Source organism: Siphateles boraxobius, unplaced genomic scaffold, assembly GCF_051911475.1.
Source record: "Siphateles boraxobius isolate OS27281-9 unplaced genomic scaffold, OSU_SipBor_1 43, whole genome shotgun sequence".
In the NCBI taxonomy this organism is placed as follows: Eukaryota; Metazoa; Chordata; class Actinopteri; order Cypriniformes; family Leuciscidae; genus Siphateles; species Siphateles boraxobius.
Window position 1 is genome coordinate 2479656 of NW_027509064.1, and position 72089 is coordinate 2551744.

General features: G+C 39.6%; 1 protein-coding gene and 1 long non-coding RNA gene across 2 annotated transcripts in view; one reads left to right on the plus strand and one right to left on the minus strand.

Annotated features, from left to right (window-relative positions):
* Positions 1–4201, plus strand: part of LOC143708789 (uncharacterized) — a 686037-nt gene extending 681836 nt beyond the window's left edge. Inside the window, exon 3 of the long non-coding RNA XR_013193655.1 lies at positions 4182–4201. This is a non-coding gene — a long non-coding RNA (uncharacterized LOC143708789). The remainder of the gene's footprint in view (positions 1–4181) is intronic.
* Positions 4202–21163: 16962 nt separating this feature from the next.
* Positions 21164–55726, minus strand: foxo6b (forkhead box O6 b). Its single transcript, XM_077200082.1, has 2 exons — positions 54507–55726; positions 21164–25959 (listed from the first exon to the last, which is right to left on the minus strand). The coding sequence occupies exons 1-2, from the start codon at positions 54963–54965 to the stop codon at positions 24268–24270; spliced, it is 2151 nt and encodes a 716-aa protein (XP_077056197.1). The 5' UTR covers positions 54966–55726; the 3' UTR covers positions 21164–24267.
* Positions 55727–72089: the final 16363 nt, after the last annotated feature.

Below are 72089 nucleotides of genomic sequence, written 5' to 3' on the forward strand. Positions count from 1 at the left end.
CGTTACCTTTGACTGTTCCTGGCTGAATGTTTGTGGCTGTAACGAAAAATGCATAGAGCATCTGGTAAGGAAAGCTCTGCAATATTCAGGCTCACCTGAATATCCCTCTGGTGAGGGTAGGCGTGGCTCACAATGAAAATGCGACTCTGGTGGAATGGCCGGAAACGGCGCAGCGGGACCCCTCAGATTTTGTAGCTGTTGGGTGAGCTCAAACACAAGAGCGTGGACCACCCAACCTGTATTGGAGATGCTCTCCTCTTGTTGGTCCATTCTTGCAATGCTGCAGGAAGAAAACTCGTCCCAGTTAGTCGAACTTGCTGCATCCATGATGTGGTCAGATCGTTCAGTTACAATAACAAGAACTGGATGCAAGTTGCAAGTTAAACGCTTTATTAAGCAAGTGAAGACAGTTGCAGGTCAGGCGAACACAAACACCGATGGTAGGTGGTGCAGGGACCTTGGTAGGCAACACGGTGATGGTGCTCGGTGATCCAGTGCAGTAAATCCTCAGTGACAGTGCGAGGTGATCCAGTGGGGAAGTGTGGGAATCCAGACAGAACACAAAGTAAATACACAAAATCCAACGAACGGAACGGGGAACGGGAACGGGAACGGGAACAGGATCACACACCGGGGAAACCACAACGATCTGACAACATGAGACACCAGTTACTGAACATATAAAGGGACAAACAAGTGGTGACAGCTGGTGCTGTAATCAGCAGTGATCAGTGACCACGCCCACGCCCACACACACACACAGCACGTGTGAAGAGAGAGAGACGGTGGATTCATGAACCGTGACAATTATAGGTTGTATTTTTAAACAGTTTGAATATTTTGGAAGTGAAATATGAAAGGTGCATATGGATTATTTAATTTGTAATAATGAAAATGTGTTATATTATATTTTAAATATTCACAGCTTAAATATTAAACCATGGTGAATTTCAGAACATCAAATTGCAAGCCCTAAAAATACAAAACATTAAAATGCAAGCAGGGTTAATGCAATGCCTATTTTTTTAAGTAGTGCAATGCAACAGGCTTTTTTGTTTCAAAAACTTTTGGCATTATTTTACTTCCATATAAATCACAGCATCAGTATAATTTGTGTCAGAGCAGAGTCAGCATTCCTTTTGTGTTCTATGAAAGAAAGGAATTTAAACAACATCGGAAGGGTTAGTAAACGATTTTTCATTTAATACATTTTCAAAAGTCACATTTTCTTCTGCATCATTGTGTAACATGATAATCTGTACACGTATATGCAGTTTTTCAAGAATAAATAAAAGTCACTCTAAATCGTCTTGCACCATCAAACATATGGACTGGACAGGGATTACTTCCTCATCTTTAGACTAGCTTTCTGAAGCCCTAACAAGGCAATTAAGAGCCTCCAGACTTTTGTTGGATCTGACCTGTCAATATAAAAGCCCTCTGAATGAATCCCAGGAACACAAGATGCTACCTGGAACAGAGCAGAGGAAGATGGCTGCAGGGAAGGAAGTGTGAAGTGACGAGTGGGAAATTAATTAACGTTCAGGAGCGTGAGCACAGGCGTCTGCCTCTAGCAAAACAGTTCCCTAAATCATGGATGATACTGCGCCTCTTCTCACGTGACCTGCCGCTGGATACGGAGCAGTTAGTGGCACATGAAAATGTAATGAGATGTCTATGACACCTTTTTAGACGTCTTTCTCTCTCTCGCTCTCTCTCTCTCTCTCTCTCTCTGTCTCTCTCTCTCTCTCTCTCTCTCTCTCTCTCTCTCTCTCTCTCTCTCTCTCTCTCTCTCTCTCTCTCTCTCTCTCTCTCTCTCAGTGAGTTGGACCATGAATGAAATCTGGCAGTGATATGATAATGCTGAGAACTGGGGAAAAGGAAAATAAAAAAGGACATGGTAAACAGTTGATTATGATATGATTGATTTCTTTTTATGAAAACCTCTTCTCCATTTACATTTAAATTTATTCATTTAGCAGACGCTTTTATCCAAAGCGACCTACAAATGAGAACAATAGAAGCAGTTAAAATAACAATAGGACAACAATATGCAAGTGCTATGACCCTTCCCAGTTTAATCTAAGGCACATGTACTTGTGTTTCTTTTTTTAAAATAGATATAGAATAGAAGGGAAAATGTTAATGGATAAAGTGTTGCTGAAAAAGATGCATCTTCAGCCGTTTCTTAAAAAGGGCTATGGACTCAGCCGCTCTGGATGAGTTAGGTAGATCATTCCACCAGCAGGGAACAGTCCAGGTAAAGGTCCAAGAAAGAGATTTTGTGCCTCTTTGAGATGGCACACAAGATGACGTTCACTTGAAGAGAGCAAGTTTCTGGATTCCACGTAAGTCTGAAGTAATGAGTTTAGGTAAAAGGGAGCAGAGCCAGTGGTTGTTCTGAAGGCAAATGTCAGCAACTTGAATTTGATGCGAGCGGCAACCAGTGCAATTTTGTGAGGAGAGGAGTGACGTGTGCCCTCTTCGGCTCGTTAAAGTCCACTCTAACTGCACGATTCTGGATAAGTTGCAGAGGTTTGACAGTGGAAGCTGGAAGACCAGCCAGGAGAGCATTACAATAGTCCAGTCTGGATAGAACAAGTGCTTGGACAAGGAGTTTTGTAGCATGCTCTGATAGGAAGGACCTGATCCTCCTAATGTTGTATAAGGCAAATATACAGGACCGGGCAGTTCTAGCATTGTGGTTCTGTGAAGTTTAATTGATCATCAATCACAACTCCAAGGTTCCTGGCTGACCTGGATGGAGTTATGGATGACAAACCTAGCTGAATGGAGAAGTTGTGGTGTAGTGTTGAGAGGCCGGGACCACAAGCAGCTCTGTATTCGCAAGGTTTAGTTGAACTTGAAGGTGGTGGTCCTTCATCCAGCAAGAAATGTCTGTCTGGCAGGCTGAGATGCGAGCAGCTACCGTCAGATCATTAGGCTAGAATGAGAGGTAGAGTTGTGTGTCATCCGCGTAGCAGTGATAGGAAAAGCCATATTTCTGAATCACAGATCCTAATGATGTCATGTAGATGGAAAAGAGAAATGGTCCAATCACTGAGCCCTTAGGCACCCCAGTAGATAGATGTTGGGTCTTAGACACCTCACCCCTCCATGACACCCTAAAGGACCTACCTGAGAGGTAAGACTTAAACCACTGGATGCGGTTCCCAGGATGCCCTTCGTCTTTAGGATTGACAGAAGGATCTGGTGGTTAACTGTGTCAAAGGCAGCAGACAGATCCAGCAGGATCAGAACTGAGTTTGAAAGCTGTTCTTGCCAACCTCAGAGCTTCAATTACTGAGAGCAGTGCAGTCTCAGTTGAGTGTCCGCTTTTGAAACTAGACTGGTTGTTGTCCAGGAGGTTGTTCTGTGTAAGAAAGGAAGATATCTGGTTGAAAACAACTCGTTCAAGTGTTTTCGCGACAAATGGAAGAAGGGATACCGGTCTGTAGTTTTCCAGATGTGCTGGATTTAGAGTGGGTTTCTTAAGCAGTGAGCCTGCTTAAATGGTGTGGGAAAGGTACCAGTGTGAAGAGAGGTGTTGATGATGTGCGTGAGTGCTGGTACAACTGAGGAAGAAATGGCTTGAAGTAGATTACTGGGAATAGGATCAGTTTGTGGTTTGGTAAATTGTCCGCTGATGGTGGTTGTTTTATTTACGAAGAATGTGGCAAAGTCGTCAGCTGTTAGGGTTGATGAAGGAGGAGGAGGGTTGAGAAGAGAGGAGAAGGTTTTAAAAGCATGCGAGAGTCAGAAGAATTGTTAATTTTGTTGTGATAGTAAGTCATTTTAGCAGTAGAGATATTAGCAGAGAAGGAAGAGAGGAGGGATTGATAAAGACCAAGGTCAGTAGGATCTTTTGTTTTGCGCCACTTCCTCTCTGCACCCCTGAGTTCAGAGCAATGTTCGCAGAGAACATCAGATAATCAGGGGGCAGAGGGTGTGGCGCGGGCTGGCCTGTAGGAAAGGGGGCAGAATATGTCCAAGCAGGATGTTAAAGTGGAGAAAAGAGTATCAGTTCCACTGTTAGTATCTAGTTTTGAGAGCTGATCAGGTGGAGGAAGTGTGGATGAGACCAAAGAGGATAGGCGAGAGGGTGAGAGTGTGCGTAAGTTTCGCCGAAAGGTGACCTGTGGAGGAGTGTGTGTTGTGTTCTGAGGCAGGTTGAAGTTGAGAGTGAGGAGGAAGTGATCTGAGGTGTGCAGCGGAGTGACCAGTGCATGGTCAGTGGAGCAGTAGCGCGTGTAAATAAGGTCCAATTGGTTACTTGATTTGTGAGGTGCCACAGTAAATACTCGTTTGAGGTGAACAAAACAAACTCCACGACAAAACATTAGAAAGCTGCAAATTTTATGTAGTTAAGACACAATAATAATGCTATCCGAGCTAGTGACTTCTGAACGGCATAATGTTCAACTGAATACACATTAAAAAAAACACATAAAAACACACGTTTATTATTTTCGTTAGTAGCAATTTACAAAGTATATTCATTAACATTAGTTAACACATAAGGTATCATGAGCTAACAATGAACAAGTTAAGACCTTTATTAATCTACATTAATGTTAATTTATAAATATACTGTTCATTGTTAATTCATGTTTGTTTGTAATATAGTAACTAATTAAATTAACTTGATATATAATACAATAACTTTGAAATTAACAAGAAATTAAAAATTCACCTGCTGTAAAAGTATTGTAAAATCCAAATGTATAAATATTGTCTATTAACAAATTGAACCTTATTGTAAAGTGATTCTGTTTATTGTTTAATGAATTATCAGCCTTTTTGCATTTCCCCTTTCATCATCATTACATTTGATAACACTTTAGAATACTGTTCCGTCGTGAATGAATAACTACACCGGAAACAAATGTGTAACGCGCTATTAACATTTTAGTAACTACTATTAACTAACAAGAAACGTTGATTAATGAATTTGTAAGTAATAGCACTCAGTTGTTTGGTAGTTCATTCAGAACAATAGCACTTTATTTTACAGTCCTGTTCCCCATGTACATACTATGTACTTATTGTATTAGTTGCAATAACTGGGTAATAACTAGGTACTACCCCTAAATCTATCCTTAACCCATGTAGTTACCTGATATTACCCAGAACTATCTTAGGGAAGTACACTGTGAGTACACATATTGCACATACTGTAAAAATAAAATTTTACAGAACTACCAAAACCTACTATATATTGGTTCATAATTAATTTAAGGAATGCATAATGTATAATTAATTCTAAAGTGAAGATTATTTGAAAAAGTGTTCTAAAGTGAAAAGCATGATATCTCTCTAAAGACTGTAGTCATTGTAAGCTTTGGAGCGTTTTGAGAAGTTTTGGATAGACTCAAGTGTTACTACATCCTTAAAGGAATTAGTAATTATTTGGATCAGTATTCTAAAGTAAAGGTCATGGTAACACACTAGTAATGACTCAAGTGTTACCAAATCCATCGGAAGGAATTACTATCCAAAACATTACAAAACCTCAAAAACTTGATTTCAGTCGGGAGTTATCATGTTTTTTTCACTTTAGAATACTGAAGGATGTTACCTTACATTTGAATTAGCTATATTTTAATTGTATTGAAAACTTGCTTTTTTTACAGATTAAAATTACAATGTTTTCACTGTCCTAAACGGCATAATGCTATCTTTATCTTTTCTTCCCACGATAAAATTCATACAGTTTCTGAAATAATACGGAATTTGTTCTTGTCCTGTACAGTTTAACACTGTTGTGCTGTAACATTTCCCACCATAAAATAGTAATGGTTTAAACTCTCTATATTTGAAGACATGACATCAAGACAACACGTCTTTTTAATCACATGGTTTAATTTATTTGCTAAGCTCAATACATATTATGTATATACTATTTAAAAGTTTGTGGTTAATAAGATTTTATTTTAAAGAAAGAAAGAAAGAAAAACGTGATATTGATCAAAGAATTCTGAAAAAGAAAAAAAATCACGGTTTCCACAAAAGTATTCAGCTGCATTGATAATAATAAAAAAAGCTGCAAATCAGCTTTTACGAATGGTTTTTGGCACTGAACACTGATGCCAAAAAAAAAATCAGCTTTGCTTAATTTGTCCTCCGGGAAACATATAAGTATCTTCTATCACTTCCGAAAGGGCAGTACTAAATGAAAAAAATGATCTTTAAACAAAATAAGAAAAAAATTTACACATTCATCCTGTTCAAAAGTTTTCCCCCCAGACTCTTAATGCATCGTGCTTCCTTCTGGAGCATCAGTGAATGTTTGAAACTTTTGTAATAGCTGCGCATGAGTCCATTATTTGTCCTTAGTGTGAGAGATGGATCTCAAAATCATACAGTCACATGCTGGAAAACCAAAGAATTTGCAGGCTGGAGGAATTTTATGAAGAACATTAGGCAGTTTAACTTTTCAGGACAAACAAGGGACTCGTGAACAACCATAAAAAAACACACAAAAAAAACAGCCGTGGATCATCCAGGTACCAACACAGTATTAAGAATCAAATATGTATATTTTTTAACGGGGTCATTTTTCAGAATCAGAATCAGAATCAGAAAGAGCTTTATTGCCAAGTGTGCTTGCACACACAAGGAATTTTACTTGGTACTGAGGCTTCCAGTGCACATATACAAATACATATACGACAAGTAATAGTAATACAAATAGTAATACAAATTCTACAAATAAAATTATAAAAAATATGAAAATACTATAAAAATATATGGTCACAGTTGGGTTTTGTCAGAATAACATTTACAGATAATGAACATATTTACAGTATTTTGTATAGTATGAATAAATATAAATATAAATATCACCTGAATTTTTAAGATATTGCACTAAACAGTGGGAGTATTGCACTTACAGGCATATGCCTTGGAGATGTTAACTGTTCAGAAGGGAGATGGCCTGTGGGAAGAAACTGTTCCTGTGCCGAGATGTTCTAGTGGTCTGATTCGCCGTCTTGACGGTAACAGTTCAAACAGGTGGTGACCAGGGTGAGTGGAGTCTGTGATGATTTTACCTGCTCTCTTCCTCACTCTGGAAGAGTACAGGTCCTGGAGGGATGGCAGGGGGGCACCAATAATCCTCTCCGCAGTCTGGATTTTCCGTTGTAGTCTCCTGATGTCTGATTTGGTAGCTGAACCAAACCAGACAGTGATGGAAATGCCTTAAACAGACTCAATAACGGCTGAGTAGAACTGAATCAGCAGCTCCTGTGGCAAGTTGAACTTCCTCAGCTGGCGAAGGAAGTACAGTCTCTGCTGGGCCTTTTTCACAGTGGAGTCAATGTGATTGTCCCACTTCAGGTCCTGAGAGATGATAGTGCCCAGGAACCTGAATGACTTCACTGCTTCACTATATATATATACATATATAAGCTATGGGTTGAATGTCACAGGTTGCCATCTTGGAATTACGGTAATGACATTGCGTGAATGCAGCAAAAGCTTTTTGTTTTTGTTCAGGAGGAAATGTAAGAGGCAGTTCCTGTTTGTTTGTGGCGCTCAGTAACTGTCTGTCTACAACTCTGTACTTACAGAACGCTCTGATGACGTGTGATGTCTGCGCGAGCAGGGTGTGCAGAGGTATGGATATACATATTGTCAGGCAGGACATCGTACCATTGCATTCGGTCCTGAGACTTCCACAGAAAATATACAGTATGTACATGTTTTAATATGTAGACCACTTCTATTATTGATTGCTATTAGGATGTGAAGAGAGTTTCAACCATTTTAACAAAAAGTATTTATAAAAAGAATTGCCTGCCCTACCTTTAATATTCGGGGTGATATCCTCATGGTACCCTCAATTTACAGTACTAATACTGTTTTATTAATAACAGAGCCAATAATGTTTTTATTAGTAATTATTATTATTAATTCAAAAAATTATAATAATTACCAGGCAAAATTGATTAACCTATTCCTAAGTATTACCCACATATAATTATCTGCAAGGTAATAAAGAATGGTTATGAACAGAGGCCTGCAAGGAAATTCTCTCAAGTACACCGACAGACGTGCCTGAAAAAAAGGTGGGTGTGACTTGCACTTTCACACATGGCTTCACACGCTGTGATTGATGGGAGTGTTAAAATGTAAATCATTAATAACACTATCAATTCAAGCAGGCTCACACATATACACAGTGAAAGACACACAATTTCTGATGTGATGAGCACATGCAGACACAGTGATGGACACTAATGGTTAGTCAGTCAGTAGTCACATGGCCTGTGATTGACAGATCATCGGACTCATTCCTGCGCTCAGCCTATGGCTGCTGTGTCATCTCAGTAAATGAGTCTTGAACAGGACCAGTGATCCAGTCAGCTTCTGTGGTTCCGGCATCCATTACAGTTCATTTTTAGCTGCTGAGAGTGGATGTGTGTCTGTCTGTTGGAGGCTGAGTTATACAGTATATCCAGAGGCACCTGAATACACTGAAAATATGGAGCTAAGCGCTAAAACATGTGCTTTGTTTGGTGTCATCTAAATTAATTGATTTCATTCAAATAAAAATATTATTTAAAGGGATTGTTCACCCAAAAATGAAAATTAGCCCATGATTTACTCACCCTGAACTGAACCCATCCTGTATATGACATTCTTCTTTCAGACGAATACAATCAGAGTTATATTTAAAAATGTCCTGGCTCTTCCAAGCTTTATAATGGGAGTGAAAGGGTATATGTTTTTGGAAGTCCATCAGAGCCTATCCATCCGTGATAAAAGTTTCCCAAACGGCTCTGGGTGGGTTAATAAAGGCTTTCTGTAGTGAAGCGATGAGTTTGTGTAAGAAAAATATCCATATTTAAAACTTTATCGACTAAAATAACTAGCTTCTGTTAAAGCTTCAGAAAGCCTTCATAAGGTTTGGAAGAGGCAGGACATTTTTAATATAACTCTGATTGTATTTGTCTGAAAGAAGAATGTCATATACCTATGATGGCTTCAGGGTGAGTAAATCATGGGCTAATTTTTGGGTTGACAATTAAATTTAAGTGTAAGATCAGGTATAAATAGCTCCTTAATTACAGGTTCACACTTTTTACAATGTAAATATGAGAATCACATAGTTTTAAAGGAATATTATTGGATATGTTTCCCCCTTAATGTCAATGGACAGCACTACTGGTATTCTGTCCATTACCACAGACAATAATTTTAACCTGTTGCTCGAAAAAAAAAAAATTTATCAGAGATTTAAAAGCAGAAGCTCATTTTTTTAAACAAATAATAAATTATTAAATATGAATTACATGAATGGAGTACAAGGATGAAGTACAACCAAATAAAGAGAAAAGTAAATGCATTAGGTGGGTAATTGATCTATTCTTCATCAATAGGCTACAAAATATGAGCAAACTAATTTGTCAAAATCAAAATCTGTATCATTTAAAAACAAGATTGTTTTCTAAGGAAAATGTTTTATATAATGGTATAACACTTTCAGAAATATTATTCAGAAATTACCTGTAATTACAGCTTGGCTATTTACACAATGAGAAGACAACATCGCAGAACATTTGTCAAATCCATTGCTTATTATTACTAATACACCTGTAATATTATTTTAATAATGGGCCAGTTATTAGTATTGTCGTTGATATTATATACGCGGCGTGATTGACAGCTTTGACAACAAATGGATATACGTGAATATCAGATGACATGATTTTTCACAACTTTTCATTGGTCATTTAGATAATGTGAAGCATACTGTATACGGAAATGAACCTGGACATTCTATCCGTCGAAAAATCGACATACGCGGTTTTCATCGGACAGCGACGATACATTAACGTCTCAGGTTACGTATGTAACCCTGGTTCCATGATAGGGAACGAGACGCTGCGTTTGAGACGCGGTGGGAACGCTCTGCGTGATTACGTCATGAAGCATGTGTAAAATCAGTCCAATGGAAGCCCGCTACGACATAGGTGACGTCATAGACCAGGAAACTATAAAGCAACCCTGAAATCAGACCGCGATAGCTTCTGAAAAACCTGAAGCAAGTCGATCAGGGCATGCAGGAAGTATGGCAGGCAAACGCAGCGTCTCGTTCCCTATCAGGGAACCAGGGTTACATACGTAACCTGAGACGTTCCCTTTCAAGGGAACTCGAGCTGCGTTTGAGACGCGGTGGGAACCCTATACCCACTACGCCATAATGACAAATGCCCGTTCTGTGTGAGGTCCTGCGCACACTAAGAAGCAAGCAACCTCGCCCCAGGAGGGGAGAGGTCAAGGTCATAAAACCTGACAAATGTATGCGGAGAGGACCATCCTGCCGCATTACATACGTCAAGAAGGGAAACTCCCGAAATTAAGGCCATAGAGGCCGCCATACTCCGAGTAGAATGGGCCCGCACTGCCATAGGTGAAGGCTGTCCGGCCGCTTCATAAGCCAATGAAATAGCCTCGACTATCCATTTACTCATAACCTGCTTAGATGCAGGGCATCCTCTCTTGAGTGACCCAAAACAAACAAATAGTTGCTCAGATTTACGCCACAGGGCAGCTCTGTGAACGTAGGCATCTAAAGCCCGGACTGGACATAACAGGTTAAGCTGGTCCTGGTCAGGGGTATTAAAGGGTGGAGGATAAAAGGCCTGCAGCACTATTGGGCCCCCAACATTCAGTGGGACCTTAGGAATATAACCCGGCCTGGGGTAGAGAAATGCCTTCACCATACCAGGTGCAAATTCCAGACATGAAGGAGCAACCGACAAAGCATGTAAATCACCAATTCTCTTGATAGATGAGATAGCAAGGAGAAATAAAGTCTTTAGAGTGAGGAACTTTTCAGAAACCTCCTCGATGGGCTCAAAGGGAGCAAAAGCCAGACCCTCGAGTACAATGGCCAAGTCCCAAGCCGGTGCTCTAGAGTGCAGTGCAGGTCTCAACCTCAATGTACCACGTAGAAAGCGAGTAATTAGAGGGTTTCTCCCAATAGAAGTACCCCCCCAGAGGGGTGTGGTAGGCAGATATAGCCGCCACGTAAACCTTTAGGGTGGAAGGAGATAACCTGGCCGAGAAACGGTCTTGCAGAAAATCAAGAACTGAACCAACAGGGCAGTTAACAGGATCTAAGCGACGTTCACCACACCACGTGGTGAAAAGTTTCCATTTTAGCGTATACAGCCTTCTCGTGGAAGGAGCTCTGGATTGAAGAATGGTTTCTACAACATCGGTCGAAAGACCGGTCTCCCTGAGCCTGGCCCCCTCAGAGGCCAGGCCCACAGTTTCCACAACTCCGGCCGAGGGTGAAATATCGTGCCCCCGGCCTGAGACAGGAGGTCCACCCTGATTGGGATCTCCAAGGGGGAGCCGTCCAGAAGAGACACCAAGTCCGAGAACCAAACTCGGGTCGGCCAATAAGGGGCTACTAGTAGCAGACGAGCTCCTTCTCGGCGAACCCTCTCCAGAACCCCCGGAAGCAAAGATATCGGGGGAAAGGCGTACAGGTGCAGCCTCGGCCACACCTGCACCATAGCATCCAGACCGAGAGGAGCTGGGTGCGTTAGAGAGAACCACATGGGACAATGGGTTGAATCTGATGATGCGAAAAGGTCTACCTGAGCACGACCGAACTTTTCCCACAGGAACTCCACCACTTCTGGGTGAAGTCTCCACTCCCCGGGCCTCAGCCCCTGTCTCGACAGAATATCTGCTCCCACATTCTGACGCCCCGGAATATATACCGCCTTGAGCGACAGTAACTTCCCCTGGGCCCATAGGAGGATCTGATGGGCCTATTTGCAAAGGTGACGTGACCTCAGACCCCCCTGATGGTTGATATAGGAGACCACCGAAGTGTTGTCTGTGCGGACCAACACGTGATGGCCTCTCAGGTCTGGCAGGAAATATTTGAGTGCTCGAAATACCGCCATCAACTCTAAACGATTTATGTGCCAGGAACATTGATGGTCCTGCCACAGACCTTGCGCCGAGCGGCCACTCATGACCGCCCCCCCATCCCGTGAGGGAAGCATCCGTCGAAAGCGTGACGCGTCGACAAGGAGCCCCCAACACTGGGCCCTGGGCGAGGAACCAAGGTTTCTTCCACAAGGCCAAGGCACGAAGGCATAGCCGCGTGACCTTGATCTTGCGGAACGGATTTCCCCTCGGAGAAAACCCCTTGGTCCTGAGCCACCACTGCAGGGGTCTCATGTACAGAAGGCCAAAAGTAACAACGTTGGACGCAGCTGCCATGAGACCCAACAGTCTCTGAAACTGTTTCGCGGTGAGTGACTGGCCTAGTTTCACATTCTTTGCGGCTGTGAGAATCGCAGAAATACGAGCAGGAGACAGTCGTGCCTGCATTGTGGTCGAATCCCAAATTACACCTAGAAAAGTGGTCCTCTGAGCAGGGAGGAGCACACTCTTTTTTGGTGTTGAGCCGCAACCCCAAACTCTTTATGTGGGACAGAACAGCATCTCGATGCTGAACTGCCACCTGCTCTGACTGAGCTAAAATCAACCAATCGTCGATGTAATTTAATACGCGGATGCCCTGGAGTCTCAACGGAGCGAGAGCTGCATCCACGCATTTTGTAAAAGTGTGGGGAGATAAACCTAGGCCAAATGGAAGAACCCGATATTGGTATGCTTCGCCCCCGAAAGCGAACCTCAGGAACCTCTTGTGATGAGGATGGATAGATACATGGAAGTAAGCATCCTTCAAGTCTATTGTGACAAACCAGTCCTCGGACTGAACCTGTGATAAAATCTGTTTGAGTGTAAGCATTCTGAACTTGAGTTTCTGAACCCTGCTGTTTAACTGGCGCAGGTCTAGAATAGGACGCAGCCCTCCATCCTTCTTTGGAACAATGAAGTAACGGCTGTAAAACCCTGACTCTCTGCTGGGAGGAGAAACCCTTTCTATAGCTCCCTTTCGAAGAAGTGTCAGTACTTCTTGCTCCATTACCAGAGCCTGCTGTGAGTCCACCACCGTGGGGAGGACTCCTTGAAATCTGGGCGGACGAGAACCGAACTGAATTCTGTAACCCTTTTCTATTATGTGCAGGACCCATAGAGAAATATTTGGCAGAAGTTTACACGCTGCCAGAAATTCCGATAAGGGAACCAGTCCCTCTGGATTTGATTGAACAATCATTTCGGCGCCCTGAAGCGGCGAACCGGCAGGGAACCACCGAACTGACCGTTCTACAACCCTCCTCAGAGGATTGCACGGGGACGCTGACACCTCGGTGCCCTGAAGCGGCGAACCGGCAGGGAACAACCGAAGTGGCAGCGCTGCGGCTCTCCTCGGAGAGTCGCCCCCCGGAGGGTGCCAAGGAGGGACGGTTCCTCGGAACCGTTCCTCCCTGGAGGGGACCACCCTCAGAAGCCTGATAGCCTTGGCGTCAGGACTTCTTCTTAGCCCAAGCTCTCCTAGAGATAACAGACTTGTTGCTGACAGCGGTGCGTCCAGAAGAACAGATCTATCTTTATCTTTTATTTCTGATAAATTTAACCATAAATGGCGTTCCGTGGCCATAGAGCGGCCCACAGACTTGGCCGTCTCCTTGGTGGCTCGGAGAGATAAATCTGTCGTGCAACGCAATTCTCGAATTGCGTCAGCACTAACTTCCTCACTATCGTCTATGTCCTTCAGCAGGTCAGCCTGGTACGCTTGGAGAATCGACATAGTGTGCAAACATGCTGCGGCCTGACCTGCTGCCGAATACGCTTTACCCACCAACAAAGATGTATTTTTTAATGGTTTGGTGGGTAACGTCGGGGCTTTCAGAGAAGAAGAAGACTCAGGGGAGAGATAGCTCGCTAGTGTGTCTTCAGCACGAGGCATAGTCAAATAACCATAATGATCAATCCCTTGAACTTTACTATAATTCTTAGTTTGTGGGTTATGCACTCTGAAAGACGCCGGTTTAATCCACGATCTCGAAATCTCGGCGTGGAGATTGGGAAAAAAACGGGAGTTCCCGACGAGGAGGTCGTGATCTAGATGGTAAATAACGTTCATCTAAAAGACTCTTTCTAGATTCAACATCGAAATCATCGGCTGGCGACTCAATATTTAATTTAGTAACAGCACGAGATAAAACCTCCATAAGCTCCTCATCAGCAGGGGTATGAGCTGGCGAACACTCAATATCCCCCATACTACCGACATCCAGATCCTCAGAACTGGATAGCCGTAATATTGGTGCCGCAGCCTGGGAAGGAGAAGCCGCAGAGCGGGCACCTTCCTGGGCAAAGACACCGAATCCAGTAGGTAAGGGCTGAGAAAGGGCGGGGCCCGTCTCAAACCCCGCTACTAGATCCGTCTGCGAACCCCAAGATGAAATTCGACGCTGTGCCTCGGCAGCAGCGGGACCCGCACCTCGGGGAGCGCGAACCAAACCGTCCTTCTCAAAGAACGCCCGGCGAGAGCGGAGAGTTTTCATAGACAAACTCAAGCAATGCTCACAGTCAGCCCCCTCGAGGACTGACTGGGCATGCTCCACTCCCAAACAAGCAATACACATAGGATGTGTGTCCCCACCCGTGATATAACGAGGGCAGGGCACAACACAAGGTTTATAACTTTGCTTGCTCGCCGTAGTGATATATATATATATATATATATATATATATATATATATATATATATATATATATATATATAAGGGGCTTGACAGACAACAATAAATAGACAAGGACAGATATACAGAGAGCGCTTGCTGAAGGTGCAGAAGCTATCGCGGTCTGATTTCAGGGTTGCTTTATAGTTTCCTGGTCTATGACGTCACCTATGTCGTAGCGGGCTTCCATTGGACTGATTTTACACGTGCTTCACGACGTAATCACGCAGAGCGTTCCCACCGCGTCTCAAACGCAGCTCGAGCTCCCTTGAAAGGGAACCCACTGTTTCATAGTAACTTTGGAAAGACAAGATTGGTAAGTGATTCTATCACATTAAGTTCAATGCATAAAGTTGAAGCCATGAGCTTTTAAAGTGTGGGCCAAAAAATGGCCTTTGTGAATGAGTGTGCGTGTGTTGGGAGGGGCAACGCAAAGCATTAGCATCTTAACCAATGTATAATTGCGCGTTCTCCCCTCAGTAGGAGGCACGTGTAAATGACTGTCCCCTGGGAGCTCCTGATCCACTTTCTGATCTCGCAGATCCAGCGCTGATCAAAACCAGCGCTGCGTCCGACGTGCTTCAAACAGGCGGGACCCTAGCTAGCGGGGGACCACACACCCCTCACCGACAGCTATTCTGAATCTGAAAAAAAAAAAGTTTTCGTTGTGGACTAGTTAAGGCAACCTCATGAATATATGATGATTTTTTTTATCCAACATAGCAATATCAGTGCAGCAAGGATGACCTCCACCCACGTCCGGCATGTTACGAAACACTTCCAATGTTATCCATCATAGCACAACCCTGGAGAATTCACGCAGACAACAGTTATTATCACCTTCAACCCATCACGATCATTATCATAGCAGACAGTCCAGCGGCCTACAGGAAGAGCAGGAGTTCAGCATTGATGTCCTCTGCAGGCCTGAGGATAGGTGTATTTGCTGTGTAAGAATATAGTTGAGCATTTACCACTCTCAGCTACTCATCTGGTCTATTTTAGTCATATAGCCATTAGCCAGACTCTTTGAAATTCTACATTGTTCATAAATCAGTGATCAAGCAATTTTACAGATTTGGTAAGAAATCAATGAGGTTGTTCTTGCATGTTTGAGATTTCACAAGAACCATGAGGTTTGTTCTTGTGCATCAGTTATGCATGCAAGCTTCTGTTTACCATATTTTTTTGTGTTCTAATGTATGTACGTGCATTGATAGATGTTTATACATGAATAAAAGCCTAAATTAAATCAGTTCATCATATACTGTGTTTGTGTCACTTCAGAAGATTTGGATTAAACTGCTCAATTCACATTGATTACATTGATGTCTTGATGAACTTTTTGAAGATTGACGATTTTGTTTTTGTGGACTTTCAATGAATGGACAACAAATTATGACAGAATATTAAAATGATCTCCATTTTTGTTCTGAAAATGAAGGGTTTGACACTATATGAGGGTGAGTAAATGATGACAGAATTGTCATTTTTGGGTGAACTATCCTTTCAAACCAAGGATCAACTCTTGTCTTCGAGAATGCAAAATGTCTTTGGACACTGGAATGATCAGGATTTTTTATAAATAATAATCACAAATATCAATTCATTCAAAATGTGGAAGCATACGTCTACTCTCCAGTTCTTTGTTTTCAGACAAGAGGCTAATCTGTGAAGTTTAGATTTTGTTTTCACATGACAAAATCATATACGAATTATCAAATCGAATAATCAAATACGAATTTCATATATGAATTCACATAGACTTTCATACATAGCAGAATGCAAAATGTTCTGTATGAGCTTGCGTTTCCAGTCTCCCGCATTCACATATGTATGAACTGGAGCCCAAAGTTGCATCAGCAGTATTCTTTGTCATTTGTAATGTCAAATCACCAACTCCCAATGGAAAATAATGATTTTTGGTCACTTTGTTGTGGCTCTGCCAGTGTAAGAGCATAATTGTACTTCATGCTACCTACATTAATCATTTACATTAAGTTAAACTGCTGGACTTCGTTGCTAGTTGCTCCAAATCACCAACTCTCATTAAAAATGAATGACTTCTGGTTGCTTTGCCACTACAAAACACTGGCGGTCTGAACGCCACTTCAGAATTAAAACAACCGTCAAATATATTTCTAGGCGTATGTGCCATGCCGTATTAAACACTATTTCAACAAGTCCATATAACTTCATGGTCTGTACATCATAAACATAAAGTCTTTGAAAATACATATCAGCCTATTCCTCACAGAATTTACAAAGTATCCAAAATTATCAGTGAGTATGAGGATGGAGTTGAATGCAAATCAGAGGTGGTATATGAAATGACAATGAATATATGATCATGAATAATGCAGCCCTTTCTACAACACAATGCTGAGAAAAAGCCCCGAGAGCTGAGAAAGAATTTCAGAATAGAATGCATTATAGAATAAGAATTGAAATAAAAAAGAGTTGGGGGGGCTTGGCTGTCACAGCGCTGTCACTTCCTCTGTCAGAATAAATCCATCAAACACTGGGAATAAATCAGGCTGTTCTCATTTGCATTGAGCATGGTGAGAAACCCAGGTTCAATAACACATGCTGCTTTGACAAATCCTGCTCTCAGGGATGAAAAGGACCCGTGAATCCGGAAGCTTCTATTGTCTGACGTTAATGGGTGCTCTTGATACGTAGAGACAGAGGCCTGCAATAGTGCCTCACGTATAAGATTGGGCACATTGCTAATTTTTGACCTCATGCATATGCACATATTCAGACATTAAATTGACCTGATATATGGAATGGTATACAGAATCATCCATCCAGTCTCCGAGCCGCTTGTCCAATGTAGGGTCGTGGTTTTAAAGGATGAGTTCAATTAAAATGAAAAAATCAATCGCTATTTACTCACCCTCATCTTGTTCCAAAATTGTTTGCTGTGATTTTTTTCCCTTGGAACACAAAAGGAGAATTTTTGAAGAATCTTCACACAGTTATTTTTCATACAATAGCTCATACTCACTTTAGTCTTTCAAACTCCAATTTGAAAAAACATAATAATTAATAAATCACCATAAAAGTAGCTTATTCTGATCTATTTAATATTCAGAGGCCTTTATGTGAGAAAAAAGAAAGAGTTTGTCATCCCCTTCTGCAGCAATTCTCAAATTTAAATGACATCAAAACTAGTTTTGAAACTTTTGAATCTAAAACTGTACACACATTCAGAGCTTCAGTAGAGGGGAAGATCATTTGAAAGAAAATGTAAATTCCAGTTGTTTTTTACACAAAGTTCTGGCATGATTTTGCTACACCCGTGCACAAGTCATCTGGACTACTTCTAAAACTTTTTGATAGTGGTTTTATAGTCCTTTTTGAAGCTTGAAAGACATAAATTACGGTGGACGAGATAGCTTAACGCGCGGCAACTGAAGAAAACACATGCAAATAGAACAACACACGCAAATTAAGAAAACATCTTCATCAGTTTCACAACCCATGTGTTCTCCAAATTCTCACAACACAACCAAATACAGAAACGTGCTGCAAAAGTTCACAACACAACCAAATACAGAGACGCACAGAGATATGTTTCCAGGGGACCCCAATAAGCGAAGAACCCGGCTGGGACATACTTATTGCTTGTGAGCACCGTATGTCCTACTCCCTTCAAAGGGCAGACGGCAGAGCCCTTGAAAAGGGGACTTTGGAGTGAGCAGGGCACTTGTGTGTCATTATGATGTTCCCATGACAACGCAGCACGGTGTCCATCAGCTGAATAGCTGTTATTACCAGAAATATCTTATTATTGCTGTTAACTTAACTGTTGCAAATAAATATACATGTTATGCAAAAAAGTTTTTAAAATATGCGTTATATATCTGTGTGTGAGTGTCTCAACTTTAAAGCTTGCCGTCTCATATTTGGACTCTGCATTACCTAACATTTCTTATGAAGCTTATGTGAACAACATGACAAAATATGTACAATGTAACTGATGTACAGATTCATATCTTTCCCTCATGTTCTTTTTCTCTATTTTTATTTATTTATTTTAGTTTTCAGCTCATTGTTCTTTTCTCATTAGTATTCTGATGACATTGAACATATTGTTAATATATTTTGTATATTCTATACAAAGTTGTATGTCATAAACATGTCATCTCTGTATGTTTAGCAAAAAAAAAATGCCCCAGCCAGGTTATTCACTTATTGGGGTCCCCTAGAAACATTTCCGTTGTGGTCTGTGCTATTTGCAGCGCGCTTCTGTATTTGGTTGCGTTGTGAACCTTTGCAGCGCGTTTCTGTATTTGGTTGTGTTGTGAGTATTTGGAGCACACATGTGTTGTGAAACTGATGAAGATATTTTCTTAATTTGCGGGTGTTTCTCTATTTGCATGTGTTTTCTTCAGTTGCAGCACATTGAGCCCTGCCGGCCACCGTAATAAATACCTAGATGATGCACTTAATTAACCGAAAAACTAAATGTGGAATGTTGGACATGTCATGCACTCAAATGTCACAGCTTTTCTTACATACCAGAGAGGGAGGGGCTGATGTTAAATGCCAAAATAACCTTACAACATGTACACACAAGATGGTAGAGTACATAGTGCATAGTATGAGTTCATAGTGTATAGTCAGCTTGATTTGGACCTTTTGTGTCAAACAGGTTTGAAACAACAAGAGGTTAATGATTTAAATAAATGATGACAGAATTTTCATGGGTAAACTATTCCTTTAAAATTAAATTAAAATAATATGTTTGTATGGTTATCATTTTCCCAATGGCAGAGGAGTCATGTTCAGAGAGAGCATGTGTTTCCAGTACCGTTTTCCCTCTCTCTTTTCTCTCATTTTCTCTCACGACTCAGCTGTCCGTTTCTCGCTCACGCACGGTCGCCTGTGGAGGCGAGGCAGAGCCAGAGATGAGGGGAGTCAATTAGACTAGCAGCAGTGTGTGTGCGTGCGTGCGTGCGTGCGTGCGCGTGTGTGTGTGTGTGTGTGTGTGTGTGTGTGTGTGTGTGTGTGTGAATTTTAGAGAAAGATGTGGAACAGTATGGCACTGCAGATGCCGGCATTCCCTCAGTGAGAATGCTTCCATAGGGACAAGGACAGCTGTGGAATAGCATCAGGGGTGTTAACGAGCCTTATCACACACACACACACACACACACACACGCGCGCGCGCTCGCACACACACACACACACACATGTGCATACTAATTAATGCACATACACATTCTGTTCCAAAACCTAGTGAACTGCCTACATCATAAATGTGCTTCCAATATGAAGGCTGTTCCAAAAGGTAGGCAGCATAATTAGGCCTATGTCATATTAGCCAAATTCTAAGGCAGCATCACATGTATCCTTTGTGGAGAAGGCAATCCTCGAATGAATTACTAAATTTCATGCGGGCAGAGTTCTGAACAATGTAAATTCTAAATAAATGTATACTTTATTCTGTACTGAAAATATCAATACAAACAATTATGTGTAATTAAGTGTAACTAAAAGTGTATTTTTCTCCACAATATTTGTGTTTTATGCATTTTTATGGTAATTACAGTAATAGGGCTGTTAGCCTAGTAACATGCCTATATGGGCAGGAACGGCAGGAACGCAGCTATCGATTTATCTGATTCTGAATATGAACTACATTTTGTGTTGTAACCGTATTGAATTCCCATGACACACATGGAAACATGCAGAATGAGCATAATTCTCACTGAACTCCACTGCATCCCAGAGGAAACATTGTATTGCTTAGGGGTCACTCCTATAGTTCAGGAGACTTAATTGAATTCTCAGTTATGTTTTCTTTCATATCTACTTTGCCTCAGATGTCTCTCTGAAATTACTTTTTTTCGCCTAAATAATAATAATAATAATAATAAAATAATTATCAATGAGCAATTTGTTGACATAGAGTAACAGTACAGGGATAAAAGAGAGATAATTGGATAATAAAGATAATAATTAGAGAGACATAAATTAATGTGGGTGCAAACCCCTATGGCTCATATTGAAATCGAAGACTTTCGAAGACTTTGCAAATCTAAGCAGAGATCTAAGCTAAGTTTGAGGCTTTGCTCAGATCTCTTCTAAAACTTGAGACGAAAAAAAATCTCCATTTGATGTCCGCATGAAATCAAAATTGACGAAGTTTCTTTTGTCTTCGTAATCCTTAGTCAAAATCAAATTATTTGCTTGGAATGCCGTTCCTTCTCTGATGACGTAAGTTGTACAGCTTGGGCAGAACACCCTTAACCACTCCTTTCCAATTGTCAGTCTGCTGTGAACCAGATTATGATGAGGAGGTACGCTAAAATCAACCCCGACCTCTATTTATTCTCATTGACTTTTCACTTTTCACTTCCACAAAATGTCCCAATAGTGTAAAGTTTCACACAACTTCCAGTTCACAGACTTTAAGTGCATTGTTGTCTAAAATAAACAACTGAGACATTAAAGATTTCTCATTTGTGATTCTTCATTTCTTATTCCTAATTCTTTACACATTCAGGCAGAAAAAGCCGTTCAAGTTTTTCCAAGTTCTCTTTTGTTTTATTTTACAGGCCACAAGATGAGCAGATACATCATTTAAAAAAAGAAATAAAACTGATATTTGCTTGTCAAAAAATATTATACAATTTTCTCAATACAGATTTTTGTACAGCATGAAAAAGGAATGAACTGTAATAGAATCATGATCTTGTACTATAGATGAATGAGATACAGGAGCTCCATACCGTCATCCACAAGCCAAACTTTATATCCAATAAATATAAACTGTGCATATTATATTATGAATAGCCAGGCATTGTAAATACCAGGGCACAATTTCAATTCATTTTCATATCATATCAGGTATGTCACTGTGCTACACACACACACACACACACACACACACACACACACATACAGTACACACTCTCACACACGAAGGTGAGCACTGAAGCAGACGTGGGCCAGCAATCAAAATCACAGTTGGATAACAACAGATTCCTGGCCACCTCGAAAAGAACATAAAGATGGGAATGAAAGCGGATGAAGACAGGGCCCATTGTCCTTGGCAGAAAAGAGAGACAGTGAGAAAGAGGGATGGCTATCTGATCGGGCTGTGTGAGAAACACTGTAAAGAGCCACTTGACATTTGGCCCGATTCAAACAGCTTTTCTGAGGGAAGCTACTCTGACAGGCTCTCTCTCTCATGCACACACACACCATCTCTACCTTTTTCTTTCAAACAACCTAGTGACGTCCTTTTCAACTCACTCTCTGTCAGCTTCCTTTATCTTTTTTAACCACCCTCTCTATTTCTCTCCATGTATGTTTTTCCTCATCAACATTTAAGTTGAACAAAAAGCTGCATCCAAGTCATGTATCTGTGCAGAAAGCACCTGGCAGTACGCAACATCAATAATGGTAGACGAAAGCAAATAAAGAGACAAAGAGTGGACAAAATAACCTGAAACACTAAACACAATATAAATATTGAATACCTAATACGAGTTCTTCCACAAATTCAGTACTTGTTGGAGTTCTAAAGGAACAGACTTCTCCAATTCTTTAATAATGAAGGAGGTGGTATCTACTCTTTGTGCTCCAGAACTTTGTAAATTAAAAAATGTTCCGATTTGGTGATTAGCCATGGAGAGGGACTTTATCCTAGCAGCCATGAAACCCCTCTTGAATTTGTTTAGTAGTGTCCATGGAGCAATTATAATCCAGAGAGGTGCTGTTTCATATAGCCTTCAATTTGTGATGCTGTACTTTGTATGTTTTCTATCCTCAGAGAACTCTGACTTGTGACCTCTGTTTGTCATTGCGAATTCAGTTTTACTTTGTTTGGCATTATGCTATCATTATTTTTGATCCTGACTCCCTTTACAAAACAAAGTAATGTAGCAATTTTTGACATGGATGCATCAGCAATTTACGTACAGACTATTCAGCTTTGAAAGCCTGTTGTCTCACGTTGCTTCGAAACGTCTCATATCAAAGTGCATACTGTCAGACCTCTTTTATACCTGACATGTTTTGTAATTGGCAATCAAATTAACTGACTCTCCTTTGTAGCTATATTCATACTGGTCCTATTCCATGTGGTGTTTCCATTACTTTGTCCACCCCTATCTAGTGGCCATATTAGGATATTGGAACTTGGATCTCCAATGTATGCATAAATGTGCCACATATGTTTCTTTAATTGAGGAAGTCTGCAAAGAGAAAATAGCACCAATGTTTTGCTTTGCTGACTGAATTAATCAGCATGCAGTTCACTCGAGTAGGACACAAAAGCTCTGGAAGATGGTGGAATTGTCATTCTGTAAAGTTATGACCTCAAACCAGATTCTTTCTGCAACCTTGAGTTAGCAATACCATCAAATAGTTACTTAGTCAGGTTAGGCAAGCTTTAATTCATTAAGGATTCATTTCCAAATTTCAGCTCTGTATTAAATTAACACAGTCAATGAGGGTTGACAAAGATTAAATTGTGATCAATCATCATTGATCAGCTAGCGTAACTGCATATGCAGACAGATAATGAAGAATGCTATTGTAACCAAAATAAAGCCAGTCCATTGGCTGAAGACAGAGAAAGGCTGTCATAGAGTAGCTAGGCCGAGGTAAACTAGGAAAGAGCTCTGCACAGGATGTGCGGTAGTGTTGGATCGTTTCTTATTTCATTAAAGGGAAAGCTTTATAAATTCACAGAATGGAGAGGAAGGGGGCATAGTGATAATATTTGCATTTCTCCTTTTCCCCCTTTATCTCTCTATCTCTGCCCTCCCTACCTCTTTCTAATACCCCCTCCCCCTGCCCCCCACTTACTGCAGAGTGACTTTAATCATCACTTTCGCCAAAACACATTAAGCCGTTGTGTGTCCGGGGGAAAAACAGCCCTGCGCACTCCAAGCATCACATTCTATTTGCAACAATGATGCATAGCTGGTGCATTACTTTGGAGATTAAAAAGGATATGCTGAATATCAATAGAGTGTGTCTGATGGATGACTGTCTTGGCCCACAATAAAGGGACATCCAATAGACCTCCTTAGGAGGAGGTGCGTATATTTACCAATGAAAAGCTGCTCCACATTCAGACGCTCATACACCCGCACACATTGACAAATGCACAAATGACAGCACAGACACTCAGACAGCTATAGCAACTGCTCAATCCTGTACTCATGTTTAGTAAAACAACACCAACGCTTAATTATTTATTTACTTTTTTGTTCAGGAAGGATAACAAAGTCATTTGCATACATTAAACCCTGGCAAGCGGACAATGTGATTCCTCCCAGGTCGCGGGGTGGTCATTACAGCATTGGAATGGATGGCGATGTAAAGTGCTTCAAAGTGATGAATTGAGCACAAACTGAAGGACATGAACCACAGAAAGGACTGTTACGGTGCTATGACATTATTCCACAGCAGGGTAAATGGAGTAGTGGGGGGTGGGGGTGGGGGGGGGGTTCATTTTTAAGAGGATGGGTAGGGGATAATTCCAGAATCTGACATCACCAAAAGGGAATCTTGGTCAATTTGTTCATTTGAGTTCCCAACTTGACCTGCTGCCCTTCAGAAGGCTGTATGGTTGAATGTTTGCCTATATGTAGGCTCTCAATGCCCCCACAGTTCACCCAGGCACCCAACTCTGGCTGTGGTGTGATTGTGGAGGTCCTGCAAAAACCCCCATTCCCATCCCCAAACCCATTCCCATGCCAACGCCCTGTGATAGCGACCCATCAAAGTTAAAGTCCATTCCTTCTGTTGAGTCCATGAAATCATTCAGGAGGATGGATTCAACATCGCAATCCAGACTGCTCTGGTGCACATCCATTTCCAGCTCAGACTGCAACCGGTTGTGAGGATCCTGGTGATGGTTAGCTTGGTGGTTGCCATGATAATTAGGATTCTGTGAAGTGTGGTGGTAATACCCCTGCCAGGGTTCTGTCATGCCCTGATGGAGGTGGGAACTTGGGTAGGACTGATGGCGAGGATGGGGGGCTGAAGCCAAGCGACAGGGGTCTTGGGGTACATCCAAGACACTGGCAGGGTTAGGGGGCAGGGCAGTGGAAGGGAGGTGAGCACGTGACCCATAAAGGCTGGGTGATTTGTGGTTGTAGGGTTGCAACATGTCATTGTTCACCCTGGGAGAAAGGTCTGGTTGTCTGGAGTTGCTGTGTTGCAGGTGATTGTGCATGTTGTTGGGATTGGGACTAGCATTGAGTTTGTGGTCATGAGATTGAACATAGTCATGGCCACGATGGTGTTTGTGGTGATTGTAGTCAAGACCTGGGTGATGCTTATTATGAGCTTGATTGGGATTATGATGATGGCTTGGGTTTTGCTCGTGAGTTACTCCATGGCCATTGTGTAGGCTTTGACTGGAATTGCGATTGTGGCCATGCTCTGGATTATGATTGTGATTCTGGCTGTGATTGTGGCTCTGATTGTGGCCATGAGAGTGCACAGCACTGTTAGATTGTGACATAAGTGAATGGGACGCTCCTCCTTGCCCCACAACCATGTCCTTACCACAGTATTGTGGCCCTCCAGCGAGTAGACTTTCAAGGGCATTGTTCTCTGAGTATGCCCTAAGGGCACGCTGGAAGCTGGTAGGCTTGTTTTCCTGAATCGTCTGCATAGGCGTATGATGCCTAAGTATGCCCATGGATGGTTGGCCATAGACTGTTCCACAGTAGGAGGTCTCTCCTTTGGGTCCAGGGCCATAGTGATAGCCATTGCGCTTAAGCGGTAGAGGCTGAGAGTAGCCCTCTTCCAAGCTGATGGCTCCAGTTAGATCAGCAAGGTGCGGGAGCTCGACAGATGGACAATGTCCGCCTGTTCCCAGCGCTGGAGATCTTGTGCTGGTGGGGCTAGGGTAGAGTCGTGGGGAAGCAGAGCAGGATAGTCCTCCTTCCTCTGGTTCATCAGGTTCTGTCTCAGCCAGAATAGGAGACAAGCATCCACTTAATGTTGAAGCAGAGGAACTTGTTCTGGAGTGGAGGTCTGTCCAGGCATCAAACTCTTCACCCCCAACTCCCATTACTCCCTTACACGCTGGGCTTCCATGTTCCGGCGATCCTTGTATTCCAGGTCCTCCAAGCTCTCTGCCCATTCCCACAGCTCCCGCTCTCTTCTTGCTGACTCGGCCTCGGCTCTTCAGGTACTTAGTTCCGTTGTCCATGGAAACAGCTCGTCTGCGGGGTCCTTTACCCATTTTTCCACCCTCTGGGTTAAGCATCCACCAGGAACTTTTTCCTGTTCCCTCATTTTGAACACGGATGAAGCGAGTATGTAGGGAGAGGTTGTGTCTGATGGAGTTCTGTAGAGAGAAAACAGGAAGAAATAAGATTGAGGCATTAGTGATTTTGAATTGAGCATTGTTAGCATTGTGTGTCTTAAATTTATGTCAAAAATTATTATATTTCAACACCCTTTTTTCAGGCGAATGCCCCCTGGTAGATAAGAGAGACTGAGCAGGAAGCCTCTGTTACAGCTTGTATTAAAACTATGTATTGTATAAACTAATGTAATGTAGTGTTACATTTTAGGCCTGACCTATGATAACATACTGCACCATATATTTACATACTTTATTATAGGAATGCACCCCAATACTGCGCTCGTGTACTAGTACTCATACTCATTCAAATGCTCCGATACCATGCAGCATATACAGTACAGTGCAGAAGCAAACAGAGAGCAGAATGGATATATCAGAGAAGGATGTCTATGAATTAAATGTATTGAATTAATAGAATGTTAAACAAATTCAATATTTACTCCTATAGAGCTGCTGTGCATGAGCTGATAAACGAAACTCTGAGTGGATTGAGTGTGAAATGGCACAGACACGCATGCTTGCCGAGCGTACATCCCTTTTTTTTAGTTCAGTCGGATATATCGATAAAAAAGAAGGTTAACTAACGTTAACTGACGGTAAAAAGAGAAAGAGCACACACTTCTGTTGCACTTGCGCTTGAACTGACGAATTCACACAAAATTATGTAATTTGCATGTTTATAGTAGTATCCATAGTTGGTTAAGTGAATTTAAGCAGAAAAAAAATGCATATGTAACAGTATATTGGATCCATGAATTTGGTCATAAAGGGACAGCAGATTAATAAACCTGCTGCTGTGTTTTTAATGTTAATCAAACAACAAAGGACAAATAAATCACTCACTGCTCTTGACTAAATTACTTTTGTAACTTTTATAAAGATTTGTCTAAATTTAATTAATGCAATGAAGACTATGCTGTATTATTTTACATTTGATTTTTTTTTAAATCTGTACCTGAAAACTGCTGTTAAACCTACCTGAAAACCATAAAAGCACTGTTTGTTTCATTCATTCCTATTTTCTATTTGTTTGTGTGCTAATTGTAATTGGATAATTTGTTCTTGCTTTATCATTGACAGTTTACTTGTCTTTAATAATGTTTTAAATTAACAATTTTACATTAATTAGATAGTTCTTTTTTCTGTAGTATCAAAATTGTAATAGAGAAATTGTGATGTATCACTGGTATCTAAACATTTGAACCACTTACCCAATCAGGCCAGTAGAAAAAAAACATTTAGCAATAAGCCCTGCTGATCAGCTCTAAATATGCGCTGTGCTATTAAATATGTGCTGTGCTATCAGATCAAATATGATAGAGCAATATAATGAAAGTGAAAGTAACAAAGGCTTGTACAATATATTTTAACATGCATAATTGAGCATGAAAATAACTGAAGGAAATATATTTTTGTTAAACAAATTAAATCAACAAATATAATTCATATTCTGCTGGTTTCTCTAACTAATATATTTAAAAATCACGAATGCAGTGAAAATGCAGGTATCGGTATTGGTATTGATGAGTATCAAAAATGAAAGTATCGATATCTACCTCGTTCTGGAAAAAGTGGTATCGGTGCATCCCTATTTATTATGATGCATACATTGCAGAGCCAAAGTAATCATTGACAATGTACAAAATAATTGTTTAATGCATATATTTACACTTTTTGCACAAATTAAACAGTTATTGGACACCCCCACTGCTGAAGATCCCTGAACTATGGTGTATTAAAAATATTATTCTAAGAAATTTGTAATGGTATATAAGTTGTTTTTTTTTTAAAGGTGTATTCAAAAGCATTGTTCCAATCAACAAGTATTCTCACAAGAATTATGCAAGTTCCTATAAAAACTCAGTTCGGAGCACTCATTGCAGGAAGAGGTGAAAACCCTCTTGGCTGCTCAGGCAAATCAATACTGTAAGCAGACCAGCTCCTGCACGGCACACGCTTTCTCTGACTCACGCTGCAGCTAGCAAAGCCAAGTCCACACGCACATCAAACCGTAGTCAAGGTTACCCAAATGAATCACACGTGGCAACCTGATCACAGACGCCTCTATCGATTGCAGTCTTGGGGAAATATGAGGGAAAGCCAGAGAATGAGACGAGAAAGCGAGGCGTGATATTGGCACGCTCGCGATCCTGGAGAAGCACCAGACAAAGGAAACAAAAACCAGAGAGAGAGAAAGACTTTAGTGATACAGATGCAGCAAAGAAATGCATCTTTTTATTTGGTGTACAACAACAATAGAGTCAAAAATGTTAATGATAGTTACTGTCTCGGATGTGATTTGGTCAATACATTGTTCCAGCAGTGCAATATAGCAACTATGATGAAACACTTGTTCACATAGCTGTTGTTGATATTACTGCACAGAACTTACAGAAGCCCTTTATTAATCTCAGTTATTTCACATGACTATGTCTTCTGGATTTAATAAATACAACTTTAATGCAATTATGTGGACTTAACTTTGTTATGCAGTTTAATAAACCAAAAAGAAGCTCAAGGCTATCCAATATTCTAAACAAAGTCAGTCACATTTATAAAAAGTCACAGCAGATGCTTTTCTTAAAACATTCCGCTATGCATCATGTCTATTAATGCATTTCATATATTCACAATATAGCAAGGTCTCCCATACCTTATAGCTTCATTAAAGTAAAGATTAAAGAGTAAAGATTGCACTCTCAATACTATTGTGGCAAGCAGGATGAGGGCGAGGGACGTGAGAGAAGGGCTGCTGGCTTATACTTTTGTTTTTGAGTTTGTTTTATTTGATTAAAATGTTTGAATGGTCGTTGGTTCCCTTAAACCTCGTTACACTGGTGCCGAAACCCGGGAAGAAGGAGGAACGTGCTGTCAAAGAGTCCTCGCCGCTGTGGGGAATCCACGGTGCCATCGAGCATGGTGGACAGAGTCAGTCACCATGGACGCTCGAGGCGGTGCGCTGGAGTGAGTTCCCAGCGAACTCCCTGCCGGCCGCCTGGGTTCTGGAGGGGCGGCTGCCGTCCGGGAGGGAGTGGAGGAGTCGCCGCCGCTCGCCGTGGGCCGGAGCCTGCTACTGTCCGCCATTGAAGGGGAGGAGCAGGGAGCGGGGGACTCCTGCCGGCTGCCAGAAACAGAGGAGCCGTCGCCGTCCACCAGGTGGCGGAGGGGTGTCGAGCCGTCCACCGAGCGCTATCCAGCGCCACCGACAGGCACCGCAGAGGAGATCACCCAGCTGGTGGGGGACCAGATGGCAGCGCGTTGTGGGGACCGGAACCAAGAATTTTTTTTTTTCTCCCCTCTCTCGGATTTGTCGCTCCTCATGCTTCCGTCTCCGTTTCCCTCGCCTTGTCGATCCATACCCCCCAGGGATCGCAGCCCCTGCCCGGGGGGGTGGGGGGGCTAGGGGGGGCTGGGGTGGGGGAGCGCATGACAATGCGCATAATGAAATACACCTGTGAGACGCACCGGTCTCGCATCTCTCACGGAGCAGCGGAAGCATACAAGGAGGAGCGACGCCTGTGAAGATCGAGAGAGGACCAGGCCTGATTTTATGTTGTGTTTTGTGTAGCCAGCAGTCGTCCGCGTGGGGCTGCTGGCTTATACTTTTGTTTTTGTGTTTGTTTTATTTGATTAAAATGTTTGAATACTCGCTGGTTACCGCCTCCTTCTTCCCTGAATCTTAAACCTCGTTACAACTACAATAGCTACAATAGCAGAATTCAATGATATTTATTAAATAATGTTTATGTGTTATAAAAATCTGTTGCAATCAAACATTTTTATTGATTATGTTTCTACTGAGGATTGAATGGATTCCTTTGAAAATAGCTAATTTTTGTTTAACTGGAGATAATGATGCACTAGGCTTACAGGACATCATAAAGTAAAAAAGACAGACAAAAAGAATGAGGCCAACAACTCAGAGACAGTAAAGCATCAATACTCAGAACAGACTGCAACAGCATGTTCCTACCTATCCCTGAAAAAAGCAACAAGGCCAAATCCCTTTTTCTGCTTCTCCATGTTGCATGCTCTTGTCACAATACCATTGTGTTCACACCATGGTCATGCCAAAAATGCATGGGACCTGGGACAATATTTATGGTTGACCCCCTTTCCCCAGATGCAATGAATAGGCTAATGAATGGGTCCCAGGCTAATCTTCCTAGTTGGCCATCCCTGACAATGAGTCTGGAAAGCATAATTCAAAGAACTTAGTTATCAGTTTCTCTTTCTTCAGCAGGAAAACCATAATCTGTTCATCAAATTCTCAACATTACCAGCAATCCATGTAATGTGTTGACATGTGTACACACAACAGAAATGTAGTGCGAGCTTCACTCCTTACAAACACACAGCATATCTCCCTCTTAAAGCAACATAGTGTTTTCACACCCTATTTCACTCATATCTCTTTTGCTAACCAGCTGCTGGTTCAGGGCTGGTGTCAGTTCGGTGCTGGTTCTATTCGCCAATTATCTAAGAACCAGCTCGATTTTCCACGGACTGTAGAGCCAGAATAGGGCTACCTCTGTTATCCTAGCAACGTGTCATGACAACCATAACAGCACTGGAGAACTACATATCAAGTTATGAAATGAATGTTGTGTGTTTAACATAGAGTGACCAGACGTCCCGGTTTGACCGGGACATACCCGATTTTGTGTTGCGTGTCCAGAGTCCAGAGAAAAAACTGTCGTGTCAGGATGCTAAAATGTCCCGGTTTACACCAACCACAATGAAATTGTCTCGGTTGTCAGCGATTACATAGCCGACGTGGTCTAATTATAGCCCGATGACTAACTAAACCCATGTAGAAAGACTAATAAAGCGTCCAGCGTCCAGTTCGTTTCCTCCACAGACCAAGGTTGTTGTTTTTTTTCGTCATGCCCAAAGCTAACGTTAACAGCCGACCGGTGTTTTGATTTGATTTTGATAAAAAAAAATTATTTGAAAGGGGACAGTGTACATTAATCAACATTAAGACAATGTAAATGTACCCGAGTTAGCTAAAAAGTGCTCATTTTCATCGGTAGTCCCCCATTTTAAAAATGGCGTCCCGAAGTTTTTGTTTTTGAACGTTATTATAATCCCGCCCCCAACACCTGACGTAACCGGTTCTTATCTCTAGACCAACGTATAGTTGGTGCTCAGTTGGAACCTGTGTTCATGGCCCAGAGCCAGGTTTATTTGTGTGGAAAAGCAAAGAACCGATTTGAAACTAGGCTCTGGCTCCAAACCAGCACCAGCACTGCCTTGATGGAAAAGGGGTATCAAATTCCCTCGTTCTCACACTCATTCATCTCTTTCCCTGTGTCCCGCATCTGTTCATCACTTGTTTTTCACTCGCTCTCCATCCCACAACAAATCACACCACTAATTGAATTCACCTGCTCTGATTGAAGAAAAAAAATTCAAATAAGACAAAACAAATCTACTTCCTGTACCTCAATCATCCACAATACAATTACGCTTCAAGTGCGTCTATCAGCCCATCTATACTCCATAATCCCCCATCGCACCCCTTACGGAAAGCAGCCTCTTGTTTTCCGTAGTGATTCTGAGAACCATTACCGCTCCTATGAGTGGTCAGATATCAGTCACTGAAAAGAGCCAATTACCTTGGCAAAATTTACACTACAGCTGGATATCGACTGTAAAGCAGTCTAATCTTGGAGAGCGTGCTGTTTCAGTGTCACCTCACACCTGAGGGGCTAATTCTTCTCCGAACACCAGTGGCAGATTTGCTGCTTTTTGTGCAGCTCCCATTCAGAGCGGTGAGAAATTGGATAAGCAAGATGTATTTATGTCCCCTCACCCCCCAGGAAGGGGCTTTATTCTCCACCGGTTATTCTGCCAAATTACACGAGCCCACCGTGCTGGTGAAAGAGCCAGATGCTTCCTGGGCCGACTTAATCAAAGCCAAATTGAAGCACGGTGTCACGAGTGGGAACTGCACGCCGAAACGACCTGTGCGAGGTGATCTGAGCGCGACGCCCCTGACAGCTCCGGCAAAGCACGCTCTGTTGCAGAGGTAACCATGACTACTGTAGAAACGGGAAGAGAGGAGCTATGTGCGAGAAGCGGGGGGAAGAGAGAGGCAGATGCAGTTTGATGCTGCAGGTAAACTGCAAACAGCCTTTCATCTCTGACAGTCAGACGATTCGCCCAACTCGCAAGAGAGCTTCAATCATAAGCAGTCACACCGTCGCTTGAGCTGTCTCAAAGGAACAGTGATTAGCAAGTCAACTATAGGCTGCATGACTTCACAGTAGCTACCAGCACCCCGCCACTCCACAGATCAGCTCACCAAACAGCCGTCTACACATGAGCTTGTTGTAGAAAGTTAGCATTTTTAAAACATGACAACTCTCAGACTTGAAAGGCCAAGCGTTGTTGTTTAGTCTGTGAAACGATCCACTCTTTGCCCTTAGTGGCTCCATTAAAATGGGGGAAAAAAGGAAGAGCACCGGGTGTTTGATGAAAGCAGATTATTCATGAAGTCACAATTACTGTGGTGGTGTGGCCTGTGGTGAGCATTATAAATAGCAGGTCTGTGGTTGGGAATTGACCTGGACACCTTCAAGCTCTTCTGCCTCTGAGTCATTTGCTGGCCAGCCAAGTAGCCGTCTGCTTATGACCTGCTTTTTCTCTCTGAGACACACAAACACACTCTCTGCAACTATTCTGCACACTGTCACATCTACAAAAATGAACTTAGATGATACTTTCTTACCAAAGCTTACAAAAAGTCCCAGTGGTATGCAGCAGAAATGACGATCCCTCTACGAAACATGAGGTATAACCGTATAAACTGGTTAGTGATGCCTCAACATCATTGGTGTATTCTGGTTCACACTTATTGTCACAACAAGTCACTTGGTTTACAGAGACTTGAAGTGACGATAAAGCTTGGAAGTCATTCATTGTCAATGATAGTTAGCAATATAAAGTGAGCAACAAGCATGTTGGCGATGCAACAAATTGTAACAACTACGAATGCAGACAGTGAAGCTCACTGCCACCTGATACAGTCAAGTAACATCTACTAGTGGCCAACAGATGTTCAAACATAACATGATATACAGACACTTACAAATATGCCCGCCAAACCGGAAAAATCTGGCAATCAGGTTTAATCCTACTCCAGCCTGCATAATCCAGAGAAATCTAGGGCTAATCCTGGTTAAATCTGGCGGTTCCTTAGCTGAATATAACCCCTGGAATGCAACAAAGTAACAGGGATTGATGGGATCATATGTTGGCCGGGCAGGAGGTGTGTAGAGAAAGAGTGATGAAATTAAATTGTTTAAATTGTTAAATTGTTGTGATGTCACAAACCAACATAATTTTCTGTTCTGTCTCCTCCTCTTCCCTTTTTCTTTGTTAACTGCATTGAAGAGGTAGATTTCTGATAATCTTATTTCATCTTTATTGTAATGATTGCTTTTATGTCTATATAGTCAGTCCAATTCATGTGTATAATGTTTTACTACCCGTTTAATTATTTTTGTCATTTTACCCTTTTTAACCCCTTAAGTGTCACGGGCTCACCGGTGGGCCCAAATCCTTTACATTTTTAAAACAGTAATATCCTATACTAAACCTAAACTAATCTTGACAAACTATATATCATTTGAAAGCTTACAATCTCTAGTTTCCATATTTGGTGATTGATTTTCAAAATAAATTACAGAGGAGCCGTAATTTATCAATTTGCAACAATAATATTTTCATACTCTTAGACCTTTATTTTGAAATAGTGATGAACATGCGTGTTCTTTTTATGTTTCTTAGAGGTTGAAATCATATCAAAATCTGCCAAACTTCTCATATTACTTCTGAATAGGATGTCTACTTCATAAATTGTATGAAAATTGTGGAAATAATGGTTCATATCACTCAAAACACATGGAAATGGAGGCGCCCTTATATGGGCAGTAATGGAGTCTGGTTGTCATCTAGTGAAAAGGTTTGGTACTGCGCCCAAACAAAATCTTACTGAAAGCTCATTTTTTGAAATATCAACCTAAAATTTGAAACACAACTTGTTCAGATTTTTGGCTTTGATATTCTTGCAGTTTTAGAGTCGCCCAGGTTTTGAAAAAATATATTTTATATAAAATATGAATAATTAAATTTTTTACATTGTACATTTTCATAAACTCAAACTTCTATAACTTTTTTTCTGTTTCACTTTCTTAATTTATTTCACTTCTACAAAAATCTGCCAAATGTCTTCTTTAAAACAAGACCAATCTTACGTCTATATTCCAAAGCATTCTTGAATTACAACCATTTAAGTTCGAAATGTGCATTTTCATGTATATTCAAAAAAAGGGGGGTGACACTAAAAGGGGTTATATTTTTGTCTTTGGCCTAAATATGTGAAAGCGAGAGCACATGGTGATGTGCACATAATATTTATTTTATATTGAGAACAAGGGCAATTCACTCAAAGAGGCTGCTTTTATTTGTGTTAAATATCAGGTATGTTTTCTCTGTTGTATTTTCTTGTTTAATGTAATTTTTCTTTACTCAATTTAAGTTGCCCTTTTGCATTGTTAACTGCATTGAAGAGAGAGAACAAAGGCAATTCATTAAAAGAGGCTGCTTGTATTTGTGTTTATTATCAGGATTAAAAGATCCAGCGAAACTGCTGCCTGTTGTCCCGTGTCTAATTTCCAACAACCACAAAGCTACACAATGCAGAGTCAAAGTTTCATAACTGGTGTCGCTGGCTGCACATCACACTGGGTGTCACAAGTCACCGGTTACACACAGATAGGGTAAACTGTGGTTCATTAATAACAACAAACCAACATTAGGCTTGACATAACTTGTTACTTGCAGCTGTGTAACTCATTCTGGAGTTTTAATAATAAAACAACCGACTCAATTTTTTATAGTTTCAAGCATTACTTTGTACCCTATTTTTAGAGAGGGGCAACTAATTGACATTGTTCACAATTTAAGATTCTATTTATTTGTATTTTTATTTTTATGGTTTTTGTTAAATTGAGGTTTATGAGCCGAGATCATTACCTATTTGACCGCCTGGCGCCATTGGTCGCCTCTGCCCTCTTGTTTTCGTGTTAGGCACATCCGCCCACGATGTAAGTCATAAAAAAAAATGCTGCTTTTACATGGAAAGTTCAGCCTTAACAATTGCCCTGACACACCAAAAAAAAAATATCATACAGCGAGAAAGAGATGGTTTCAACACTTACATTAACATTAAGACACTTAACATTTAGTGGTTTGTTAGTGGTTGGATTTACACACAAATGGAAAGCCTTGGAAAAAATCGGAGAGAAATTGTATTTGTATCCAGAAAGAAAAATGTAAGTAAATACAAGAGTAATATAAGTCTTCAAGCCAAAAATATATATTTTTTAAAAGAAGGTGAACAAAGATGTCATATAAACAAATCTGAAAAAGTAAGATCCCTAGTCAAATAATCTCCCAAAAGCACTCACTGATGAATACCCAAGGTATGATCCATTCAAAGTGGATCCAAAAAAGAGCTTTCATCAAATGATGCTATGATACTGTGTTTCAGTTCACTATTCATTGATGTATGCCCTGGATTAGGGCCCTAGGATCACCTTCACTATGGGTAATGAATGAGATTTAGAAGGATCACAGCTCATTTTTCAAGCAAGGTCGCATAAATCACTAAGTGCCTAAGATTTCATTCAATTTCTGAACAGAACAGAAGGCCACAGGTATGGTAATGCCTACATTTCAGCTGAAAGAAAAGACAATGTTTAAGACACTATCTTCCCCAAAGTTTTAGCGAACTATTCCATGTAGCATTTGCCAAGCGATCTGTTTCTCATTTTAAGAAGCGTTCTAATTTACTGAGCAGACTCCTCCGAGTATTCAAGGCAGTGTTCTGTTTTACATTCTGACCAGTGTTCTATTCGACGCGGTTCGGAACGCACAGCTCGTGTGTTGGGGGATTGTTCTGTCGAGCATTCTTGTGCGCTCGCAGGACTGGAAAAGCTGTTTTCAGCCGCGTTCACCCATTATTTATTAATCCATTTCACACAGCCAGCAGTCATTATGCATGCTACTGTCAATGGGTATCTCTCTGCCTCGCATTTATTTGATAATAAGCACAAGTGGGGTAGGAGATAAAAGCGCTGACTGCGTTCATTGTGCGAGCAGGAGAGAGCGAGAGAGGACTCCTGCAGGCGAGGAGACTTGAAATGAGAGTTCTGTGTGGGAACAGGGCGCGTCTGCTAAGCCTGTCTGGAGGCAATCGATGGAAATTAGCCAACGCTAAAGATGCACTTCCTGTGAGTGATGTCACGGGCGGTGCTAGGCTGTTTGGGGGAAAAGAAAGAACTCACAGGCGATTAATGGGAATGGTGAAGAGAAGAGAAAGGTGTGGGTAACGTGACTAATAACAGTCCTAATATATGGAAATGATGCTAAAAACATTATTTCTGGTTACTACAGAATGTATTTTATGTTTTAATTTGCTTAGTAAAACATTGTCTGAGTTTGTGCCGTTCTCTTAGTGCACCCAAAAATTTGAATCTTTATTTCGGTGCCCACATGTTGTTCCATTAACAGCTGTTAGAAAACATCATAAAAGGGCCCCATACGGCTGACATGCAACATTAAGAATCTTCTGATATATATAATGATCAGGGTTTGAAATTAACTTTTTCACTCACTAGCCAATATGGCTACAAAATTTTAAAGTTACCGGCCATTCAGAACTTCTACAAGCCAAAAAAAAAAAATATATATATATATATATATTATATTATATATAATGCTACTTGAAAGCTGAAGTAGAGATTTTCGACATGATCACTATTTTCTACACAATGTTCTGATATTGAAAAGAGCTTTGTAACAATCCTTCCAAAAATTCTCTGTTGGTGGTCCATGGAAAAACGGATAGCATAAGTGTATGTAAATAACAGAATTTTACTTTTTGGCTGAACATTTAATGTTTTGTCTTTAAATCAACAAATTACCTAAATTAGACACTGTTAATGATGGAAGCCCAGCATTCATATCCTAAAAAACAGAGCATTTTCATCATTACACCTTAGGCGACAGAAGGCCTCTCTAACTGCTTGCTTCCCTGTGGAATGCCCACCCACCAGAGGGACCAGAGTGGGAGGGAGGGGCTGCGTCTGGAGCTTTAGCCTAACCTGAGAGAGGTAGACTGGGCACGGAAAATGAGCCAGGGCCCCTGGGGGCCTGTAGGTGGGAGCAGCCAGCTAGTGTGCTCCATCCCCTTGGATCGAGCTCTAATTGGAGCTGCTGGGCGAGCCGGGCCAAGTTCCCTGGGTACGGGGAGAGCCTGAGGGAGGGAGGGAGAGTAGGAGGAAGTGAAGGATGGACAGATAGAGCAAAAAGAGGGGATGGAGGTTTAAAAATAGAGCAGGCAGATTAAGGAGCATCTGAGAGCGGTGCAGGGGATCGGAAAATCCGCCCTGCATGCCAGAGCTGACCAGACCTTCTGGGCACAAAAGCCAGTTCTTCGCCATTGCGTAGCAGGGGCACGGCATAGCACAGCCGCCCCCTGGCATACGTTTGCCCGGTCATCGCGTGGCATGCAGCCCAGACTGAGGCAGCGCTAAGAGCAGCGTCAGCCTGAAATGATGACGGTCCCTAGCTAAGCTTTCACACAACAGGTGGAGAGTGCAGACACCTGTGGGAGATCGCACAGACTCAGAAGAACCGTCTTACACCTGGGTCTTATGCACAGATGCACACTTCTTGTCGTGATATAAGCTTTGCTGAGATAAAAACATAAAATAATTTTCAAACATTATTTAGATACTATATATAGTTATTTTATTAGTTAGTATTTGTGTCTTGTTTTCCATTAAAATGATCAAAACATCCTTAAAGCAAGATAAATTCACATGAGAAGCAAAAATTGCGTAAGATTTGAAGACTTACTTTGCTTACCCCGTTGGCAATGTTTTTTCTTTCTTGTTTTAAGCACAAATCTAACCAAATTTATTTTATACTTAAAATATAAAAAAGTTATAAAAATGAAAGTTTTAATATTACAATATGGATTATAGTACTTGTATTTTATTTTAAGATTTTTAAAATGTTTTACCTTATATTTTAAAATATAAGATAAAAATGCTAATTTTTACAGTGTGGGGCTTGATGCACAAGTAAAATAACTACATTTGAATAACACAAAAATTAAATAATTAGATTTTTGACTCGACTACGAAGGTAAATAACAGTGAGTGAATGTATGGTAGAAATAGAAATAGAAAAGTAGGCTACTGATTCACATTTTTTGAAGTCTTTTGTGCTGTCGCTTTCTCCACAAGCAAAAACACAGGCATGAACAACTATGACTGACTCTATCATCAAGCACAAAGTCATCCTCTGTTCCAGGCAGAGCATGCACAATTAATTAGTAAATCATTAATTAAGTCATGCATTGATTATTTCGGTTGCAGGGCGTGGAATGAGCTGATCGCTTTAATCAAACCCCAAACAGATTGGGAAGCACCTGGTCACATGATTGTTAATTAAAACCTGCTACATTAATGCGTTTAAGATGTATCCTTTAATACTAAATTTTGTGTCAAAGGACAAAAATACACAAAACAGATTTGGTGCTCAGTATTAACTCCCCAAAAACATCTTGGGGACATAGCACATAAATATCTGCTCGGTTACACATGCATGCACGCAGCCCCTTCCCCCCCCCCCCCCCCCCCCCCCCCCCACACACACACACACACACTTGTGCTCTGTTAGCCTGGCACATAGGGTCCGCTCATTACAACAATGCCAAGCTACCGGTTGCTAAGGAGACCTGTGGGAGAGGGAGTGATCCTGTTGCTATGGCAGCAAGCCTGCTTCCTGCCAACTGTCTTTCCCCATGAGACCTGACCATAGTAGGCAGAGAAAGAAAGAAAGGAAGACAGGGAATTGAATGTAGAAGAGTCGGAGTGCGTGTGAGGGTGTGTTGGGGGTGTAAAAGGGGTTATGGGTATGATGTTGAAAGAGAAAGACTTTATAAAGAGCACAGCAAGCAGGGTAGCAATGGAGGAGGGGTGGCAGACAAACCACAAAACCAGAGGAGAGAATGTGCTTGGAAAATTGATAGAGTTCGAAAGAGGGAAAATAAAAGAGGCGCTTGTAAAGAGACTGAGCGAGGACGCCTTCCGGAGCGCCATTTTCAGGCACTGTTTCCCATGAAACAACTCGGCGGCTTACCGCGTCCTATTGTGCTAGTCCACCAGCGACTGCACAAGATGGCCGCAAAACTACCTCTAATTGTTCAAAGCGAACACTCCAGCGTGCTGAACGCCACCTCCCAGCATGCACTGTGTCGTCAAGCGACCCGGCCTCGCTCGTTAAACTGCCGTAAAACTCCCCTGGCTTTTGGGAACTTTCTGAAGTGAATTTCCTCATTAAATGCTACGGCACATCACAACTCCCATTTATCAAATCACCTGATATAAGCGACGTGTCATAACAGGTGTGTCTGATAAAATACTTGAAAGAATACAAATTAAATATGCTGCACTGCGCAAAAGATTAATTAAACAATATATTCAGGAGAGACGCAAGAAACAACACCCCTGTAAAACTCAACAGTGCTGCTGTGGAGATAACATCCTGAAACGAGACAGTGACAGAAAACGTGGGAAGACGAAGAGAAAAGGAGATGATATATTGATCAAGCTTTGGAGAAGAGTGTCAAATGAGAAGAGAAAGCTGAATCTGAATTTTTTTGACTGCTGTTAGATCACAATTGGTTCCATACTTCCTTGCTTGTCTGCCTTTGTGGGTTTTTTTGGTTCGATTACGGCTCTCATGACAGTGCTGTTTAAATGAGACAGAGGAGCATTGGCACATATTCTCCCACAGATAGAGTAGGAATAAAGTTGGTTTCGGAAGGAGGGGGCTCTCGGAATTCTCTCAGAGACGGTCGAATCAGGCTGTTAAAGACATCTCTCTGACTGTCATCCCTCTGTCCGGGTCTGTTTCTCATTCACAAGGAATGTGGCGTCTGTCAAGAACGCGAGTCTGGCCTTCCACATGGACACACACACACATATTAGTTCAGTTGTTTATGCATACATTTCGAGACACGGCCATTATTGACTCGTTCATGCATGCATGTATTTCCAGAGCACAATGTGTCTGCCATGTCTGATCCCCTCTGTTCCCCCAACCTCTTTATAGGGGTCATAGGATTCACTTGGGATTCTCCCATATTAGCTGTCTCTCTAATTCTACATGAAGAGCACTCTGCTGTATGTCTGCTTATTACTTCTTCCCATTAGCTTTCCATCATTCCACCTTCATTAATTCTACCGAATGCAAAAATGATGATTGTTTTCAAATACATTACCCTGTCTGCCATTGGTTGGAATGCAGATTACCCAGTCCACAATTGGTTGAGCCGGTGTTGCTGTGTTGAGGCGGCATTCCCAAAAACATCAAGCGACCGCTCTACCAATGGTTTCTATGACCAAACTTTGGCTTGCAATGCTTTGGCTTGGAAATGCAGCCCTGGTCAGGATTCTCAAACAAACAGAGCAATGTTTTGAATGCTCCACTGAGCTTTTTTTAAGGGAAGTCATCCAACTGTATGGATTGCTTGCCTAAATTTGTCAATGCTTATATACAACATCCAAAAACACTCTTGAGGTCACAGATATCTTTAATTTACAAGTTCAATTCTCATATACTAATAGACACAAATGAGAATTTCTGAAATTAACTAAATATATAGAGCTACACAATGAATTTGAATAGAAGCTCAGATCATTTGATGAGTTCATATTGAAACTTTTGATTGCAGACTTTGGTATCTTGGAAAATATGAGAAAATGTTGAGACATTTTAGAGATCTCTTCTGAAAGTCAACAGGAAACACCTCTGAGATTACTTTTGAGATATATAAAGAGATCTCATTTGTGATCTAATTTCTTTCCTATGGGTTTCTTCTCTTTCTTTGGTCTGAATCTATGGGAAAGCGTAAGGTAGGTCCACATTTCTTCGAACAAAGACAGCCCAATTAAGTCATTTTGAGTTAGGGTCTGTGCGCTGAAGAGAGGGGAGGAGATATGGAGCGGTGAAGAAAGAGGCAGTCCATAAAAGCAGTCTAACGAAGGGGAAAAAGGAGGGAAAATAGAGAAAGAGGGGTAAAAGAGGAGAGCTTGAACGACTTTGTAGCCGAAGCGAAGCAACTTCTCTTTTTTTTTAGCTCCTCAATGGGAAGACATATGAAATATTAATAACAGCTCTAGCCATCGACTTCAGAGGCCCACGCTAAAACTTAGTGTCTAATGAGACTCAGCTCATGAATTGCTAATGAGGATGCTTGGAATGTGTGTTTTAAGTGTTTGTGTGCGTGAGCGTGTTTGTTGCGACTGGGGTTCATTTGGTTGTGTGTGTGCTCAGGGGTGTGTATGGGGGGGGGGGGGGGGGGGGTATGAGGAATGTGAAGTCTTTGGGAGACTTAACGGAGAACTTCATTAAAAAGCTGAAGTCTGCACACACACACATACTGAGAATATTCAACACCCTCACATGCATACACACTCACATATCACTTAATATACGTCTCCTAAAGACCTATAGGTGAAATATTTCTTGTCACCAAACAGTGTATGAAACATATACTCTCAGAATTGCATATATACAGTATAATGATGAAATTTTAAATATTTAATCCAATATCTATGACATTACACATGTAATTTCTATACACTCAAGAAATCATCCAAAAGTATCTTTATTTTTTTATGTAATGGGAGTTGAGATTGACTGGGATGTTTCTTTTGAATATGTTACAATGAAAGAGAGAAAAACACAATTGCTCCAAAGCTTCATCAAATTCATATTCAACACACTATTGCATTATCATTATTCAATAAAATATTGTAGCCTTGTGGATCATTAAAAATTTGGGTTACACTGTATTTAAGGTGTATTTGTTTGAGTAATTATACATTTAAGTACTGAGTAATGTTAATTAACTACATGTACTTACTATAGGGTTAATGATAGGATTAGGGTTTGGTTTAGGGTTACTTGCATGTAACTATGCATAGCCTAATTTATAGTTATTATTATAGTAACTACATACAATATGTGTAACGAGGACATTGTAAAATAAGGTGTTACCAAAATTTGAATATGCAAAAATGCAAATGAGATTTGTACTCATTCAATTCATTGCTAGAACATAAACGTATCTTGTATTTTACAGAAGAAACCAATCATATGCGTTTGAAATTATGAGAATGGTGAGTACACGACGGTTCTTTTCTAAATCTAAAGGTGTTCTAGAACCTTAATAATGACAAATCGCTGATCTTCTCAGTCATTCTAGTGAGGTGATACCAAGCGGTGTGGACCATATGAAATAATACACAAAATATGACCTCGCTTTTGACCTCCTCCACTTATTTCAGTGAGAACACTCAGGAACAACACTTTGTATGAGCATATGTAGATTATCAGTGTGTTATACTGCTTCACGCTGCTTTATGTACTCTATTTGTGGATTTTGTGTGTGTGTGTTTTCTGGCACAATTATTCAAGTGTGTTAGCAGCATTAGCATGCACTGAGAGTCTGAACTCTACATGTGCTGAGGTCTGCTCTTGCACATGTGATGGAGAGATTTCGTGTCAGTGTGGGTTTATTCATATATTCTGGATAAATGTTGACTGTGTTATTCCTCTCTTCTATATGTCTTTGTGTGAGTGTGTGTGTCTTTCCGCCTGAGTGGCGCTGTCGGTGGGCATCGCTCAGATTCGGCTGTGCAGGCCGAGCAGATCATTAACAGAGACGGGAGAAGAAAGACTGGCTGTGTTCAGAATGGAACACTAGCATACTGCTTACTACATAATATACACTTAATATTTAAAATATTTATATTCTACGAAACAGTACACACTATACAGCCATAACCATTTTAGAAAGATAGCATTAGCTTTGTGTAAAAATTATTAACTTTTGTTGTATGATCAAAAAGTAAGTCAGGTTAAATCACAGCTGTTGTATTACTTCTGGTTCACTGAACACACATTGGTCACACATACAGTAATCTGAACATTGTACTGCATATTTATATACTGCACATTTCAGTAAATGAAGTAGGTCGTCCGGGTATATACTGTAGTAGAAGTGGAAATAGCCATTGGCTTTGGGCTTCTCATTATCAGTCTTGAGAGGAGAAGAACGCAGGCTGGCCAACTCACTGTTCACAGTCACGCAATTACAGCTACAAACACACAGACGTCTCTCCACATATCCATCCAATTCTCAAACTCATTTCATTTTATGTCTTTGAGTGTCTCTCGATCACAGTTTTTAAGGGTTTAATATTTCTCTGTGTCTTTTCCTCTGTATAGCTCTCACTGGCTACATTCCGAATAGCATACTAACATCTTAGCATTGCTGAAATATTTATACTGTGCACAGTATGTGAATTTTCTATATTTATTTCTATATAACATATTGATACTTTTATTTAGCAGGGACACGTTAAATTGATTAAAAGCAACAGTAAAGAATTATACATTGCTACAAAAAATATATTTCAATACATGCTTTTATTAAAAAAAAATATTTAATTATTAGCATTTGCAAGCAGCACAACTGTTTTTAACACTGATAATAATAAGAAATGTTTCTAAAGCACCAAATCAGCAGATTAGAATGATTTCTGAAGGATCATGTGACACGGAAGACTGGAGTAATGATGCTGAAAATTCAGCTTTACCATCACTGGAATAAATTACATATTAAAATATATTCGAATAGAAGACTGTTATTTTAAATTGTAATAATGTTTCACAACTGTTTTTACTGTATTTTTGATCAAAAAATGCATCCTTGGTGAGCATATGAGCCCTCTCATATTTTTTAATAAAATTCTATTTTTATAAGAACAAAACCACTAACATTTATAAAAAATAAAAAAGAGGGTTTTTTTTTTACACTGATCAAAACAAACAAAACATTTGTTTTTGCATGGGTTGGGAGTACAATATTATTTATATTGCCGTTTAGCTGAGTGTGAATCTATAGCTAAAGATACTGTTGTTCATGTTTCATGGCAATATTTGAAAAAAAAGTCATATTGTGTGGTTCTGAAATGAAATAGTTTGATATTCACAGTTGAAATGGCGTCACTCAATAAAAGAGGCTCCTAAATCTGTCTGGTTTTGACATAGATTTAAATCATTTCAAACAGTAAAAAGGACTGTTTCAAGTACATGTCTGTCTCATTTCAATTCTACCACCCCTCTTCCAACAGCCTTTTCCCTCGTTTTAATTCCCTCATGGTTTTCTCTTCCATACTTATTTCCTTGGCACTAGTTAATACGCAGATTAATGTCACTATTAACACACTGATGGAGTCCGATGGCAAGCCATCAAAAACAATAAAGATGCCTAATGGAATCCAGGATTTGATGCAGTCAAAATATGGGGTGAAGATATAAATCAATAGGGATGATAACTCAACCAATTAAAAAAATGTGTGAACGCATATGTTAGAGTGCTAGAAAGAAACATAAAGAAAGATTTCATTCAAACTTATTGCACACTTATAGCATAGAGAATGAGAAAATTACAACCGCAAATGAACACTCTATTCCGAAGTTTAAAAAAATCCTTAAAGGTTTCATTCATTTACCTTTTTTTCTGTCATTTTTACTCACGCTCTGTCATTTACTCAAGCTCCTTTCATTTGAACACTGTAGGCCTATGACTTTATTTATTCAGTGAAACATAAAAGAAGATATTTTTAGAAATGTCTGTTAATGTTGTTTTTCATATAATAGAAGTCTGTGGTCACTGAATCTGTTTCATTCTTCAAAATATCTGTTTTCAGCAGAAGAAAGAAGGACATTCAGGGTTTGAATGACTGTATAAAATGATGGCAGAATTAAAATTTTTGGGTAAACTATCCCTTAAAGGAAATGCTCAAGCTTCCTTCTATCATAATTTGAAACTAATCCTAAAGCATCCTCTCTGGGTGAACTGTTCAATTGTTTCAGTCATTTACAATTGTTACTTATCAGAAGGATATAATCCCAGTAAAATATTGTGTAAAAGCCAAGGTGAACTGTGTGACTATTTTGTATAACGATCTGTATGGTTTACAAAAGACTTTCGTCACGATTTACCACATTTAGTCATCATCTTGTAAAAAAACATCTTCATTTTTGAAGATGTCTGACAGTCAACAAAGACAAGAGAAAGAACAGTGGATTTTACCAATGTGAGATACAGTATTCCACACACTGTGCTCTGTTATATATTACACAGTTTGGGGAAAAAATGTGTTGGTCATCTAGGTATTCTACGCACAGAGAAATTTGTCTTAAGGAAATAATAATACAAATTCAGACAGAAATTTCTCAGAAAGAAATAGAAATTAAAAAGATCATTAAAAGCATTTAAAAGACAGAGAAACCAAAAAATCAAGAGAGAGAGACACTGATAGAGAATGCGACTGTCGAGCAGAGAGCGAGACGTGCAACAAGGGTTCATTCCAGGGTATGTGCCGTGTCTGAGAGTTAGCAGTGACATGGGCAGCATATTAAACGCTTGGGCCTGCATCCTGACCCATTTTCATCAAACTGACAAACAAAATCCACACACTGTCTGCTTCATAAAAATATTCCTCCGCACACAGACGCACACGCTTATCTACCATTTAGTTATGCACATAAAATATACGAGCCAGAAAGTGAATATTGTGGAGAGAGAAACAGTTCGCATTTTCTTTCCATGACAAGAAATACCTTCGAGAAACATAAAGAGAAAAGACGCCTTGATCTCAAACCATATTGCTCTGGAGAAACTTTCCAATTCTGAATGAGACCAGCGAAATTCTGTAGAATGAAGTCTGGCTGAACATCGATAAATAGGCTACATAACTAAGATTATTCAATAAACGCTGCTCTTTTTTTTACTTTGTCTCCTGCTTCCTGCTTCCTGCTCTTCCCCTCTCTATGTTAACTGTTTTTGGATACCAGACAAAACGGATATCTTCTGACAGGATCTGGTAAAGAGAGTGGATCCAACTTCTTGGTTTGTCTGGCAGGATCTAACATTTGATTAAGCAAACTATTGCATTGTTGTTCATTTGAACAAACCCCTGATGCTGACCTTTAGGGTTACCATAACTTTCCTCACACTGTTTGTGTTACAGACATGAATGATACTTCATGTAATTTAGCTCAGAAAAAGATTGTTATAAGGAATTATGTTTTCACCTGGCAAGCGATAACACAGATGAAGAAAATTTCTATAGACCTTAGGCCTGTTCACACCAATTTTCGCAATATATTTGTCTGTTCAAGATCAATGTGTAAAAAAAATGCAGACAAAGTAAATGAATATGCAAATTCACCCTCATTTTTAGAAAAGCAGAAATATGCCTCAAAAATAACCCTTTCTGACACCCACTTGTCACAGAGACAGGTACAAAGGTTCCAAATTCTTATGCTGCTATTCACTGCCGCTTAGCAAAATACTTTGTTTGTTTCTGCCACCAAGTTGTAGTGTTATGTAACAGAAGAGGCTCTGGATATGTGACCCAAAGTGCAAATATTTTTGGTTGGCCAATTTTATTTGGAGTGGGGTGTAAATATATTAGAACACCTCTCCGTAAAAAATATATTATATTGCATTGACGTCATGTAAATGTCAGAGTCAGTCTGAACAGACACGTTAACAGACGTTATTTCAATTAAATTGTTTATCGTGCAAAATTTTCGGACAGAACATTCTTCTTGGAGTGAACATGGCTTTACATTGAGGACCCAAACAGTTTTTAGAAATATTATACTTAGAAAAGGCCAGTAAGTCTACACAAAAAACTCTGATAGATATTTGTAACTATTCGAAACTATTTTATTTGGCCGAATTGGTCAAGTCACCTTTATTTATATGGCGCTTTTTACAATACAGATTGTTTCAAAGCAGCTTTAAAGAGATAACAGGAAAATAATGCTACAAAGTTTGTTTCGGCTGTACACCAGCTCTAGAAGAAAATAGTGTCACAGTCCAGCTTAAGAAAGTTCAGTGATGGTTCATTTTTGTTGTAAAAAAGTTATGGCCAAATTAGTGGCTAATTCATAGAAATGAATTCTCATTTATGCATTTTCGTACAATCTGCTTTACGTTTTCGAGCAATTCACATCGTACAAATTCATGCAAAATTGCCACCTTGTAAAATAGTTCAGTTTTTCTGTGAGGTCAGGTTGGTCTACACACATTTCTGCTAATTTTTATTTGATCAGATATCCCATGGCCTCATTTTCCGTCAATAATGTATACCTCATCTAAAGTTCATAATCGTGGTATAATTGGTTCAAATTTATCCGTCTCTAAATGACACGCAGAGACAAAAGCTGTGGTGTGGACCATATTTGATGTTGATAGTCAAAGTTTGCTCAATGAGACCATGGTCACTCATTCACTTAAAAGTGCCCGACTGGATCTCGAGTGCACCAGTGAGCAGCACTGGCAGGCTTTCCTCTGCGCATACATTAATCATGGCTGTTCTCCACTCGCCCATTACAGCTCATCAATCTCAGTTTGCAGTTGGGGGGGGGGGGGGGGGGTCTTATGAAGATCTGATTAAATATGTAAGCACCTGCTAATAGCAGCACATGCCAGGCTTCAGAGTCAATTGTCTTGAGTGTGTACAGGCTCTATGAAGTTATCTAATAGACTGGAGTCAGGGTCAGAGGTCATGAAGGCGCCTGTCTCACTTGATTCTGATGCTAAACCACTATAGGCAGCAACACCAGGCAAAAAATCATGCAAGGGAATCTGATTTCAAAATAAGGTCTACAGCAACATAACTGTAGCATTTTTCTGAAAGCATAGGACTACAACAGAAAAGGCGTCAGCAGCCACGTGACACTCTAGGATGTGTGTGAGCGTGTGGAGGCTGGGAATGTGTGTGTGTGTGTGTGTGTGTGTGTGTGTGTGTGTGTGTGTGTGTGTGTGTGTGTGTGTGTGTGTGTGTGTGTGTGTGTGTGTGTGTGTGTGTGTGTGTGTGTGTGTGTGTGTGTGTGTGTGTGTGTGTGTGTGTGTGTGAGCAGAGCTTCATGGCTTTAATTAAGGTGGAATCAGAGCAGGATCTGTGCTGCCGTGATAACGAGCCTCATCTGAATTATTAACGAGAGCTGCACCCCCCTGGACGTGAAATCCCGTCAGACTGTCTCTCACACACGCAAATAAACAATTCCAGAACATGCATTTAATAATGCACAAATAATCTCTCAGTACAAGACATCACATATATAATATTTATGGACCATCAAACAGTTAGATTATTACCTTCATATGCAATTATGACAGATGTAATAATACTATTTTTTTTTTTGGTTGCACCTTATTTTAAGGTGTCATTGTTACAGATTTTTAAGTACTGAACCATAGGGTTAGGTAGGATTAGGGTTGGGTTGAGGGTTGGTTGCATGTAGTTATGCATAATTTACTGTTATTACTATGGTAAGTACATGTAACAAGGACACTAAAAAAAAGTGTCACTGTATATATATTAATAGTTATGTCCTGTGGTTAGGTAAGTTAATTGCCAATATTGTTACAGTCCAATACAGCACTTTAAAGGCCAAGAGTGCAAGTTGTTTTTCTGTGTGGATGTATTGCAACAAAAACGTAACTATTTTAAGTTTTGATAAATTGGTGGTGAATTCGTATCAATTCGTACAATTTTATTCACAAAAACAAATATGATTTTGAGAAAAAAAATAAGCATGAAGGTCCACCTCTAAATCTAACCGTCAGTGGACCGTAAGCAGATTGTACGAATCGTAAAATGTACTAATGAGATTGTATGAATTCATACAAATTCACCCCCAGGAGGTTTTGGGTGACAGGAGATTTTGACATGACATATTAAATGTCTTGTCCTTATTGCAAGTCAATGAGAGGTGGTATAAAAGTCGCAACAGTGAAAACAACAACAACAAAACAAACAAAAATGAAGGGCGGGGACTTCCATCAGTTATTGACTGGATTTCCAAGATGTGGGCATGGCTATCAAAAGGGGAGGCAGAAAAACGTGAGCTTGGTATAGGCAGACTAATGATTAGAGAAGTCCTGTATACATCAGAGAGAAGTCGGCAGATTAATTTTGTTTAAACATTATGAGGTCAATAAAATTTTTTTACAAAAATAAATAAATAAACGAAACAAAACAAAACGTATAGTTAATAAATCATTCACAATAAAATCCATAACATGCATTTACAACATAGATACAGTGAATTTTTACTTTATGTTATCAATTTTTCACTTATTATGTTAACGCATACCTCTGGTCTTTATAACCCGGGAACGTCATTCACTACCCTCCTTCTCATTAATTTATTAAAGTTAGTCATAAACCTTCTTAGTATTCCTTAATCAATTCATTATAAATAATATAACAAGAAAAAAAATAATGAAATCATACAAGAAAGCCTATTTTTGTAAAGTGTATAGGGTCGCTAACGACCTGAGGTGTGTAACAGTGTAAGTATATTTTTTTCTGCACAACAATAATTGAATCTTTGATAACTGAATAAGTGCAATTTACCATTATTCTACAAGTTGGCAATGTCTGATACACAATGATGAAGTGACGTTTTACTCATAGTTGCCGCAGGCGGAAAACAAAAGAATAGGAAGTATCATCAGCAAAACTTGAAATGGATCAGAGATTTACTGAAGAGCAAGTACTGGACGCAATCAAATATTAGTGTAAATGTATCTTGATGGTGGGTCTGGTGAAGAAGCTGTCAGCAATCAAAATATTGATTTTGAAGATGTTGAAAATGATCTATTTGAGAATATGTTTGAGATTGCGAATATCAGCCAGATGCTGAATGTACTGGGAAATGGTTCTGATGAGGACAGTGATGATGGTATAAAACATCTGTTCAAACTGATCCTTCCAAGCTCCAAAAGGTAACGAAATATGCTTTATTTTATTCTTCTGTAATTGTTACTCTAATATCAGGATAATTTTATATTATCACAACAGGTAGAGATTAATCCATGTTAGATTGCTAAAGACCTGAATATGTAATAATTATTGTCAAAACATTAATGCATTTAAAAGTTAAAGAAACTTGTCCTATAGAGCATTCTTGTCCTATAGAGCATGTTACTGGACAAAGATTTGCATACACCATAGATGGTTTGGTCCATTTTCCTTGAAGAGAAAGAAGTGCTAAAAGTTAATTTAGCCATTTTTAAGAGTACACTAGCAAAGACATGACATCAAACCAACAGAGCAACCAAAAGTTTTTATTTTCTTGGCTCACCCAACCAAAACTTATTAGAACATCCTTAGTCACATTTCAAATTGAATTTCCACCACAATGCATGTGCCAACGCATGATATTGCCAGGTGCAGTCATGTCCTTACAGATTACAGGATATTTTCACTGACTAAAATGATTTTTTGATTATTTTGACTATTGGCCTAGAGTCTGATCTACTTTAAGCTTATACTGGCAACTGACAAACATGTACAACAACCAGCCATAGTCATAGTTTTAATGTGCAGAAGTGTGTGAATTTGATGGAAATCATACAACCACAACAATAGACTAAAGCAGAACTCAGTGGCAAACCTGTTCAAATAATGGTGCAAAATTATATGAAAACTTAATTATTTACGATACTGTCTTTTGTGAAGTATTACGAAAATGTGAAGTATTTATTTTTTTATATACCATGGCTATCAATACTTTTATATTGCGACACCATTGTGTGTGTGTGTGTGTGTGTGTGTGTGTGTGTGTGTGTGTGTGTGTGTGTGTGTGTGTGTGTGTGTGTGTGTGTGTGTGTGTGTGTGTGTGTGTGTGTGTGTGATATGCATCAAGTGTGCCTTCTGAGGATAAGACTAGTCGTGATTTTATTTTCACATACCTCGACCTGACAACACTGATCTTGTCTCCAATAATAGCCTCTATTAAAAGCTATTATAATTTGTTTCTATATGTCATATTTCAACTCTACTGTATGCATTTTTGTCTTTATTAGTCAAGTAGTTCTAAAGAATATCCATCTTTCACACAGTAAATGTGGAGTTTTTACTATTCCACACTCCTCAAATCATCCTCTGGATGCTAGTCTGGCAAACTGTGTTACAGTCACTTCTTCTACACAGTTTTTGTGGGAGTAACAATGACAGTGTTTCTCCAGAGCTGAGGGCATCCAACTAAACCGCAGCTCTGGCCAAATAGCCTGGCACTGAGATATGCCCTGCTTCAATGCCAGGCTGGCCAGAGCTGCCACAGCTGGGGTGCTCGCGGAGCCCACTCAACTATTACAAAATTACTGTCACTGTTGCTCATGTCTCTCCGTCTCTTTCTCGTTCTTTCTTTTATGTGTGTGCTCATTTCCTCTTTTACAGTTGCCATGCCTATTCCTCTCACTTTAATGTTCAATACAAGATATAGAGCTATAATAAAAAGTTAAGATACAAGCAAAGATTTTTTTTTTTTTTACTTTTAACTTATATAACTTCTGTTCCCTTTTTCCTGTTCCTTCACACACGCACACACATATAGATGGGTGGATGGATAGATGATAGATGTGACTTGACTTGACTTAACTTGACAAAAACTGAGACTTCCTTAATATCTTTGATTCTCCAAGAAAGGATTGAGATTGATCAAATTGAGACTTTTACTGACTTTTACTCTTCTGCTTGTCCTGCTTTTCAATAAAGGCTCAAATAATGTCTCAAATGGATCTATCAAGTTTCTCATCAATATCTCCCCATACTGAATGATCTGGTTCACTATCCTCACTTCAACTCTTATTGTATGTCAACAATTGTGCGTTTTTGTCTAGTTTTATTGTTCCTTAGGAATTTTATAGAAAAACTCTGTCAAAGTGATACTTAAATGAAATATGACTGATATCTCCGTTAAGTCTCCTGACCTTTGAAAAAGACACTACTGAGCTATACAATTTTACTCTGGGTATTGATAGAGATACAGACAACATCTTCAAAATATTAACCGTGTCTGGAAAAACCTATAAACTGCTGTAGATACACATGCATTAACGGCGAGCTCCCATCACATTAAATCTCAGATAAACGCAATAAATACTTGGAAGGATTGATAAAATCTGATTAGCGATTTTCTGCATCTCAACAGTCAGTAACAGGATGTGACACACTTTTACCGTACTATTACACGAGATGCTTCGCATCTCCGCGCTCATCTGAAAACCTCATGTTGTACCACAGACACATAGACACACTTTAAAAGAATGTGAACATAAAAGCAAACCACTCCAACAAGGCATCCCTCCATGAACCACAAGCAATGGTCATTGGAATTAGCCATGCGTGTTCTTCTCTGCCCTCTTGTCCGCCGTACAACAGCCATAATCCAACCCATCACAGGAAACCCAGAACAAATAATAGCAGCTAATTGATGCCAAAAACGGCGAGGATCAATGTCCGAGCCAGAGATGTGAAACTGGCTGCCACAGTGTAGACGCAGGATTACACAATAGCTATTAATGCTTTCAATGGCACTGACTGTATGTGACCTTTCTTTGCTCCAAACCACCTTCAGTTCCATCATTAACTGGCCACTGGTGGATAATCTATCTATCTATCTATCTATATATCTATCTATCTATCTATCTATTTATCTATCTATCATCATCATCTATACATATATATATATATATATATATATATATATGTATGAGAGTGCTTTACATTCTGAATATCTGTTTTCATATTTTATACCTATTTGTGTTTATTGTTTGTGTGAGCGTACGGTCCGCATGTTTCAGAATTAAATGCGCATTAAAATCCGACGCCAACTGTTATGGGGCCAACATGTGTGAGCATGGTCTGTTTTCCACAACCTTATTTTGATTGAATCAAGTTGTTTTTCTCCATTTTGATCTCCTGCCGGCCAATCAAATCTCTCGCCTTATGGGAACATATGAGCGTCATACAGCTGTGCATCCCAGGGCAGCACAAACAAGACGTAAAGGAATTAAACCAGATTTAATTTCAGTTTAAAAACTACAGGCTTAAGATTAGTTTAGCCCATCTCTTTGTCCCCTGTATCCAATGAGAAAACAAGGATCTAGTGAGGTAAATATCCCATTTAGAGATATTAAAGACTGTTATTTTGATGATGTAATAAAAGGCCTGTGTGTATCAACTATTGCACACACTTTGAAAAACAAAAACATTCTAAGACGAGATGAACTCAAACAAAATCACACCATCCTCTTAAACCATTAATAATGATTTTTTGTCAATATTTTTATGTATTATTTTAAATATTTAATATATATATATATATATATATATATATATATATATATATATATATATATATATATTCTAAAAATAATCCTAAAATATTCCTGTTCTCTGAACAAAAAGTAGGCTATGATGTTCTTCTGGCTTTGTATTCTGTGATCTATAAGGTTTTGTTCTCAAAGGCCAACATCTACAATAAATAGTCAATGATTGCTTGAAAGAAGCAATAATTGTCATAGTTGTCTTTCTTTGGATATTTTGTGACATGATCTCGGTGATCTAAAATCTTTGCCAGAAAGCTTCAAACCACAGGGATAAACATAATTCAAATTCAGCTGTGTCTGACTATCATTTTCAAAGTTAAATGTTGGTGCTGAGGGAAACAGAGAGACAAACAGAGAGACCGAGGTCCCTTGGGTTCTGCATGAAGCATGTATATAGTGAGAGCATGCATAGTTCAAAATATCAAATCTGATCTAATTAAAACCTTTGACACAACCATATGACACAAAAAATGAACAGCTGAAACATTCAGCATGGTTTATTATTTTGCCAACCAATGTGGTGCAATTATGCGGTTGCATTTGCTTCACTAAATAACCCTTTTCGATTATGTAATGTTTTAATTACAATTTTACACCGCCTATTTTATTTCCCATAGTCTTTTGGATGGATGTCAGGGCTGAAGAGGAGACAGCAGAGGGGGAGGGAGGGGGTGAAGAGGAGGAGGAGGGTGCGTGCTGGAGATCTCAGAGCAGACAGACAGGCGTGCTTGCGTGCATGCGTGGCCGACGCGCGGGGAAGCTGACCGGACCCGTGCGTGTCCCCCAGGTGACCTGCCTTACGAGTGCGGCCCGCGCACTCTAGCTCATCCCGACGACGGATTCATAACCAAACTTAATGCGTCATAAACGCCATTGTTTCGTCATAAACAGCCAAAATGTTAGATTTAAATATTGTAAGAGCAATGAACTCATTGAACTCTACTCCGTCTGCTCACCTCCCCATTCTACTCGATGCTCTGAAAATGTTTAAAATGCATGATTTTTACAAAAGAAGCAGAGATTTCCCCTTTACCAAGACGTGTCAAGCGCATACCTATATGTGACATAAGCACAGTTGCCTTTTGTATAATGCGAGATAACTACATAACGAGCGCTGAACATGCAATTTTTACATATGATTTATATGATCAGGTGGGAACTGTACCTTCCAGCCGGCTGAGCTATTGCTGTCTCCTTTATCCTTGAAATAGGGCACAAATCTAACCATCCAGTCATAGATTTGCGATAAGGTGAGCCTTTTCTCGGGGGTGCTCTCAATGGCACGCGTGATCAGATCCGCGTATGACTGGTTGCCCCACGCGTTCCGACGCGACGACTTGGATTTCCGCAGCTGGCCGGCCACATCCAGCGCGGCGCCGGACATGCACGCAGGGGCGGCCGCGATAGGGGCAGGGGCGCCGGCTGGATGCTTGAACTCCGTCGGCGCCCCTCCGCTCCGGCACGCCGGCACGTTGCGCGGCTCCACTTTCACAGGCAGCGCTCGGCTCTCCTCCTCCGGACACGGCAGCGGCCAGGTGCACGACCTCGGGCGGCAGTGCGGCTCATAGTCGGCGTCTAGTTCAACCTGATGCGCGTCTATCCCGCTGCTCTCCATCATTAACATGCTTCTTTTGCGCCTCAAAAGGCAAGGTCAAGGGGAAAACAACAATGCACTCTTAAATCCAAAGATGGACCGTGTGTTATCTCTCTGTCTGTAGTCTTTTTACACCAAATACAATACGTGAATAAAAGCAAAAGCACCGGGAGCCGTGAATAGACTGCTCATTCTTGTGTCTCTAGTCTGCTGTAATGTACTAAACACGCAAAAGCATCCAATGCATCACGATATGCAACAGTCTGTCTTCCATATTACTGAACAATTCAGTCACACGCAAGCGGGTGTCCATATGACTGAGGTGCTGAAATCACACACCCATCACTGAAGCGTCTCGTGCATGCAAAGTCTCTTTAATCGCGCGCTCGCACCAACTGTTGATTGCTTTGACAGACGGTCTGACAAACACGCTGGGCAAAGCTTGTAAATCTATCTCATCAAGAAGGGCGAAATCAATTGACTTCCTCTGGAGTCTGGCCACAGTTTCCGTTTGTCTGGAGCTCTCCCGTCCCCTTTTTTTTCTCTCTCTGCAGATTTGTAAGCGGTCTCTCACGCGAGCGCAGTCACTTACTGATAGTAGACACGGCGAGAGCGCCCTAAAAATAGGGTCGCGTGAATGGAGCGGCACAATTCAGCTGCGTCGTTGCCCGATAATAAATTTCTCCACACGTTTTCTTTTTTCTTTCCTTTTCGTTAGAAACAACATTCAGACGAACATTCCTTCCACATCGGTTCACGCCTGTTTTCGGATGACTAGACGGGGCTGTAGCGGCGGATAAATGCTGCTATCAGATAATTGGACGGCGCTTGAATCAAGTCACTCCCTCCAGAACAGGTTTATCAGGGGAACGCGCATCTTCAACCATAGCCTACAACATTCATGCCTCTTTAGAATGATTTACATTTGCAGAATTCCCTTGCACGTCCATCTCTTATGGCAAGTGAAGTCAAAACATTTAGCCTATTCTTTAAAACGAACTACTTTGATATTTCAAATTAGGCTAAGTAATAAATATACACTACGTGCATGTTTAATTAAATAGCCTAATTACATAAAAAATATTATAAGATTAACAAAAATATTGCTAGACCCAAATACACATTACTGTCTAATAAACAGGTTCAGTTATCACTATACACTGTAAAAATTATATGATATGATCAAGTTATGCAACATATATTTTTACATTGCTTTAACTCGTCAAAATAAGGTAACCAATGTTCAACTTTTTTATAAATCATACAATATTCGACATTTTTTTAAGTTAGTTTAATGTAATGTAAGTTGAAATGACTTAAACAACCAAGTTGATTGTACTGAAAAAAATACATTACAAATGAGGACATTGGAATAGATAATAACTATTAACTATAAATAAGGATAAAGCAATAGTATTGAATCTGTAGAAAACTACAAATAGCCTACAAGTTGGAAGTGAATAGTTGAATTCTATGGAGATATGTGTTAAAGATATCAGTGGCAAAAAGTCATTTGTCAGAACACTGCATTTGGACTGGAGTTTATTTATAATTGCATTTATTTGTCTGTATGTTTTCAGTGTTCATTTTCGGAAATGCAATGCAACCTGTTGCTTTGACAGGCGGAGGGATGTGACCAGAGGCGTGAAATCCCCGCGCTCACACTGCCATGCGCGAGACCTGCACTGACCGTGAGTGCATTTAACACGGCTTTACTGCCCACATGATGAGTTCCCATGAAAACAGTCGGGAGCAGCTATTCATGGATGCATGTCAGTAGATAATCTCCACCCCAACATCACATTATCCATGAGAGACACTGACGTGCCAAAAAAAAAAAAAATTGAGGAGGGGTGTATTTCTTTTGGATATGATGACTCTTGGCAGGCGTTTCTCTTATCTATGAGCAAGTGCGGTGGGAGGGACACGAGTGAGTGTGACATTCAGTGTACAGTTCGTGTGTGAATCGCTGATAAATTGACCAAGGGGATTCCGCCCACGCCGCGGGCCAGAGCGCGCGTATCAGATTCTATTGAATCTGACAGGCGGGAGGAGCTCACAGACGCGCTCCACCAATCACCGGCCGCATACAGACGCTGCTTTGCGATCATTGGCTGTCCTGTGGCACAGGTGGGCGGTAACAATCTGCACGTATAAAAGCCGTAACCCCCTTTTCGGGTGGAAAATCCCCCAACGGTGACGTAACGGTGGACCATTGACAGCTGGTCGTCAATGGCAACCTAATCCTCCAATGCTTTGTAGTGGAATGCTTTCATCGTGATTCAATGCTGCTTTTACAACACAAAATGTGGAAAAGAGAGCGTGAGCGAGAGGTACATGCAAAGGAAGGTAGGGATAAGAGAGAGAAATGTTGTAAATGAGAACAAACAGAGGTTTAATTCATAACACATGGGTCTGTGGTTTTGGAAAGGAGATTTGTATGCACCACAATGAAGTTGTAACAGGAATGTGGTGTGACTCCTACAGTATGGAATGAAAACACTGAGCTTGAGCCAGTTTAACAGATTTAATGGTGAATTTGTCTTTGCTGTGAAAGAGCCTGCGGGGCAAAAGCATAAGACCCTATGCTGTGAAATACAGGAGACCGGGGCTAGTTGTCACAGGCGCTATAAGATTTACTGTTAACCTTTCAATTACACAAATGTCAGTTTTATCTCGCTGTGGTTTTGTGTATATATTTACAACACCTATTTAGAAAAAACTTAAATTACAATATGTGTAAATTATGTCCATTCTATCATATTTTTTATTAAAGGTGTAAAGGGTTAGTTCACTCAAAAATTTTAATTCTTTCATTATTTTCTCACCCTCATGTCTTTCCAAACACGTAAGACTTTCATTCATCTTCGGAACACAAATGAAGATATTTTTAATGAATTCTGAGAGCTTTCTGTCAATTCATTGACTGCTACACAACTGATGTTTTGACACTTCAAAATTTTCATAAAGAGATCGTAAAACAAATCCATATGAATTGAGTGGTTTGTCCAAGGTTTCTGAAGAGACTTGATTGCTTTATATGATGGAGAGATTAAAGCTCAAACATGCTCCATAAAACACGACAATGAACCTCATTGGTACTTGCTGAAGCTCAAACGTGCTGCGTAACACAAGAATGAACCTCATTGGTTCTCGCACGTCAAGCGAACAGGCTTGAGCTTCCGTTCATCGTAACTGATGTGTGAGTTGAATGTTTATATGTGAATAAAAGCTTAATTAAATCTGTTTATAAAGCGATCGTGTCTCCTTATAAAATATTGGACTAAACAGCTCAATTCAAATGGATTAGTTTTACGATCTCTTTATGATCTTTTTGAAGCGTAAAAGTGCATAGCTATCTATGGAGGTATAGAAAGCTCATTCAGATCAAAAAAGATCTTCGTTTGTGCTCCAAAGATAAACGAAAGTCTTACGTGTTTGGAACAACATGAAGGTGAGAAATGAATGAAAGAATTTTTATTTTTGTGTGAACCATCCCTTTAATCTAGTATGTTTTTACAAAAAATAAATAAACCTCCCCTGAGACAAACTGACTGAAAAGCTAACTCCATCTCTCGTAGTTAAAATTCTGATATCTGTGGCCTAGTGGTTAGTGCATAGACTCTGACACGTTAAGCCCATGCTAATGTGGGCGATGCAGGTTTCAATCTCATTCTCTTTCTGATTTCCTATTCCTTTTACTCTCCACTGTCTCTGTAAAGAAAAGGCAAATGTCCTAAATATTTCAATGTCCTAATGTGCAGTATTCTTCAGAAGGCCCTTCTGGAATCTTGTTAGAGAGGTGGAATAATTTTTTTTAAGACTAATCTTGTAGCTTTTGAATGATGCACCTTCAATCTGGCCTCTCTGGAACACGCCAGACATTTTTTCTTGTAGCTGACGCATACTGGTAATTGGCTAAGGTGGCTAATCTAATGTGACCCACCTTCGCAGCTTCATTTGTAATTGTGATTTAGTTACTTAAATGTTAAACTCCTTTTTTTTTTCGTGTGGTAAAGAAGCTTAGACTTGATCCTCCCTCACTACAATTGATCTAAGCTTATTAGCAGGCCCACACGGAATCTGCAGCTGCAGAACTCCACGGTAAAGCTCCGCAAAATTTCACAGAGAAGGAACATCATTCACAAAGTCCAACAAAACCCCTCTTCCTCATGTAAATCTTTTAGTTAAAAATTCACAATGCTACCATTAGAGCGCATAGTACGCTCAGCTTAGTTTTACACACTGTCTACAGATGAAATGATGATTTTCAAGGATAGATACTTCCATCCTTTCTTGACATGGAGAGAATGTCCATATTTTTCAAATTAATTTTGTATACTGAATATTTTGTATTTTGTATACTTGAATACTTCAAAAAGTAAAATGTGTACAAGACAGTAGCTATACATTTTAAATATGCATCTGAAAAACATTTTTAAAATCGCTGATAATGTAAGAGATCATCCCCTATGTTCTTACTTTTATAACATAGTCACACTAGTGTTCTTTGGGGTCTCCAGAAACCCCAGGCAATAACATGTAATTTTGTTACGGAATAATATATATATATATATTTTTTTTTTACAAATGTAATTTTACTCTGTTTATTAATGTTTTTACTCAACATACGTGCAGTTTTTGGAGGATTTATGATATATTTTAAATTTATATAAATTAATTAAAAATGCTTTTTTAAATAGGTTTTTATACAAAAAATTACAAGTTGTTGCTCTGGAGAGCCCAAAGACCATGAGTGTGCCTATTTTTTTAAAGCTAACATAAAAACAGATATCATTACAATTTTTTTTTTAATTTTTTTTTGTAGATCTAGAAAGGGTTGAGAGCCATACAAAGTGTCATGCCATTTGGACAAAGAGAACATTTTTTAAAATACAGCAAAAGTCATTTGCGGGTTAAAAAGACCCTGAAGAAGATGAGAGGGTTCATAATGTTAGTGAAGTTCAAATCAGGCTTAATACCTTTCTTCTTGACATGACCCTGTCCCTGTTTCTGTCAACATTGAAGATATATGACTGGTGAAATATTTGAATAATTATGCAAGGGACCATTTCAAAGCTTCTTTTTTTCATCACTGTCGAAAGATACATGGAATTGGAACCGTTTGCCCTGAGGCCGAATTCTTCAGCGAACAAACCTTTCAGGCTACAGACCAAGGACTGAAAACTTGTGTTGATTGTGATTCATGATAAATTTTTATACAGTATTTTATATATATATATATATATATATATATATATATATATATATATATATATATATATATAATAAGATATATAAACTAAGATTTTTGAAAAAAAAATTATTTCTTATGTTAAAATGTGGCTTGTTTAAAGATTAAAGTTGAAGCCTCTAGACCACACATACTGTACAGTACACAACCTCTGATCTCAGCTAACTTTCTATCACACTACTGTATATCTGCATATCTTCCATCTTTAATGGCTCGTTTCAACTGTTTAGTTTCTATCTTACTATACTGACACTTACACTTGCTGAGGTGATAAAGAATATCTTTGACAGCAAATTAAAAGAAGTAAACATGCAATTGCTGTTGGGTTTAAACAGAGCCTCAAGCATTCACATCAGAGCTCTGTCAGTGAGATTACACTGTGCTGAAACCAGCGTGCTTTGCACTAAGGGGTCTGTCATAGGGAAGCAAAACTAGGGCATCAAATAAATGTGCTTAAAATGATTTACAGCTAGATGTATGACTGCATTGTCCCTAACCCCACTTTCTGTTCTATATGAGCTATTTGCGTCTCTGTCACATTTCCTTCTGTACTTGTTTAAATGGTCTTTGCTGTGGCAAGCATCAGTACTACTATTGCTCATTCTTTGGATTAGTAATTTCAACAAACCTCTAGTCCCTTTGGTGTGTATTTTGTGCTAAAGATATGTCAAATCCCACAGATTTACTTTGAACGAGGTACCTGAGTCACATATACACTTACAAATTAAGGTTCTTTATTGGCAATGATGGTTCCGTTAAAGGTTGTTTTTTTTTATATTAAAAGTTTGAACATAAATGTGTGTCAGCAGTGTGTGTACGCAACCATCCCATAATGGTAAAAATGCACCCAGTCCTTTTTTTTTAATCCCCATGTCTCAGAATCAGCCGTTTGCAGGTTCTAACATGTGATGTCACATTGCACAGGCCCCATGCACGACTGCTGATGGACTCTACTCAATTAGCATAGACCCCGCCCTGAGTGAACTGTACAGTCCGCCATGTTTATCCATTTAACAGCAGCATTCAAGTAAGAATTGTTTTCATATTCAAGCGACTAAAGTTATTCAATCAAGAGCAATGAGTGATTTTCTGTTTTTCTTTTGTTGTTTGATTCATATTAACAGCAAATATAGCAGTAGGTACTGTATATTATGCTGCTTTCACTTTAAAGTCGTCATGAAATCAAATTTTACCATTCGTATTTTTATATGTAATATTATAGTGTTTATTATAAATGATTTATCTGTCGACTTCTCTTCCGGTCAAAATGTATTATAGAGGGCGTGGCTATCAGCCGCCTCATCTTGGTTCGCGGGAGGCTCATATAAATATAAACTGGCATTCAAATCTGCCTCCATTTTGTTAGCAACGCCCAACCTCCAACGATCCAATCAATTACCGAAGGACGAAATCAAGCCCCGCCCTACATTTTTTTCTAATTTCAGAAGCCGTTTCACTAGTATATACGTCACAATAAGGACAAAATGACAATCTCAACTTCCGTTTCATGATGACTTTAATACACATATCTAATATACATATGTGATTTATTTACTTGCTGTTTACGTTCATAGACATAACAAACTGTATTTATATGAACTTTGTGTGGTTTTGACAATTTAAGCACTATAAGATGTGAAAGAGAACCAGTGGCAATTTTTTTAAGACTGCAAGGGAAGCTCGGCTTCACCTATAATGTCAAAAAATTAATGGTCAAATGTGTACTATTATGTTAACATTTTATTGACTAAAAATACATTAGAACACGTTCATCTCGAAGACGAGTTGGTTCAAAATCAGCTACATATAGCAGGTCGGCTGACTCGATTTCCTTCTCATTCATTCCCGAGTGTCAGTGTTTTTCCCTGTTGAAGCCGAGCATCCATTGACTTCAATGGGGCTGCTTTGAACAATTTTTTTCAGTGCTTCGAAACTTGACGGTCATTGGATAAATGCTGCGATTATGTCCCGCCCACGGACACTCAGCTTCTCTGGGGAGAATGGAGGAGTGGTTGGGGCTGGACGCTGGGCTTCTGCGTGATTGATTGGAGGGTCTATCAAAAGACTGCATCTCCTTTTGATTGACAGCTATTTTGTACAATAAAAAGTCGCTGACGCGAAAGCTATTCGATCTCAGTCCCATCGCAGATTTTGTGTACTCGAAAGACAAACTGCTGTAACCTATTTCTTGGTATTTGCTTGGCAAAATTGCTAGCCAATTTTCATCATACATTTCACAGTTTAACCTAATTGTCACATTTCCTCCATCGATGTCAGGTGCCTTTGTTACATGTACATGTTGGTGTTTGGATCACGGCACATCTGTCTAGTTTGGTTTCGGTTTTTTGTCGGGATTTGGACATTCATGCTCCGCGTGTTTGTTTTCTGTTGTGAGCGCACAGGATGAGCTTACGCTCGTTCTTGTTTATAACGTTCTGTCTTGTAATGTGAACGTGCAGTTTCGTGTTCGCTCTGTTCATGTGTGTTTTGTGTAGCACGCGGTTCGTGTTTACATAGGCCGCATGCTTTCATGTCATGTTTTGTCTTGTGCTGTGTAGCACACACAGCTTGTGTTTTACACTAGCTGTGTGCTTTCATGTCATGTTCTGTGTGAACACGTGGGTTATGAGTGTTCTCATTGTTCTTCATGTCTCATTTTGTGTGAGCACTTTGCTTGTGATTTGTTTTACTGGCCATGTGCTTGTATTTTTTGTCAAGTTTGGTGTGAGCATGTTTCCTTGTGCCATGTGCTCTCCTGTCGATTGTGTGGACTCCCATCTTGTTACCTGATTATTGGTTCATTTGCCCCACTTGTCCTCCCTCGTTACCTGCCTCGTTTGCTCCCTATTTATTCTCCTTGTGTTTGCAGTCTTGTGCTGGTGGCGGTAATGCACATTAAAAAGTTGTTTGCCAACCACCATTAAAAAAAATCAGAAGAAGAATTTTGTAGAATTTTTGTTTTATTTTATTATTAAAATAAATCCCATCAACTCTGCACCTAAGTCCTCGCTCCTTTCTCCATCCCAACATCTGACAGTCGAGTTTTAAAAAAAATGAGCTTCCCCTCTTTGAAAGACCAGCAACCGCCACTGAAGAGAACTTAGTTTAATACTCATGAGACGCGCGGTCTGACATCCAGCTTCCTGTGCGCGTGCTTCGGATGTGTGTGATCAGAAGTTTAGATTGACAAGGCTTTAAAAAGCATGTAGATAATAAACTTTATGATGAAGAAGAACTGCAATATCACCTTATGTCTTTACTACCTTTCTGTGTCTTGAAAGTGGTATAGTTGCATAGAATATCAATGGAGGGACAGAACGCTCTCAGATTTCATTAAAAAGATCTTACTTTTGTTTCCGAAGCTGAATGACGGAAGATGAACAATGATGAACACTGTCTTTGGGTTTGGAACGACATGAGGTTAGTAATTAATGACAGATTAAAATTTTTGAGTGAACTAACCATTGGTGCCTGCAAGTTTTATAATTCCTAACGATATATGCCATGAAATTATATTATGTTATTATAGCAGCCTATTTAAGCTATTACAATCTTTTGGTACTCTAAAACCTTTGTGGGTTTTACTTATTAATAATGCCATAAACATTAACATAAAATGTAACATATGTAACAATTATGTAAAGCTGAAGTGCCTGTTTTCTGCACCACTATCACCAATTGGAATTACAAAAATATTGACTTTTTTTAAAGAGGTTTCCAAACAGTTTCCCCCTGTCTGCCACTGGTCAGACAAACAAAAAAACACGACCCAAACTGCCATTGGTTTGAGCCAATGCTGCAATATCAGGCTGGTCAGGATTCCCCAACAGATGAATTTTCTTAAAACACCACAGAGATAGCATTGTTTAGCATTGTTGTTGTCTTTTTCATTCTTTTCTCTTCCTTCCTGATATGTCCTCAAGTTTCCTTCATCATTGGCTAGTTTTCTGACATTTTTAATTTCAACAAACCCTCCTTCCTCTCTCTCAGCTGGCTGGTGTTTCATTACATAAGTCACAGTTTTTAGACTGTTTGTCTGAGTGGGGCGGGAAAGTGCGGGAGAGGGGGGCGGTTGGGTGTTCCTGCCCCGGCAGAGCCGATGGCCATCCCAGGAATGCGTCTCCTCCTCACACCTGGGACAGCGCCAACAATGTGGCCTCCCAATGTCACCGCATGTGAGGAAAAGAGGAGGGAGGGAAAAGCGTTTGGCTCGGGGCTACGGGAGCCTGTCCAAAGAAAGAGTGCTGGGGCTCACTCCCTCTGGGTTGGCAGCACATGGCACTTTGACTAATACTTCCTGCTTGGATGCGTGGGTCGAGTCCCAATTTTCTTTTTTCGTTCTTAAGATGTGGAAACCACACTGGAATATGGCCTCCATCTTGATAGGGCTCACATGCAAAATTTTGATCTGGAAGTGAACTTGAACTAGAGGAATGATATGATAAGTTAGGGAATTGTGGAGATCTCGCTGGCTAAAAGAGTGATTTAATGCACAAAATCCAACACAAGCGATGAATCTCTCTCCTCAGCTGAGGAAGGGACTTTAATGAAGTGGGATGTAGGGGCACATCCCTTACAATTCCAACTCAGTGGGTGTCACCATGATAATCTTCCCTAGTTTACTGGCTTCACAATCTAAGATGGGAATCTAAAAGACACAGACAATTTGGAGAATGAATAAGATTCTACGCAGATTTTACACCAACTGGCAACCTAGGGTGTTGAAATCTTATTCGATAAATTGGCAATGGGTGGATTCACACTGACCAAAATAAAAACAGAAATTTCGACATGGAACTCACATTTCAAAGTAAAATAACTGGCTGTAGCATTGTTTTTCAGAGAAACGAGTATGTGAACTTAGCATGTTTGTTAAATATCTGCAAACAAATAATGGTATTTTTATTTTTATTAACAATTACATACAGCACCTTTAAGGTGTAGTCACATTAGCGAAATTTCACTGAAATTAAGTGGGCTTCCGTGATATCTATCAGGTGGTAGGAACGTTTTACATAAAAAATACTTTAAAGTTTGGTTTAATGGCTCTTTACTTTTTAAGGGAATTCTATCATTACTTCTGCAGGCATTCACATCTGCGTAATTGCGTAGAGCAAGTTTCCTAGAAAAAAAAAACACAGGGAGATATGCAAACGAACATTATAGTTAGTTGGAGTCTTGATAAATGCGTTCTGAGAATATCTTCAGAGAGATACTGTGTGGGACACAAGTGTGACATGCTGGCAGCGGGTGCATAGTATAAGAGGCGTGTAACCTTACGAGTGCATCCTGACGGTAGTGTGTATGACATGAAGGCACAGGGCCAGCGTGAGTGTCAGCAGGTGTTGTGCAGAGTTCTGCCTGGCTGCTTCAGACACTGAGTGAGTGAACAGGAGATGACAGGCCCTCACCGGCCCCTTCACTCAACCTGTCACGCGAGGTCACCTGCAGCCCCGGGCGCTCATCACTCATACACACATAGTTACAGAGATTCGTCGAGATTCAAGATATCAGCGATCGCACAAGGACGTAAGAATATTAAAGGGTTGTTTCAACCTATGTCTGTATTTTGGAACAAAGCCGATTACCACAGGCGATAATTTAGATGGCAGGTGTGCTTCAGCACTGTGAGGAAACACTCAAAAGGTTCATCTGATCAACAGACTGTTACAAAAGTAGAAATATTTCAAAGTTTCAACCTGAAACAACATTGTAACTGATTTTACTCTCCGAATACAGGACTGTTGACTGTTATTGACATTGTCCCCAGGCCATATGATGAAGGGGTCCCCTCTACAACAAGAGTTTTCAAACTTTTGATGCCTAGGAACCCAAAATATTGTGATCCCCTTGTGAGGACTGCTATATATTTTAATCTACAATGACCCATTTATACTGTGTGAGAAAAATAAAGTGTGTTAAGGGGTCATCGGATGCAAAATTCACTTTTATATGGTGTTTGCATGTAAATCTCTTTGCAGTGTGTGGACACAAACACCATACAATGAAAAAAATCCATTCACTTCTTTTTTTTTTATCCTCAAAAAGCCTAAACACTCTCAATAATCAAGCCGTTTGTATTTTCTGAGCAATATGATGTCCTTTTGCTCATGCTCCGCCCACAACCAATGACGGACTGTCCCGTATTAGCATATTTCCGCCCTCAGCCATTTGTATACTGTCCACCAAGGCAGCACTTTAGTGTCTTGTGTCGACACGCCCCACGGAAGAGAGGGGTGGGGTGAGCAGTTACTCATTATCATTTAAAGAGACATGCACCGAAACGAGACGCTGTGAACAGCTGTTTTGAGGAGGTAAAAGGGGTGTTGTTTCACATAACAATTGAGGAATATTAACCAAAGTATGTTACAATCTTTACATGAAGACCCTAATCATACCAACTTGTGGAGTATGGACATCTGATGACACCTTTAAGATAACATGTTTATTGCAAATTAACAATAATTGCAGTAGTGAATGCCAATGCAATTATCAATATATTATCTGGAAAAAAATAATTTTATTAAATTGACAGCGTATCTTTTCTCTGCCTACTTATTTTTAACGTAAGAGCGAGCACAGCCATTTTTAGTGCAACATACATACCTTTCACCAAATTGGTGGCTAATTCGTATGAATTAATAACTCCACTCAATAACACAAGAAACATACAACAAATGTGACTGTGAGAAAACAGCAGTTAAGAAAGCATCTGATCATAGCGATGTGGATATGTTTGCACGAGCTCTGCAATCAAGTCATGTTTATGTATATAGCACTTATACAATGGATTGTTTTAAAGCAAGCATCTTTACAGTATTAAACATAAACAGTGTCAGTGTTGCTTTCAATTAGAATTATAACTTCAATATAACACAGCTCTCCAGTGTGTTCATGTTTTTACTCGCGTCTAACCTCAACGGACTTAACACAAGAAACTAACCGGATTTCCATGTTAAAGAAAGTGGAGACTCGCCTGCCTGTTACATATTCGCCACACACCAATGTTCGAAGGGGTTTACAAGCCAAAGAAAACTTTCCAGAAAAGTTCCCTTGAGCTGGTAAACACATTCGATCACCTTCATAATCATTAATCGTAAACACTGGTTTGCAGCACTAACAGTTTTACCATTACAACACTTTGTTCTTTTTCTAGTTATTTACCTATAGCATATAATGAATCAGAATTCTTGCATATATTCTACATATTTATAAATATTTTACATATTTATTCAATTCATTATTATTTTTTATTTATTAAAAAAAAGATTGACAAATACTTTCCTTTTTCTTTTCTTTTATCTTGGTATTTGGTACCCTCTGCCCTCAGATGCACTGAACTGTAATTTCCCACCCCCTTACACAGACACACACACACACACACACACACACCTAATCACACAATGCACCACACACTTTTAAAACTGCTGCTCTCTCTTTTCCACACTGTTTGTACTACAATGTATACATATTTAAATTATCATGTGCCATGATGCTTTTATTGTACATATTGTATCTTATTTATTTTTAATACTTGTCTTGATTTATGTTGGTGTTTTACACCACGGATCTGAGGAAAACGGTAATTGACAATAAAGTTGACAATTGAGAATTGTACTCACTGGTTTCAGACCTGTGCTCTCATGGCAGGGTTTCCCAGTTCACAAGGGAACTGCAGGGGGTTTGTTTGAGTTGATGCAAGCTAATAATATGTTTAATCATGAAAGTGTAAAATTGAAATAATTTTTAAATAACAACAATTTGTTGTCATGTAAACATGTGAACATTACTGAATATTAACTTGAAATTTCAGGGGGGCACTTATAGGTCTATGGTATTGCCGAATCATTGAGAAGGCTCCCACCACCCACAACTATTTTTAACTCTCAAAGGGACAGTTCACCCAAAAATGACGGTTCTGTCATCATTTACTCGCCCTCAAGTTGTTCCAAACCTGTATAAATTTCTTTGTTCAGCTGAACACAAAGGAAGATAATTTGAAGAATGTTTCTAACCAAACAGTTGTGGGGCACCATAGTCTCCCAAAGTATTTTTTCCCCATACAATGGAAGTCAATGGTGCCCCAAAACTGTTTGGTTAAAACCATTCTTCAAAATATCTTCCTTTGTGTTCAGCAGAACAAAGAAATGTAAACAGGTTTGGAACAACGTGAGGCGGGTGAGTAAATTATGTCAGATTTTTAATTTGGGGGAGAACTATCCCTTTAACTAGCCTATAGGCTATTCCACATAGCCTAATAACGTGAAGGCAGCATATGTCCCATAATAACCTGTTCCTTCATGCAAAGTAGTCCCATCTTAAAATGAAGATTTAGACAAGTAACAAGTTCTTGTACACTGAGAAAAACAATAAGTCGAATTTACTTAGTTTTTATAAGGCAAGTTTTTGCACTGATATTTTCAAGTAAATTTCACATTTATGGAAATTAAGTAAATCTACTTAACTAAGCCGAGTAAAATCAACAAAGTGAAAAAATACATATAACTTGGCCTGTTAAATTATATTGAGTAATTTTTACTTACAAATCTGATGTAATTATTATAATTAAGTAAAACCATTTGATATTTTAAATACATTTTACTTGTTTTATGCAGTGCTGGTAATTATTTTAAATTAAATGTTACTCTTATAATGTGACAAAATAATACAGTGACAATGTGCAGTTTAGAGTAATTTATTAAGAAATAAGCATCTACAGAAAAGATCACTTTGGGCACACAATTCAGCGTGTTCGGTCTCTCTCTTTGTCCTTCTCAACCGATTTACAGGAACGAAGGCACAAAGGAATGAATGCTTTTGAAAAAAATCCGGAAATTAAGAAGAGAGAAAAAATAAACAATCAGTAAACAGCAAATACTTTTAAATTAAAAGTTAATCAATTTGCATTCACATTATTCATTTCACTCATGCCAAATCATATCAAAAACATTAAAAACATCCTGCATGACCTTACTCTCCTACATTTCTTCACATTAATGCACACAGCATGCAGATACATTAATTTATCATGGCTACGAATTAGGAATTTGAGAGTAACTTACGCCTAAGTTACTAATTTTTCACTCGTCTTGATTTAAATAAGGCAACTAATTATTGTTATTTACAACGTGGTCACCATTTAGTAAAAGCAGGGATCATTTAATAGATAGTATGCACGATTTAGTAAATGAATGAGGGAATTAATTATATTGTGCACGATGAGGGAACGAAAACCTGCTCGCTTTTGTGATGTGTTCACACCGAACGCGAATAGAGCATCAAATACGCGTCTATCGCGTCTAGTTAGACGCTTGAACACTCGCTCAGTTCAAATTTTTCAACTTGCGCGTTTGCGGCAAACGCGTCGCCCAATTCGCGATGCCCGGCGCGAATGATGCGTCTATTCGCGTCTTTGCATTGACTTTGTATGTAATCTACTCGAGCAAATAATTTAATTAAATTCGCGTTCGGTGTGAACACACTGTTAGGCCTATTGTTAATTCGTAGCCATGATATTTGTCATCTACAAAGAAAATTTAACACAAAATAACAAATATTAAACGAAAAGATCATGATTTAAGTAACATATTCATGGTTTTTAGACGTAATTTACTTGTGTAAAACGTAAAGTTTAAAACTGAGGAAAAAGTAGCCTATGCCTGTGGCTAATTTAAGCTAACGAAGCTAACTTGTCATTAAGAACATTAAACTTTTCAAATGTATAGAATTAAGTGATGAAAACACAATGGTTGATCGTAGTTACATTTACTGAATAAATTACATCTAAAAATCCGTAATATACTGCAGTTTTTAAAGGGGAAATGAAGCAGTCAGTCAAGTTTACATGATTTACAAGATGGATTTCCACTATAATCAAAATTTATATAAGAAACATGACAAATGTTAACATATAAAAGAAACACCGTTATATCTTTCGCAGCAAGGGCGCCGCCATTGTGCAGTATTATAACCGGTGACGTCACGGAGTTGGTTTGCTCTGTGCTGAGTTCAGTAAAATACTGAAAAGATGCATGTAAGCTTGTCGAACCAGCGAAAAACTAAGGTTAGGTACAGTCATTGTTAGCTAACAGCTGTAAGCATGAACTAGCTAACGCTAACTTAGTGTTTAGCTAGTGAACTTTATTAGTACCAGACAAAAAGACGACAGTCACTGTACCTAACCTTAGTTTTTCGCTGGTTCGACAAGCTTACATGCATCTTTCACTGTATTTTACTGAACTCAGCACAGATCAAACCAACTCCGTGACGTCACCGGTTATAATACTGCACAATGGCGGCGCCCTTGCTGCGAAAGATTTAACGGTGTTTCTTTTATATGTTAACATTTGTCATGTTTCTTATATAAATTTTGATTATAGTGGAAATCCATCTTGTAAATCATGTAAACTTGACTGACTGCTTCATTTCCCCTTTAACTGTTGCTTACCTGAGAGCAGATGGAGTGGAGATTGGAAATCCAAATCCCTCAATGGTCGCGGGTTTTCTTCTTTCCGCGCATGCGCAGATTCCTTTCTTCAAATCCGTAAATTTTACTTGATTTTATTAAAATTTGCTTCAAGTAGGCTACTTAATGCGTGTGAATAAGCCAGTCAGAAGTCAAATTTACTTGTCTGTTGGATGTATAAAATTTACAAGTAAAAATTGAGTATATAATTAGGATTTACTTAATATTCTAAAGGTTTCATTTTTACAAAATTATTCTTTTTTTTTTTTTTCTTTTTTTTTTAATTTAACAGTCAAACATACATACAAACCAACATAGTGCAGCAGTGAGCAATCTTGTAAATCCATAATTGCAGAAGTGACATAAAAGTGATTTAAGTGTTTGATCTAAGTGTGTATGTGAGCGGGTGTGAGTGTGGGTATGTGCATGTGTGTGTATGCGTAAACAAAGTAACCATTTATTATCTATTACCATTGTCATTACCATCACCACCCTACTCCCCACTACCACCACACTGCCAATATTGTGTTGGTCGATTTTTATTTCCATCCTACCTCCTATGTAACAATTGCCATTGTCAATCCTGCACAAAAAGATGATATAAGATATAAGATAACCTTCCCCCACATCTCATCAGTCCCTATCTTTTCCTAATATTTATTTATTTATTATTTTTATTTTTATTTTTTTTATTAATTTTTTTTGTTATGTGCAATGTCTAAGGTGCATTAAAAGAGGGAGTACAGTGCGAGAGTGTCTCAAATTGGGACAGAGATGCTGTCCCGTTGAAACCACTTCTCGCCTGTCTTGCCTGCCTTGGTGTTTGTTAGGTTTTCCATACATATTCCTTTTTTTTTTTTCTATTCTATGTTGTGTTGCATTAAAAGCCCATGAAGAGATAAGGGGGGAGTTATTGCAGTAGTGATGACAATGATACTTAATTCCAATACAGCATTGACAATGGCAAGATTAATGATAATAATTATGATAATAATAATATTAATAATAAATGACAATGATGGTGGCAGGGGCGACCGCAATGGTGAAAGCAAAAGACAGCACAAAATTATTCTTAGCAAAGATACATGATTTTTCCTGTTTTATTTACATTGCCATAAAATCATTTTTTACAGTGTAGTAACGCTTTTAAATATTCCATCACATTACATTTTTCTTTCTTCTAAAGACTGAGCGACGAGTTTAAATTAATTATTTTCTGTAATTCAACAGATGTAGGCTACATGATGCGTTGCTGTACTACCAAACCCACATTAGTGAGATTTCTCCATAGCAAAATACGTAATTTAACAGTAGCCTACAGCTGTATTTCATCGTTTTTAGCTGTATTTTTCCCACCTGTTGTCGCAGCAGTGATACTAGCCCTACATAAAGTCAGAGCTGGAAGAGGACTCAGCTTAAATATCAGTGTTACTGG

What these genes read in the sequence shown, in the direction of transcription:
- foxo6b (XM_077200082.1), bottom strand. Translation starts at nt 54,965, where the DNA reads ATGTTAATGATGGAGAGCAGCGGGATAGACGCGCATCAGGTTGAACTA. An exon ending in ATAGCTCAGCCGGCTGGAAG is followed by an intron (nt 25,960 to 54,506) that starts GTACAGTTCCCA and finishes TTCTCTCTACAG; the next exon opens with AACTCCATCAGACACAACCT.